Source organism: Gossypium raimondii, chromosome 7 (genome assembly GCF_025698545.1).
Source record: "Gossypium raimondii isolate GPD5lz chromosome 7, ASM2569854v1, whole genome shotgun sequence".
NCBI lineage: Eukaryota > Viridiplantae > Streptophyta > Magnoliopsida > Malvales > Malvaceae > Gossypium > Gossypium raimondii.
The window spans coordinates 26,389,738-26,461,826 of NC_068571.1; the positions used below are offsets into that span (position 1 = coordinate 26,389,738).

Genomic DNA, 72,089 nt, shown 5'->3' on the forward strand with positions numbered 1-72,089 from the left:
AGCTCTCTTTAATTAAATTATTTCCTTTAATTTTTTTAAATTAGTATTATTTTTTTCAAAATTTCAAAAATATTTTATCATATTAGCAATGACCGGGAAATTAATTTGTCTCGATCATAAACATATCTCCGTCGAACAAATGAAAATGGTAAGGGTTAATTTTAATTTTTGAATATTATTTAATATCTTTTTCATTTATGTAATTTTAATTAATTTTTATTTTATAATTTTTTATAACAGTCTGTAGATCGGGTGTTACAATGTTATATTCGTAATATGTTTGGTTTTTCATCACCGTTGATAGAAAATTACTTGAGGGAAGCGGGTTTTTGGCACGTGGCCAATATAGGCCGGGGGTGCAAGTTGGACCCGAAACTCATCGGCACTTTAATAGAGAGGTGGAGACTCGAGACGTACACATTCCATCTTCTATGCAGGGAGTGTACCATCACTTTGGAGGACGTGCAGTTACAATTGGGATTGCCGGTGGATGGGTCCGCACTCACCGGGTCCGTTCAATCTACTGATTGAGGAGCCGTATGCTACGATCTTTTGGGTTCGATTCCAGATAATATTTACAGAGGTCGGATCGAGATGGGCTGGTTACGAGACACATTCTCGGAGCCAGGGAATGATTCGACTGAAGTAGAAAGAATACAATATGCTCGGGCATACATCCTTAAGATGATTGGAGGTTATTTGATGTTGAACTTGTCACGAAACCTCATACATCTGAGGTGGCTACTGAAACTCGTTGATTTTATAGCAGCTGGCAAACTTAGTTGAGGGGTCTGCCGTGTTGGCAATATTGTACCGGGAGATGTGCGGGGCGACACCACCAAATAAAGTCAAAATCGGAGGTTGCCTATCACTTACGTCCTCGAGTGAACCACCCATATACATTCTCACTCATAACGAGGTAAATTTTATATTAGATTTTTCAATTATTACATAGATTTAAAATATAATTTTATGCTAAAAATTTACTTAATTAGGTGGAACCATTTGGCGAGTTATGTTGGAATACATATCGCTCTTGAAGATATACGGCTTCTATTAGACCAACGGTCGAAAGCGTATGTAAGTAGTAAATAAAATATATATACATAACATAGTAGTTTCATATTTAGTATTTAGTATTATGTATATAACTAATTATTTTATCAAGTTCATATAGTTTCAATGGACACCATACAAGGATATGGCAATTCGGGCGGTAACTCCAGATGAATTCTTTCAAAATCTGAACATTTGGCATGTTAAGGTCTCATTGGTCAACTATGCTACTGTTGAGATGCATCAGACGGATAGAGTGTTGCGGCAATTTGGATTCCAGCAACCGATTCCCGTAGCACTTGAGTCCTCGATGATGAGCACAAAATCGACTTACGGCAATCGAATACGAATTGACCGGTATTCTTCTCGAAATATATTGAAAATTGGGAAAATCGATATGATCATATACCTACTTGCGAACCAATCATTGTTCCAGAGTTAACGTGCGCGCCGAATTACACGCCATGGTTTAGGATCCATGGCAAGCCATATTTGCTGTCAGAAGAGCAGAGGCGTCGGCAAATCCGTGTCGAAAGGGAGCGACAGGGCCCTTTAAATTCAAGGAGAAGGGATGACGGCATAGGCCCATCAACAGCACCCACACAATCACCGGGCCCAACGCCTTAAGCGATGACACCCACACCACAGTCCCTTCAGATTATGCCAAGTGCGTATCTTAGCCCTTATATGTATCTAACTCTTACATGTTTTCTTTTTCTAGTCCTATACCAGGTTGGAATGCAATTCCAAGTGCATCTCCTTTCCCGATGACTCCGACTCAACCGATGATATATAGGCCATCGTCGCAGGAAGGATCGCACGAGGCATCGTCGAGGAGCTCATCTCATTACCAATCCCCATCTCCTTATGGGATTCAAACACCTTCGCCGTGGGTGATGCAAACACCTCTGCATTCTTTATTCTATTAAGGTGGGTCATCCTCCCAACACCCACAACCAGAACAACCACAACCTCCGCCGGAAGCTGAACCAATGAGGAATTCAGCGCGTAACCGTTGACCACCCCCATGTGGCATTGATTCCAACCAGCACATACATTGATTTTTTTAATATATTTGTACAAAATATTTTTATATTATTTCATTTAATAAAATAAAATTTATTTTTAATATTTTAATAGTAAATTATTTTTATATTTTTAATAAAATAGAAGTTCTTTTGAACAAGGCAATAGAAATAATGCAACATAGTAGCAATTATCAACTATTTTGACATTATCTTTGACATTATCTTTTCGTAACTGTCTTCTCAAAATTAACTTTTCTCAAACTCATCAGAAAAAAACAAAATCCTTATTGTTAATATAATTTTTCCTAAACCCTAAACCTAAACACAAAATTATTTTTAAAAAACTAAACCCTAATTTAATTAATTTTTAAAAACTATAAACCCTAATTTAATTAATTTATTTTAAACCCTAAAACCTAATATAATTAATTTTTTTAAAAAATCTAAACCCTAATTTATTTTTTAAAATTTTTAAACCCTAACCTTAAATTCTTTTAACAAAACCCTAACCCTACAACCCTAAACCTAAATTATTTTAACAAAACCCTAAACCAAAAAACCCTAGGGACTAAACATGCAAATAGCCCTAACCCTAGAAAAACACGGAGCAAACCACGTCCCTAAGGGAGCGAGTTTGCCACGTCAGTAAAGCACGTCCACATCAGCACGTTTTGTGATGACATGGCAAAATCGCTCCCTTAGGGATGCAATTTGCTAAAATTTCACCCAAAAATGCTCCTATGTGGACGCGTTTTGCATATTTCAGCCCTTTCCGGTAAATAATGAAATAATTGGCCCATTTCCGTAAATAAAGTTGGAAATGGGCCTTTATTGGTAAAATGGTCTGAGATAATTTATTAAATCTTTTTATTTATATTATCATTTAATAATTTTCATGCTATATTAGAAAAAAAAACTAACGATTTTTCTTATCGGTCTTAGTGTAAACAAGTAAGAAGAATTTTTTATGAGGGAATCAATTGATTATATAGTGCTTATTCTTGTAAAAGATCACTTTCGTATTTTTTATTTTTACTATGGCTTTTATATTCATTTAAAAAATCGGATCGTCGCTTTGATTTTATTAATTGGAGCATTGTATTCTATAAAGTTGAGTTTAATTGAAACACTTTAATTACATTCTCCAATTTCTAGTAATTACGTGGCTAATTATACATAATTACACAAAAATTTTATTTTTCAATGTAAGACCTAAAATTTATAAGGTTAATTGAAATAAAAAATTAGGATATTACTTAGATTTGATGGTTAAATAGTTAGTGCACTCCCTAGAAGTCGAAGGTTCTATTCATTCTTCTTCCATTTTTTTACTTTTTAATTTCGGCAAATCATGACAAAAACCATATAAAAATAAAATATTATTTGGAGTAGAAATTTAATAAAAATGGGTAGCAGCCCAATGGTTAAGCACTTACTCCTTTCTTTCTCTTGCATCCCAGGTTGAAACCATGCTATTCTCCCTCATTTCTCTTTTAATTTCAGCACCCAGGGGCAAATTATCACACAACCACTAGCTATTTAGTCCCTTTTCCCCTAATTACATTAAGATTATGTTTCTTTTTCCATTCCAATTAGAATTTTTGCTCTCCTATCCCTATTTCTTCTCTCTTTTCTTTTTTCACGCAACCACTAGCTATTTAGTCCCTTTCCCCCCTAATTACATTAGGATTATGTTTTTTTTTCCATTCCAATTAGAATTTTTGCTCTCCTATCCCTATTTCTTCTCTCTTTTCTTTTTTCATCTTTTTCTTTGCAAAATATTTTCTCTCCATTACTAAATTTATTATTTCTTCTTGGATCAAAATCTATTCTCGATTCAAATTGTTTTTCAACCGGTTTGTAATCGCCATTAGAAACGTTCTTAATCCTTGCCAAGAATCGGTAAGTACAATTCAATCCTGATAATTAAATCCCAAATTCTCGTAGTATTTACATATGATGTTAATCTTTCATTCAAATTAATGAATATTTTAAGAATGTTACCGAAATTCCTGGTAATCTTGATAAATCTTGAAAACAAACATTAACCCGTGTATAAATATCGTTTGAAGGACCCAATTTAGATACCCCAGATTAGATTTGAACATGAGGAACATCACTCAAGCTATCAGTGAAAGGTATATGTGTTCTTTTACAAGTGAATCGGGACAAAATTGTGCCTAGGATAGGGTCACACAGTCGTATCTCCCGTGTACCTAAATTTTGTTATTTCCACATGGCCACAGTTTGTTACACGGTCTAGCTACACGACCGAGTAACCCCACCACATGGTCCATACCATCTTACATGGTTCGGTCACACTACCGTGTGTCATCTGTTTATCAGATTTTATAGTTTTGCCTAGAAATTTTATGATTTGATTAGTTTAGTCCCTGAATTATTTTCGAACTATTTTTAGTGTTTTATTTTATTCTATTAAGTCCTTGATAATATGAATTATGTTAGAATCCATGATTTGATTGACTAAATTAATATGATATTTATATATATTTGCATGAATTGTGAATAATGTATATGTCTATTGTATCTGTCTATGTGATTGTACGAATAGTATGTCTTATGTTACCGTTAAATCAAACACATAAAAAACATGACTTTTGCTACTAAGTTGATTTGTCACAAGCATATTAATTGCTTCTAAATAGAACTGTTATGAGCATATTGTTTGCTACTGTACTGTTATGTTAAAAGCATATTAAATGCTACTATATTGTTCTGCTTGAGCACACCATATTGTATTGCACGGGGTGTGACGTTATGAACGGAAGAAGTATTGAAAATTTATTTGCATTATTTTGTTGTATACCCACAGCCATAGGCAGATTCAATTTGCGGTGTTTTTGTTGTGCATCCACAACCCATTGGCAGCTATTGCTTGCAAACATATTGTGCATCCACATCCATTGGCAGATTTTACCTGCATTATTTTGCTGTGTATCCATAGCTATAGGCAGATTCCATATGTGGTGTTTTGCTGTGTGTCCACAACCATTGGCAATTAATCTGTGAATCATTGGTGATTAAACCAAAATTTGGTGTGTCATGGCTGGAGTTCAGGGGAACTCCTATTGTGGTGTGTAGTGGTGGGGTAGGATATTTTCTACTAAAATCGAAACTATATGGCATCCACAAAAGCATATGCATACAAAACTAAAATTTCTGATATGACATATATATTCATATGTATATTGTTGAAAGATTTGAAACATCAATATTCTGATATTAACACTGTAAATTATTTCTGTGAGACATATTTTTGTATGCTTAAGTGTTTGCACTAGTTTCTTGTGATTGAACTTGCACTGAGTGTCATAGCTCACTCTGCTTTTAATTTTCAACCTTACATATATCCCACCAGGTTAGGATGCGGACGTGGCATCCGGAGGATCTCTGCTCGGTTTAAGTTATTAAAATATTTTAGAATAATTATTTCATCTTTTAATTATTTAGAGATTATATTATTTTATTTTGAATTGTTGCATGGGACCTAGCATTTGTTTTATTTTATCCTACATGACATTTAAGTTGATTTTAGGATATCAAAATATGAATAATAATTAATTATGCATGAACTTCGATTTTTTATTAAAAATATAAACAAATTGATAAAGGATGAGAAGGATGAACGCGAAAGCGAATCGTAAAGTTTGTCAAAGTCGCGGATTTGACTTAGGGCTCTAGACGTTCGGAAAGAAACTTGGATTTTGACACAACCTGAAACGAAATTGAATCCAAGTCAGATAAAACAATTAAAATAAATAACTAAAATAAAATAATAAATCAAGGATTAAGGAAGCGAATAAAGAAGATAAATGGAAAGATAGAACGTGGCGTGTGGAAGTCCTAAGAAGCCCTGGAAACACGAAGAATCCACAACCCCCTTCAAGTGGCTCTAATTTCCCCTCCAAGATAGAAACATTGGCAAGAAAAAGTTTGAAAATGATCCCCACAATCTAAAAAGATTGTTAAAACTCTTCTAAAAGAAACTCAAGAGAAATTCTTCAAAAGAAACTCAAGAGAAATTCTTCAAAAGAAAAACCCAGAGAGAATTTATTAACTTAAAAGAGAAATAGAATAATAATGAATTGATTGTATTGTGTACAATGCAAAGGCCTATATATAGGCTAGCTAATTAAATTTAAATAAAACTCCTAAGTATACTAGAACTCTAATTTAATCTAAACAATAAGTAGTTTTAAATTAAACTTTCTTGTTAACATAAAATTCCTAAATAACTTAAAATACTTAATAATTATAAAAAATAAGGAATAAAATAATAATAAAATAATAAGAGCTGATAAATAAAATATTGGGCTCATATATAATAAAAATTAAGTCTAAAACCCGATCCCAATATGATTTAAACTCGAATTAAAAGCCCGAAATTCGTAATTCTCGTCAAAATCTCGTTCAGAAATTCTGCTCGCACAGTCTTCACTAAAATGGTCATAACTTGAGTTCCCGAAATTAAAATTGAGTGATTCAAAATGCGTTTCGAAGCTAAGAGATAGATCTTCAAATGCCATGAAGACATCTCATCCTAGAAATATCAGGATTCCATCTAAAAAGTTGTCACAAATCTGCTGATTTCCCAAGCCTGAAAATTAGTAGCTTTGGTGATTGGAATTGAATAAATTTTACCCCATCCGTGCATGTATCACAAATTATTATTTTTTGCTGCTAAATTATAATTAAGAATTTTAGGTAGTAAATAAACTAGTAATTAACTAAGCTTTCTTCTGAAGATAAACAAATGTTTTAAAATAACTATTTTCAAAACTTCGATAGCTTATTGAGCCATTTCGGTGACTATTGTAACCTTCCGAATTTAGGTCTAACGTCTAGACCGGTTGGGGAGGTTACACCTATGACTTTTCAAACACATTCTACATTATTTAAATTTAAAATGTTATTTTCATATAGTAATAATAGTATTTTAATTTTATGGCATATATTTTAATTTTAAAATCTAATTATATAATTATTTTATTAATTTTTTTGAATAATCTAAAAATTTTACATGCATTTGGACTTACTAAATAATTAATTAAATTAAATAGTATTTTTTGGTACAACGATGATTCAAACCCAAGTTATTCTTGGGGTAGATAAACACTGATCGATAAGGAACAATTTGTGATTCAAATTACATTGTATTTATCATTAATTATTAAATGCTTAGCCAATGACCAATGAGTATATGTTTAATATTAGATAGTGAATTAACCCAACAAATATGAAATACTAAAGTAATTATACAAAATTGTATAGGAGCTCCTTTTTCTCGTCAATAGCAATCGTATTGTGGAATATTTTATTAGATTAACATATCGCATATAATAATTTGATTTTAAGTTTTGTTACTTGTTTAGAGAATTTTTCTCTCATTATTATTGATAGCTTTTATAATAGTTTATATTCTTTTTAATTCTAAATTACATAGTTGCGTAATTACAATTTATACTATCAAACATGACTTACAAAATAACGATGTAATTGTATTATATTAGCCAAATATGTTTAGGGAATTATAATTTCTTGTAATTACAAGAGGTCCAATTACCACCCTAGTTATTAAATTTTCATCCAATTATTCTTTGGTGTCCGAGATGCACCAAAATTTTGAAAAAAATGCTTAATATAACATTTGGCACTTGAAGTCAACACTTTTATCTAATTTGGTATCTAAGTCTTTTGCCCAATTTAATACTTAAACTTGACAAACATTATACAATTTATTCAAATATACTAATATTGTTATTTTTTAATAAGGTAAAAAATTAATCAATGAATGATCGACATGTGGCACATGACATGAATTTTTTTTGTATTTTAAATGTTCAATTAGTTTTAAATTAATTAATTTATATTATTAATTTTTTAATTTAACATAATACTTTCTTTTATTTTGGGTTTTAAAGCTTTTGTTTTTTCTTCAATATCTATTTGTTAAGTATAATTTAAACCACAATTTTTAACCCAAATTTCCTTTTATACTAAAAACATTGTCTAACGAAACAAAAAAAAAAAAAAAGCTTGAGGTAAATGTAATCATTCTTTCCATTGATTTTTATGAACATGTATTAGTTACAACTATAGGGAATTGCCGCCAACGGAGCGAGCGGGATTCTAGGCACTTCAAGATATTCTGAGTGGGACACGACGCTCTTGAAAAAAGCTTTGAGATCGGTTCCGGATTCCTTAAATCAGATAGAAAAAAACTCCAACTGAAATGGAGGAGGAAAGGGAACAGCTCTCAGTACGAGAAGGCGGGTACTGCTCAGGAAACTGGTGTAGCGCCACCACACTTTCCTGGGCGCGCGTCGGTCCCACCGGTGGCCGACCAAGTAGGGATACTTGGTGCTCTCATAAAAACTAATACCATTACAACATGTTTGGTTGGGTGTAATAGTTATATCATTATAGCCTTATTTCATGGGCCCCACCTAATCATCTGTTTGATTGGGTGTAATGCTTACGGGCTTATTACATTATGTGTGTATTCCTAAAATTAGCAGATTTCTATTCCCTTCCAAAAGCAGCGTTTAGCTATTACTTCTCTGTTATGATTTTCTTTTTCAATTTTTGCCCTCAGCTTCATCTTCTGCTTCTGTAACTTTCTTTCCAACCGTCTCACGTTTCCCTTTTTTTCCATTAATTGCAGAGGAGACCTAGATATTTAAGGTAATTTTTATTTTTTCCTCCTTCTCCTTCTTCTGTTCTTCATCTTCTTCTCCTTCTTCATCCAGGTACCTTTCCTCCTTCTACTTCTTCCATTCTTCATCTTTTATTTCCAATTTTCCTTAGCATTGTCCGTCGTATATCTTCTCTTCTCAGGGCTGCTATTTTGTTTCGCTCAAACCTATGGCTGCTTTTACCTCTTTCTCTCTTTTTCGGTACTCTTTTATCTGTTTATATTTTGTTAATGTTAAGGACAGAGTGATAAAGTATTGATTCTGGGTATTTGATTTGGACAATAATTATGCAACGACTGGAAGGATTGTTGCAATTGTGAGAGCCTCACCACGACTCTCTTCTTCTCTCACCTCATCAATTTTCTAACACCAAATCACTCACGCAGGTATTTTTCTTTTCTTTTTATTTGGTTGGGAAGTTCTCTTATTTCGGCATTCAATTGATGATTACTATTATTCTTTTCGTTGTCAGTTGGCTGATCAATGAAATAGGGGTAGAGAGAAGGTTTAATTGGTTTCTAATTGTGGTTTTTTTAGTAGTCTAGCCAGCCAGAGAAGTGAAGAAGAGCTAGACAAATTTCAGATGTTGAATTTTTATTGGCCTTTCTTGATACCTTCGAATCACTCTTTGTAGATATCTATGTCTTGCTAGTCCTACACATGATGAAGAGGCTGCGGCAAAGGCAGCTGCAATCAATTATGATAGTGGAGCTCCAACCATGTATGTATCATCCTTAACACCCTACTTTGAATTCACATTCCAGTTCTAGCCTGGAATTTGTTAAGTATTATGTTGTTGGACCTATATCCTTTTGGGATTTCATCTCCCTCTTAATACGAGTTTAAGGGAAAAAAATCATAACTTTGGGAATAACTTGAGTTTTAAGCAAGCTATTTGCAATTTTGTATTGCTAAAATTTAGACAGAATTGGTTCTGCTGATAACTTCTCTATGAGATATTGAAGAACGGGGTCACATTGATTTTGTTATTTATCATTGTACTGGTTATTGATTCTTTTTTCCCTTCCCATCCAGATTTGACAAGATCATAGCTAAGGAAATTCCTTCAACCATCGTGTATGAAGATGATAAAGTCTTAGCATTCAAAGACATCAGTCCGCAGGCTCCTGTTCATGTTTTGGTGATTCCAAAGTTTAGGGATGGGTTGACACGGCTTGGGAAGGTGTGTTCTAGGCCTATTATCTATCTAATTTGTTTTATTTCTGTTGTATAACTTGGCTGGACTGAATGTGAATTTTGCTGTACCTTCGCAATCATATATACAAAAAAAAATTCACCTTTTTTTGCTTTTCTGCATTTTAACCACGTGTAAATGATTAGGATGAACTTAGAGAAGAACTATCTGTGTACCTGATCCATAAACCTTGATTCGGTTTTTCTTGAAGCAGTTTCTCTAGATGAAATACTGACCTAGTTTAAATTTCTAGTTACAATTTGTCAGGCTGAACAAAGGCATGGAGAGATACTGGGTCAACTTCTTTTATTAGATGCGCCATTATTGAAATTATCATATCCATCATCCTTGGCTTCGTCCCAACCAGCCCAACCATCATTGCTATGAGAAGTAGTCACCCCTGTAGTACCTTCCTTCCTATTGAAAAAACTTCTCTGCATGTATTATTCTGATGTTTTCATGGTTTATAAAATGTTTTCATGGTTTCTGAACTTATAAATACAAGTTAAGATGAATGTATCTGGTTTCGTTTTAAATACCTTCTTTGGGTATTAGTTGCATCTTGTGGTGAATGAATTATGTTATTAACAGATCCCATTTACTGTAGTAAGTTCTGAGCAGGGAGAAACATGAGTGCACTCTTTTAGAATGGCTTGCAATTTGCAAGTGATCAATAGATGCTATAAACAATTTTGGCATAAACTGAGGACTAAATAGTTATAGGTGGGGATAAAATAAATAAATTCTACAAAACAAAAACGTTTTTAATTTGATGACTCCATTTGTGCAGTAAGGGAGAAAAAGATTGGACAAGAAGAATTGGCAATGATCGTCATTTAATCTGCATAGAGGATCCTTCTATGGTATCTCATGACCTTGGTCGAGTGGTGGACAAGTTCAGCATTAAAGTTCTAAGAGAAGAGTTTGAACGAGCGGCTGATGTAATGCAGTATGATCCAAATCCTTAGATAACACTCTTTGAGCCTTACGTCCCTAGGTAACAAAACCTTGTCCAAGTGTGTTAGAAAATCAATGGTTAAAATTATTTGGTTGGTTTTTGTAGTCGATGTGCTTTGCGTCCCCCATAATCTTCAATTTTGACCTTTTGAGTTCACATCCATTTTAAAGAAGTTTAAGCTTATTATATGTAATCAAGAAAAGAAATTTCCAAACATTTTATGGATGGATGTTAAACAAGTTGTAATTAATTAATTGATAGTGTATACAAATTCATGTATGATCCAAACATATTCATATCAAATGAATATATATATTGATGTATTTTATGGCTAAACAAAATTAGTCCCTTGATTAGTCAAACAATTAATTAGCTTTAGTATCCTGTATCTCCAAATAACGTAAGCTTAATTATATATTTTTATTAAATTATATTTAATAATAATTATTTTAAATTATATTTTATAGTATTATATATTATGATTTTAGTAAATTCATATAAGAATATTTAATATTAAGAATTTTATTAAATTATATATTTTTTAAATTATATTTAATAATAATTATTTTAAATTATATTTTATAGTATTATATATTATGATTTTAGTAAATTCATATAAGAATATTTAATATTAAGAATTTTATTAAATTATATATTTTTTAAATTATATTTAATAATAATTATTTTAAATTATATTTTATAGTATTATATATTATGATTTTAGTAAATTTATATAAGAATATTTAATATTAAGAATTTTATTAAATTATATATTTTATTAAATTATATTTAATAATAATTATTTTAAAATATTATTAAAATATTAATTATTTATATTAATAATCTTATTAAAATTTAATAACAATAACAATAAATCATCTACCTAAAAAAATTCTGGTAAGTATATTCTAGTCATTTTAGTTTTTTTCCTTATGCTATTATAACATCATTCCATTCAACCAAACACAAGAATGCTATTACGCCTCTATTCTATTCCATTCAACCAAAAAAAGATTATCTATTACGCCTCTATTCCATTACGCCTCTATTTCATTACGCATTTATTCTACATTACAGCGAACCAAACGTGTCCTTAGTATTTTAAGCCATTTATATAATATTGGACAAATTCAAATACCAAATTTAAAAAAAAAAAAACACTTTTAGGTTGTAAATTTAAAAAACAGTGTGAGTTCTCCGATTGTTATTTTCTTTCTTCTAGGAAATATTTAAAAGTAAAGAGACCGGACATAAATAAAACAACTGATATAGGGTGATTTGACTGGTTTCCCATCCCCCGGCAAAATTTTCCTTTTCTCTAGGGTTTGCTATAGATCTCGGTTAGTCTTCCGCTGATAATCAACATTCACTTAGGAGGAACCGAAGAACAAAATGAGACGATTAATGAACAAGCTAGTGTCCCGCTCTCTCTCTGTCGCCGGCAAATGGCAGCAACAGCAGCTCCGCCGTCTCAACATTCACGAATATCAGGTCTTTTTTTCTTTTACTTTATGTTTTTGTCCTTTCATGCAATTGCATCTCGAATTATCTCTTAGAAAATTTAAATGGAAACTATGATTTCCAATAGAATACTTCATAAGTGATGTATTATTTGTACTGATTTTACTACCTGTTCGGTTCCTGTGAAATTATTTTGACGTTGTTGACGGTTTTTGTGTCCTTTATATTTATTTGGAGATTAAACTTTGAGTTTTATGCATTTCACTTTTTCTTTGGGATCTGTATACCTGTTTGGAAATATAAATTTCATGTAAGCGTCCTGGTTGTTGATGAATTTTGGTTATCTGAAAATCAGGGTGCTGACTTGATGAACAAATATGGAATTAACGTGCCGAAAGGAGTTGCGGTTTCTTCCATCGATGAAGTTAAAGAAGCAGTCAAATCTGCCTTCCCCAAAGAAAATGAGGTAAGTTCTCTCAATTCGTGCAATGGCTTTTATGTTTCGATGTTTTAGAGTGATAATTGGTTGTCTTAAGCAAAGCAGAGTTATTGGCTTGTGTTCTTAACCATGGACAATCAGGTTTCAAAAAACAATTTTATGGCATATTTGGATATGACATATTGAATGAGACAGGTGTTAATAAATTTGATTGTGCTTCAGTTGGTGGTTAAAAGTCAAATTTTGGCTGGTGGAAGAGGCTTGGGGACATTCCAAAATGGTTTTAAGGGTGGAGTTCACATCGTTAAGGCTGACCAGGTTGAAGATATTGCTGGTACTGAATAGTTATATTTACAGAAAAATTAGACTGTATTACAAATTGCAAAATACATTTATTTATTGAGTATTGTTCTGGAGTTTTTCATTTATCTTTGCAAAATATGATATTCATGAATGTTGTCTTGCTAGTCACTGAGATGCTTCGTATTCTAGTTAGCATGAAATGACTTTCGTTTTACTTTCCTTTTTCTATGTGAAGGCCTTTCGTAGTTATTTTATGATAGGTGCTTTATTTTAATTGCATGCAGGGAAGATGCTTGGCCAGATACTTGTTACCAAACAAACTGGCCCCCAAGGCAAAGTTGTCAGCAAGGTTTGGTACCCATCCTTTTTTGGTGTGGAATTTAACTGTCCGTTATTCTGTGCATTGGTTTCAATTTTACTTGGGCTTGGTTGATCTCTACTAACTTCATTATCTTTTACAGGTTTACCTGTGTGAAAAATTGTCACTTGTGAATGAGATGTACTTTGCTATCACTCTGGATCGTAAAACTGCGGGTCCGGTATGTTTCCAAACTCTGTAGATTAATCTTTATGGCTGCTGGAGACGTCATTTTTGTTCACCTGATTACTTTTTGTTAAGATTAAATGATTCTCCTGAAGCCAAAGGCGCTTCATTTTTCTATTTTTTTATGTTGTTTCTAGCTTATAATTGCCTGCAGCAAGGGAGGAACCAGCATTGAAGACCTTGCAGTGAAATATCCTGATATGATTATTAAGGTGATAATCATTCCCCCTTCTGATGTTGTAGTATAATTAATAAGGCATTCTCTTCCTTCCACAGTGATCATGATATATTCATCGCAATTGATTTATGATTTTTTTCCTGATAGGTACCTGTTGATGTCTTCAAAGGAATTACTGATGAAGATGCTGCCATGGTTGTTGATGGTTTGGCTCCCAAGGTTGCCGATAGAAATGATTCTATTGAACAAGTGAAGAAACTATATAAGCTTTTCTGTGAACGTGATTGCACGTTGTTGGAAGTTAGTATTTCTGTTTGGCTATATTTTCCGTTTGACCATCTCATGTGTTTCAAGTAGCTTTACTTGTTAACTGCAAAATGCATTCTGTTTTGGTTGGTGATAAATCTTTGTGTGAATTGTTTATTTTCTTGGACAGATCAATCCTCTTGCTGAGACTTCTAGCAACCAATTAGTAGCTGCTGATGCAAAGTTGAACTTTGATGATAATGCTGCCTTTCGTCAAAAGGAGATATTTGCTCTCCGTGATCCATCACAAGAGGATCCTCGGGAGGTATGGAATTGTCTCCTTTTCACTTTTTTTTTCTTTTTTTTGTGTTTACAAATAATTATTCTTGGTTGTTTTGTAAATCTTACGTTATTACATGATAATCAGTATCTGTACTCTTGGTCCTATTCTGCATTTCCTATTATTATAGGTTGCTGCTGCCAAAGCTGATTTAAATTACATTGGGTTGGATGGAGAAATTGGTTGCATGGTGAATGGTGCAGGGTTGGCGATGGCTACAATGGATATAATTAAATTGCATGGAGGAACTCCTGCCAATTTTCTGGATGTTGGTGGAAATGCTTCTGAAGGCCAGGTAATGATGTTCTTTGCCTTTAATACGCTCATATTGCCTTTCTGTGGCAATTTTGTTGTTTAAATGTGTTTACTTTCTGGCACTGATGCGTTTGCTTTTATTTACTGTTTCTTATAGTTATGAAGCTATGCATTTATAGAACATGTGAGCACACACTTCTATACATGATTTTATGTATTGTTTCTGCTGCGGTTCATGCATTTCTGGCATCAGTGGTGATGATATACTGTTATTTGCTTTATGAAAAATTTGGTATCTAACAGCGAAGTTGATGTAATAATCTCTGTTGAATGTATTTGCTCGTTAATTCTTAGATTATGTGGAACAGGTGGTTGAGGCATTTAAGATTTTGACTTCTGATGATAAAGTGAAAACCATTTTGGTGAATATATTTGGAGGAATAATGAAATGTGATGTGATTGCAAGTGGGATCGTCAATGCTGCCAAACAGGTGGGAGTTCTTTGGAGCGACTTCTCTGTTTACATTGGTGAACAAGTACTTGTGTGTCACACTAGCATTTTATCTTACTGTATGCGGGTGAATCACCATTTTAACACTGATGCAGGGAAACCAAATTGTTTGTTAGAAGTTTATGAAGTCCAAAGTAGGAGTGCCTTTTTAGAATATATATATATCTATAGGTAGATAGATAGATATGGATATAAAAGAATGTAGACGATCTGTTTTTTATTGCTTCCATACGGATGTAAAAGGCATTGACTTACGTTTGATCTTGTGTTACAGGTGGCCCTAAAAGTTCCTGTGGTGGTCCGTCTTGAAGGTACCAATGTTGACCAAGGAAAGCGAATTTTGAAGGTAAAGTGGAAATGCGACGGATGTAATTTTATAATATCTTGACAAGTCTTGAGGTCTTTTTTGGTTTCCTTGGCGATTGTCAATGGTCCTGCAGGAAAGTGGAATGACACTAATTATAGCAGAAGATTTGGATGATGCTGCAGAGAAAGCAGTTAAGGCAGCCAGCAAATGAGAAATTTAAGATACGAGTCCTTTGTTCTTATTGTTTTTCATCTTTCACAGCATTGATGAGTTTTTCCTTTATTTTTCTTTTCATCAAGCCCATAGAATCTTGTTAATGATAAAGCAGCAGGGGGTTACTGTCCTGCAAAATTGATATATTTGCCACATTTGCTCCGGACAGTTGGCGTATAATTCAAAGTTGATATAACATCTTTCTTTGATTTGAGAAAATATAGTTTGGAAATTTTATGTTAAATATTGCAAGGGTTATGTGCGTGGGCTGATGGAAGCGATCACTTTTAAGTTAACAGTAGTTTTATTTAGATTACTTGAGAGACTCAGTTCACACACACACGCGCGCAATTTAATTGCAGGTCTAATACAGCTCATGAATGTAAGAGGGACTTAGTGATGGAAGGTGTTAATTTATTCCTTCTTCAACAATTGTGCAATCTTATTGGAAATGTAGTAGGAGGTGGATTGTATGGTGATCATGGGATTGACTCCAATTGCAGTTGGCAGGACACTAGCATCGCAAACAAACCAACCTTCAGCTTCCCAACTCAGACCATTCTCATCCACAACACCCTCTTCCTCGATTGAGCCCATTCAACAACTTCCTATCTGATGAGCTGTAAGATAGAGGGTCCAATACTCATCCTTGGAACTAAGCCCTCCTACAATGGGAACGTTATCCAAAAACTCCTGCAAACTTTCTTCTGTAAGACCTTTGCATTTAATTCTCTGGCCATCGCTTTGATAGGTTTCCACTTCCACTGCTCCAGCTGCAATCAGAACCTTTAACACCTGTCTCAACCCAATCTTTAGATTTTCTTTATCCACTTCACTTAACCGGTACTTTATCTTCCCTTCTTCCATTACTTCTCTTGAATCCTGGTGTCTAATCAGTGTGAAAAGGTGAGCCATCTTGGATACCTCACTATTCTTTCCTGTTGAATGTATTTTCTTGTTAATTTTTAGATTATGTGTATTAGGAATAATGATTCAGTAAACAGAAGTTAGTTAGAGTAGTTAACAGTTGGTTAGTTTGGTTAGCCAGTTGACTATTCTTCCTGTACTGTATTAAATACTGTTCTTTTCCTCATTAATGATTAAGTGAGAAATATTTCAGCTATGATCTTGATATGGTATCTAAGCTAGAGATTTACTTGGAATAGCTCTTTTTTTTTCCCTCTTTTCTTTTCTTTCGTTTTCTCATGGCAGATGAAACAATACCTACTGGTGATACATCTCGCTATTCTTCTAATGTTGAAGGAGTAGCTCATACACAAGGGTTTAGTAGCATGGCTTCACAGACTGTTCATTATTTTTCCAAACACAATACGATCAAACTAGGGGAGCACAACTTCTTGTTATGGAAACATCAGATCTTGTTGATTCTTGAAGGTTATGATCTTGAAGGTTTTTTTTTGGTACAACTCCGATTCCACCTACTTATATACCTGGACCTGATGGATTGTATGTTGATAATTCGTCTTTTCTGTTACATAAAAAGCAGGACAAGTTCCTAGCTTCTTGTTTACTTTCTATAGTGACAGATGAAGTTCTGGTACATATTGCAACGACCAAGACTAGCTGTGATATTTGGACTGGAATTGAAAGGAGGTTTGGGGCCAAGTCTAATGTCAAGCTCTCGAGCATGCGTCATGCGTTGTATTCTCTCAAGAAAGGGAGTTTTACTGTTAAAGAATATTTGACTAAGGTGAAAAATCTTAGTGATAGTCTCACTATAGCTGGTAGTGTGGTCACTGAACATGAACATGTGAGTATCATACTGGCTGGTCTTTCACTGGAGTATGAATCTGTCCGTGTGATTGCCTCTGCCACAACAATGTCTTTTGAATTGTTAACAGAGATGTTTCTTGATTGTGAAGCGCGACAGTTGGCTTCTCTGACTGAGTTACCTTTGCAAGCTAATTTGGCAGCTCATCAAAAGGAGAGTAACGTGAGTTCTAAACACACTAATGCTCCTAACTGTTGTCACTAAGAGTGCAAATATGGCCAAAGGGGACAAAGCCGAGGTTGGTCTCGTGGCAAGGCTCCTAGTAGCGGTCGTAATTGGTCACGATTTAGACCGTAATCTCAGTTATGTTGAAAAATCGACCACTTGGTTTAAATGTGCTATCATCGTTTTGATGAGACATTTTCGGGTGTTAGTCCCAGTCAGTCAATGACGGTTAATTATCATCAAACCCAAGATTAGGGAAGTTCCTTTACTTTTAATCCTTGTTCTTATATGTCTCATTGTAGTTCCTCATACTAGGCTGTCGTCTCCTCTCAATCTGGTCCTCGTCAGCGTTTGTCTCCTGCTCATGATCAATCATGGTATCTAGATTCTGGGGCAACTAATCACATCACCCCTGACGTGGCCAATCTTTTAACAGTTTCTCCTTATACAGGTACGAGGCAAGTTTCTATGGGGAATGGTGATTTTGTTTCGATTGTTAACATCGGCACATCCAACATGCAGGCTGGTTTTAGGTTGTTACGCCTAAAGAATGTGCTCCATGTTCCCACTGTGTAAGAACTTGCTATCTGTTGGTCAATTTGTCAGGGATAATGCTATATATTTTGAATTTCACCCGTTGCTTTATTTTGTGAAGGATATTCTAACCAAGAAAACTCTCCTAGTGGGCCGCATGTATAATGGTTTCTACAAGTTTGATACTTCTCGATTGGTCTCCAACAGTAGTGGTGCATCTTTTCAGCCTAGTGTGTCGTTATACATAGCTTAAAATGTGTTTTCACTTACAATGTGACATAGTCGACTAGGCCATCCATGTAACAATGTTCTTGTTAATGTTTTGCGTAGTTGTAATGTTTCCTTCAAATAGCACTCTATCTCCTTTTTGTTCAGCTTGTTAGTTAGGCAAAACTCATAAATTATCGTTCAATCCATCGGAAACCTTGTACTCGTTGCCTTTTGAATTAGTAGAATAAGATGTTTGGGGCCCTGCTCATTTAAAATCAAATGGCTTTGCTTATTATGTTTCATTTGTGGACATGCATAGTAGGTACACCTGGGTGTATTTCATCCAGTCAAAGTCAAATGTCTTCAAGTGCTTTCTTCTGTTTCATTCAATGGTTCAGGTTCAATTTGGTTGTTTTATTAAGTGGCTTCAAACTGATTGGGGAGGTGAATATAGGTCTGTATCCAATGAGTTGTCTCGACTTGGTATTCAACATCGGGTCACTTGTCCCCATACTTCCGAGCAGAACGGGGTGGTTAAAAGGAAGCATCGACACATAGTTGACATGGGGTTAACACTTCTTGTGCAGGCTTCATTACCACTGACTTTCTGGTCCTATACTTTTGCTCATGCTGTTCACTTGATTAAAAGACTCCCTACTCCTCTTCTACAGAAGAGAAGCCCTTATGAGGTACTTTACAAGGCTCGGCCTACCTATTCTCATCTTAAGGTTTTTGGTTGTGCTTGTTTTCCCAACTTGAGGCCATATCAGAATCACAAGCTGCAGTTTCGGTCTAGATAGTGTGTCTTTATTAGAGTTGCTACAAATAAAAAAGGTTACAAGTGTATTGATAAGGATGGCCGCATTTTTGTCTCTCGACATGTGACTTTTGATGAAGAAATTTTTCCCTTTCAAACTGGTTCTTTCTTTCACTCTGAATTTGGACAAATTGGTTTTTTTCATCACAAGTCTAGTCTTCTTATGGTGGTAGTTGTAGCATCTTCATCTTCTAATTCTCTAGCTCTCGACCAAGTTGCCTCTTCTCCTGTGGAAGGGTTGTTCCAGTCTTCTGTTCTACAGTCTCCTGATAGGCAATCTGAACCATCAAGTGAGCCTGGATGTTCACTAGCAGCAGCTACTCACTCTCCTCCTACATGTTCGCCAGCAGCAGCTACACACTCTCCTTCTCCTGATCAGGCTATTACATCTATGAATATTCATCCAATGAGAACCCGATCCAAAAGTGGCATATTCAAACCTAAGATGTTTGCCTCAGTTTTAACAGAAAAAGAACCTATTTCTATTCTTGAAGCTTTTCAAAGTCTTGCATGGATAGCTACTGCCTACAATGAGTATAAGGCTTTAATTGCGAATCATACCTGGGATCTTGTTCCCTTACCTGAAGGTCATAGGGCTGTGGGTTGTAAGTGGATCTTCAAAGTCAAACGACATGCGGATGGCTTTGTTGCTCGATACAAAGGTAGGTTGGTTGTCAAAGGATACCTTTAATAAGCAGGGGTTGATTTTCAAGAGACGTTTAGCCCTGTTGTCAAACCAAACTAACCAACTGATTAACTAACTGTTAACTATTCTAACTAGCCATCTTGGATACCTCACTATTCTTTCCTGTTGAATGTATTTATTAATTTTTAGATTATGTGGAACAGGTGGTCGAGGCATTTAAAATTTTGACTTCTGATGAAAAAATGAAAGCCATTTTGGTAAATATATTTGGAGGAATAATGAAATGTGATATGATTTCAAGTGCGATTGTCAATGTTGCCAAACAGATGAGAGTTCTCTTTGAAGCAAGTTTTATGTCTACATTGTGACAGAGTACTCGTGGTCACTAGCATTTTTTCTTACTGTATATGTCGTGGGAGCTAGAATTTTGGTCTTGTAATCCGTGTGATTTTAGGTGATATTTTTGCTTTAAATTCATTTAGTTAGTTTAACTATCTAGAAGTGAGAATTCACAAGAGAAATTTTTAAGGCACCGAAAATAAAGTGGAAGCAACTCAAAAATAAAGAAGCAATGAGAATAGAAAATGCCATAAGAAAACAATACATACGAAGTGTTTGAGTTAATACTCTCAAAGTATTCTATTACTCAAGAATGGGGTACAATGATATATTTACTAATGAGAACACTTCTATTTATAATTAAACTATTCTAAATCTAATGATATAGTTTACTTTACATTCATTGTCGAGATAACACCAATTTATAATTGAGATTCTTAAGAGATATACACAATCTTCTAAGAATACAAAACCAAAGCTTTTAAAATTACTTTTCATATTTACCATAGCAATATTAGTTTTTCTTAAGTGTTTTATTGCACCACCAAGATTTCAAGTAGATTGGCTTCTTTAAATGTTTCACGAATCGAGTTAGTTTAAGTGGGTTGAATGAGTTTCATTTAATCAATTGACTTTCATGATATGCTTTATTTGCATCTGTCATGGGTTTGAATCTGCGACCCCTGAAATTCTTCCTCACCCATTCTCATAATGTTCTCATTGTGTCCTTAGAATGATACTTATTTGACTCGTCTTGGAACTATTTTAATGTTTTGGTTGTTTTCCAATTAGTCTCTCTATCGGGAAGTTTCACCCCTCGGAACATTTGCCTCGACTTTCACTATCGCTTAACTTGAATCATTCCTTTACTTGGTACATCTCATTTGCACGAGTTCACTGCTTTTACTTGCTCCCATTGTGACTTGCATCGATCAGGGTCCCCTTGATCTTCACAAATAGGCTTCAACACACTCATATTGAACATTGAGTTAACTTTGAATATTGCTGCTAATTTTGGTTTGTAAGCCTCTCGACTTGCCCGCTTCAGAACTCTAAAAGGGTTCGTGTATCTTTGCCAAGCAAACGATAAGTCATAACATAAAACACTAAAAGAAAGTGGTTAAGATGTATCTCACTCGTCACATTTACTTATTTTGTCACATGTACTTATTTTGACTATTCAGTTTGTATCACTATTTTTCCCACTAAGTTTGGTGCATTATTCACCTTTTTCATAAGAGGTAACCTTATTAATAGCTTAATAAACTTCACATTGGTTTGCCACACCTCTAGTTTTTCTAAAGGGGTTTTCGTAGCACTTCAATCTACCGAGTCAATGTTCTTTCCACAATGAACATTCTCAACTAATTTGGTTGTTGATAATACATTGGTTTCATCTTATTCATCACGACTCATTGGCACTATGCTTCGTCGTTGGTGAATATCCAAGATACATAGACAATCGACAAAAGAAACTAACAGAACATTAATCCGGTTAAGGAAATTCAAGCCAATCACAAAGTCGTAATCATCTAAATGAATTACCTTGAAATTTTCTTTATTTTTTTACTCGTTGATTTGTAGCTCAATTGTTTATGCTACTCCCACAGTTGGAATCTCTTGAATTCTTGATCATTTTAGTCGATTCGCTAACTGTGAGATCAAGTTTACTTACGATTTTCTTCGATATTAACAGATCAAATGCCCTTGTATCAACACGAGGACTCCTGTTTTGACTTGCAATGTTGATGTTCACAAATATGAACCCTTTCTGCTTGCGATCCTTCTTCGTTTTCGCAGAATTGAGTATTGTTGATCCAAGTCTTAATACTATTTCCTCATTGGGTCACCAAGACTTCAAGTAGTGAGCTTTTTCACATGTTCCATGAATCAGGCCACATTAAGTGGATCGAGTAAGTCTCATTTAATAAATTGATCTCTATGGGATGCTCTATGTGCATTCATCACAAGTTTTGATCCGTGGCCCTTAACATATGCAAGTGAATCATCAAGGAAAACCAAACTGTTAGAAATTTATGAAGTTCCAAGTAGGAGTGCCTTTTAGAATATATATACATATATATAGGAATCTAGACAATCTATTTTTTTATTGTTTCCATAATCCATGTAAAAGGCATTGACTTTTGTTTGACCTTGTGTTATAGGTAGCCCTAAAAGTTCCTGTGGTGGTCTGTCTTGAAGGTACCAATGTTGACCAAGGAAAGAGAATTTTGAAGGTAAATTGGAAACACGAGTCTTTTTTCTTATTGTTTCTCATCTTTCACAACATTGATGAGTTTTTCCTTTTAATCGAGGCCATAATCCCTTGTAAAATTGATATATTTGCCGCATTTACTCTAGACAGTTGATACGACCTCTTTCTTTGATTTGAGATAATATAGTTTGGAAATTGTGTTAAATATTGCAAGGGGGCTGATGGAAGCGATCACTTTAAGTTACAATAAATAGTAGTTTTATTGAAAGTACTTACAGCTCATGAGTGTGGTGATCCTCAAACCGCATACCCTAAGTGATTTTTGTTCGTCCGTGCTCCCCTCTCACAGTATTGAGTGTAACGTCCTAAAAACCCTGTTGGTGTTATTTCGATACTTGAATAGTAAAATCTAAAATAATTGCGATTAATTTAATGCTTTTGAATGGTGATAGTAATGTAAGAAATAGTACAAGAACTTGTTTGTCTATGAACTAGTTGATAATGTAAATGTTGGAGGATTCAATGAAGCTTTTGACCATGTAGTAATGACTCTAAAACCTTAGTCTTGAATTTTCAATTGAATAAGATGATGGAAAACTAAATCTCTACGCCATTATAAGGCCAAAAATATTTGGATTATTAAAAATGTTAATTAGAGAATTAAAGAGTGCCATTGGAGCTTGTTTGATGTAGAAGAGATTAATTATTACCCCTTGATCTAGTAAGTGGAATTGGATGGTATAACACTAAAGAAGTTTGTATAACGTTCATTAAGTTCACACCCAACCTTCAGTTATTTAGAAAAAGAAAAGAAAATCCTTGTGCAAACCGTCCAAATTCTTTTCATGAACTTTGAGAAATCTTCAAGTTTTTGGTGAGATTTTAAGGCCTATCCCATTAAGCATCATTTATCCATTGTGAGAAGTGTTGAAGTAATGAGAAAGCCCTAAGAAAATTGTTGGGTTTTCAAGGAAAGAAGTGGAGTAAGTTGTTGAAAGATGAGGAAGTACTAAAGAAAATGCTTTGGATTGAAGCAAGAAAAATGTTGTTATTTTGATCTTGATTTTTGGAAGTGATATTAAGAATTTCTACTTACCATATTAATTAAATGTTTGGATGTTATAGGATGTTATAGTGTTATATTAAGTTTCTAATGAATGAAATGGGTAAAAGGATTTGTATAAATTCGTAGCTGAATAACTTGTCTAATGAAGGGATAGTGAAGTTGTAAATGATTTTTTTAATGTACATGAGAGAATGAAATAATTTACAAACGAACACTCTCTTTTCCATAAGCATCCGCTTGTAGCAAGGGTTTAAGACTTGGTGGTCGCTCATAAAAATGCATCATCCTTACAATAAAATCTTGATCTAAATTAGCTAAATGATCTGTGCATTTATTCCTTTGGCGAAAAATATGCCTAATTTCCACTATCCATCCTCCATTAATCAAGTTCAAGGGGTCTCTTCAATAAATTAACCACTAGTAACGCCCAATAACCAATGACCTTGCAAGGGATAGTGTAACACTCCTCACCCGACCTAGTTGTCGGACCCGAGCTACGGGATGCTACCACAGTTACCGAAGCACATCATTTTCAAATTGCAGCAATTAATACAATCAAACATTAATTTATTTCATAATCCCATACACAATATGATTTACAAACAAAATCGAGACACATTCGAGCTTACAAAAACTCCTAAGTCAATTCGAACACAATTAAGGACCAAACTGTAAACTTTCCAAAATTTAGAAACAGGTATCGATACCAATGACAAGTACCGATACCATTTTGGCATTCTTCTATTTTAGAAAACAAAACATTTAAGGAAGTATCAACAGTTATTATCAACATACTGATACTTTCTAGAAATTTTGCAAAAATGACCTCTTTAAAATCAGTTCATGCCAAAACTTAAACTCAAGAATGCTTATATGCACACAAGCCCTGTAAATGTTGGAGTTTAAATCGAGTTAAACAACAAAGAATTGATTTAAACAAAAAAGAATCGATTCAAATAGCAAGATAATCGATTCAAACAACAAAACTTTTGGAGCTTAATCATACCAAATATCATCTCCTACACATCTAACCAATCATGAAACTATGCCATATAAAAGCTTCCATATACTACTTGCAACCACAATATTACATTTCAAACACATCCAAATGGTTACACTTTACAATCACTATTGTACCAAGAATGGATTCCAACACTTTAGCATATCCATACCAAAATAACCATTATGATTACATAACAACACCTAAACATATCAAGATTGAACATGAAATCCAAAATACTAATTATTCAACTACCATGCCATCTCACCATTTCGAAGCATTACTATCCATCATACTTGTAACGACTCGAAAGTCAGTGGTGTCAGAAAATTTAGTTTTAGGATCTCGTTTTTATAAATCAAGACCGTAAATATTTTTATTAAATATTTATGGAGTTATATTAGAGGTGAATTGAATCTTAGATAAGTAATTCTATCGAATTAATAATTTTTTCACGAACTTTCGAATTTATAATTAATTTAGGGCATAGGGCTATATTATAAAAATGGTAAAAGTTAAATTACTATAAATTTTTTAATTTGAAACCTAGATTAAGGGTCAATGTGGTAATTATACCACATTGGAAATTAGTGGATGGTAATGAAATATATATATTTATGTAATAAAATAGTAAAATAAAAAAAACATAAGTAATAAAATAGTTGTGGAAAGTTAGTAAAGAAAGACAAGCATTTTAGCTTTTGGTGCATGCAAAATAGATAGAAGGGAAGAGAGAAAGGGAACATCTGGCTCTTGGAATTTCCATTTCAATTTTAAAATTGGTTAGTACAATGTAGTCATTTTCTTGTAATTTTTATATTTTTGGAATCTCGGTAGTTTAATCTAGTTGACATGTGTGTTATTTTTCGAATCTGTTAAATTTTTATAATGATGCCATTGATGAGTTCTTGAATTTTTTTGTGTCATTTTGATAGATTTTAATCTTAGAGATGAAAAAGAGTTTAAATTGTAAAGTTAGTTTATCGTTTTGTTAATAGGGACTAAAATGTATAACTTTTGAAATTTGAGGTAGAAATGAGAAATAGGAGGTCCTAAATGGACTATAGAGAAATTGGCTAGAAATTAGGGCTTCTAAATTGGATATCATGTTAGTCTCGATTTTAGGGACTAAATTGAATAAATTGTAAAAGTTTCTTAAGTTTACAATTGAGTGTGAATTTGTTTGTGAATTGATGTTTCGGTATGTTTATGTTGATCCTTAGCTAATGATGACTCAGATTCCTCGAAAAAGAAAGGAAAAGACAGCCGTCGATGAATAGCTCAGAGTTTACGGTTTGTATTTCTATAATCCAGATCACTTAAATTGTTGCATTTATGAACTGGTTTGCATGGTAATATCGTAAGATGAGTTAGAATTGATGAATTGAATTGATTGGATGTAACATCCTCAAATAGGGCATAGGAGTTTTAGCTTTAGTGTGTTCGGGAATTTTGTAAGCATGGTAATCGAAAATGTTTTTGTCTATGGTTTTTAGAAAATTAAATCAATTTCTAAAAATGAGTCTTAAATACTTTTAATTTTGAAGATAGGACTGATTTGTAAAAGAGTCAAAACTTAAAGGTTTTAAGAGGCAATTAGACCAGATTTTAAAATTCACCCTATCTTTTCCCCCACCTAGTCTTATTTTCACATTAGTTTTTCTTCTCCCTCATTCTCGTGTCATCCCTTATTCTCCCTTGCTCTTCCATTCAATTTTTGATTTCCAAACTCTAATTTTTTTATTCTTATCAACATCCAAGCCTTAAACCTCTATAAAATTTTAAGAAAAACACCCAAAAACACCATAGATTCCTCCATTGTCCAACTTGTAGATTTTTTGAGTTTTCTATCAAATGCTCGATTTTTTGTCAACTAAGGTAACGATTCAATTCCTAATTAGTTTTTAATGTTATCTAGTCTTTAAAATTAAGTTTTTAGTTATTAAATCGTATGTTTTAACTAAAAGCTGAAAATTAGGTCGTTAATGGTGGATTTCAAGATTTTGGGTAAAAACATGGTTTCAAAGTGTTTTCAACTAGTTTTAATGTAATTAAAATGTTTCTAAACTTTGAAGTTTCGTTAAAGAGTTCTTGAGTTTTAATGGATTTTCGTTAAAATTGCCATGAATATGTCGAAAAGTAAATACCATGAATTGAGTAATTTTGTGTAGTTTAAAGGTTGAGAATTAGTCGTAGTTGAATTATAAGATGAATAGAATTGGTTTTAGGCGAAACGAGTAAGTATAAATCGAGATATTCAGATTTAAAGTTTGTTATATTAAATGTTTCAGTTACCTGAGAACTTAGTTTAGGCTTATGTTTTTGATTGCTTGTGGTGAGTTCTTAGCTAATTTTTAAATGTATTGTTATGTGAATTATTGTACTGAAGCTTCGAATTCGCTAGGACCATCTATAAGTTAGGAAATGCTACTTTGAGCTTTCGGCTTTTTAGCCAAAGCGAATTGGTGAATGTTTGGAATAATTACTTGTGGACATGATTTATTGCGTTATTTGGGAATTTAGTTGTAGCCTAAACCCCTACTCTAAATTTCGAGTGTAAAATTTCTCGTGCTCATGTTTATCTTATAAATATGTGCTTGTGTTATTATAAAAATGTGAATTAAGATGAGATGCAAGTACATGTTACCTGTGTTCATGATTATTGTTGTGAAAGTGCATATGTTTACATGCCAAGTGACAGTGATAATTATGTGCTTATGATGTAAATATGCAGTGATAGTGAACGATAAATCGGTAAGTGATATATGTGTGCTTAATAACAGCTATTTTCGCCTTGTGATTCTTGAAACTGTTGGATATAGTTAGCATGCCATGGGATTGTGAGTACTCACTTATAAGTTTATATGATTTGGGAGTTGAAGCCCTAGGACATGTTTGAGAGATAAGGGAATGTGAGATAAGCTCCATTCAATGGGACATGTTTAGTGTGTTGGAGAGTGTTAACTTAATGCTTCACTTATAGGACATGTTTGACTCTATGAGTCTATATGGTGTGTTGGAGATCCGTTATCCGATGAGTGGTGATAGTGCTCACTTTTACGTTTCATAGCTCAAGCGCCAATTTATCTATAAACATGTTTTTGAGTATTGTGATATATGCTTAAATGTTATGTGATTATATGAGTATTGTGATATATGCTTGAATGTTATGTGATTATATGAGTATTGTGATACATGCTTAAATGTTATGTGATTATATGTGTAATGCGATATATGCTTAAAAGTGAATATGATTACCATGTAAATGAACTAGAAAGTAATGCACAAGTATAATATGACACTAGAGTTGGAATTGTTGAGGTTATGCTATATGGTTGTTTCGTTAATGCTTGATGAATTGTTTGCATGGTAGTTGTTCTAGGCATTCACTAAGCTTGTTAAGCTCACCCACTCCTTTTAAACCCTTGTAGAGTAGTTAAATACCGGTGTGAGCGGTGTGGTTCCGGGAGGTGATCCAAGCAAGTTCATTTCCATTTTTCATAGGTGTTATTGTTATTTGTTTACGTTTTGGGAATAAGGCAATATGGTAGACTTTTACTGATATTGCCATGACGTTTTGGATGCTTCCAAAGATTATTTGTTCCTAAGTTTATGAGATTCGTTTCGTATCACGTTGATTTTTGCTCGAACTTAATTTTGATGTTTGAGAATATTACTACGACGATTTTGATATTTATTTGATGATGATATGATTGCATGATGAATTGGTACAAGGTGGAATGTCTTATATGCTTAAAAAAGTGGTATTTTTCTGGTCGTATCGATATTCGCATTGTAAAAATGATACCTATGTGATATTTCGATGTGCAAGAAGCTAGTTTGTAATTTAGTATCGATATCTTATCACGAGTATCAATACTCAGGGTAAAATTACCGATACTTTTCAAAAGGTACCGGTAATTTTTGACAGTATGATTTTTGGGCGAGAAACAGAATGCAAGTTTGGTATCGATTTCCCAGGTGGTATCGATACCATTTAAAGGAAATATCGATACCCATATTCTAGTATCGATACCGACGTAGTCAATTTTGAGATTTTGCTAAATGGACCTTATGTATGTTTAATTATTATTATAAAACCATTTGATGTATGTTTAGCATGTAATGATGATAATTAAATAGTAAGATTGACTTAAAACCTATACAAATACTAAAATGGAAGACGTATCATTTAGAATGAGCTTTTACTTGTTGTGTATGACATGAGATGGTGATGTGGCATCCTGATATTTGGGCTTGGCGATCAGGCCGGGTATAGGGTGTTATATTGGATTCGATTAATTGGTTAATTGTGATAGATGACTAAATTGAATAGTTGTGAAGATATTGCATATCGTTATAATTATGATATTGAATCTGTATTAAGATGAATTATGTTGTCACATTTATGTATGTATGATGGTTACTGAAATTGTGATATGGAATTGAGATATTGGATTGTAAATGAAAATGAGAAATCATTACCCTATTAAAGGTTCGGGCAAAGTCGGGTATAATTGGCATGCCGTAAGATAGAAAGAGTTCAGGGTTCAAGTATGTGTCGATGAGGCACTAATTGCCAAATCACTTCGGTTATATTGATGAGCGCAAGGCGTAACTTATTACTTTGAATTTTTTCGATAAGGTACTGGGTGCCAAACTAGTGTGATTGGTTCGATCCGTGTATCCGTTTGAGTCCGAGTCTGGTTAATAAGGAAATGAAAATGGATAATGGTATAATGAAGTATGAGATGAATTGAAATGACGATTGATTATGCTTATCGAGCCCATAAGACTAAGAAAAATTGAAATGAAATCATATCATTTAACCGTTGTAAATTTTAAATGTGATATGATATGTATTAAATTCTCAAACTAGTAAATTGAATATGTATGAGGTAAAGAATATGATGAATTGGTATAATTTGTATAATTAAGTTGCATTTAAGACTTTTATTGTTATTTCATGCATTTACATGATTTATGTTGTATAGAATGTTCGAATATAAAAATATAGCTGAGTTTATACCCAGTGGGCAATTTTGTTTCTTTATGCAGGTTAGGGTTCGATTGTGAGTGTTCGTTGATATCAACATCCTACAGTGATCCCAAACTTATTTTGTTGGTGATGTTTTGTTATTTTGTTGGCTTGCACCTATAAGAACTTCATGTTATTATTATGTTAATATGATAGATGACTTAATATTTTGGTATAGATTGTGTATATGTATTGTTACTTGATAATGGTATGAATCATGTATGTTTATATATGAATAAGTTGTGATACGTTTGTTGTATGGATTAGTATGAAGTATATAATAGATAGATACGGGTTATTTGATGGTACTTGGTAGTAAATTGATGAGTTATGTATTATTAAAGATGATGTTAAGGATGTTTGACTATATGACAATTGTTGATAAAGGTTATGTTAACATTTTAGAAAAATGGAAAATTTGGTGTTGAATGAATGACTTAAGTTGAAATAGGTTAATATGATTCTTATAATTGTTGGAAGTGAATTGGATAGATAATTGGTATGTTTGTGTTATCATGAGTATGGGTTGAAAATTTGTATGTGTTAGTTGAATGTTATTGAACAATGATGGTATTTGAATGGAATTAATGGGTTGATGATGATATGGAAGTATTTAGGATATGTCAAAATGTTTAGGAACTGTTTAATTGGTCATTTTTGAAAATGCAAATAGCTTGAATTTAGTTGGTTAGAAGTTGCAGGTTTTTGGAATGAAAGTTTGCAGAAACAATCGGTGACGTCGCGACGTCCTTCATATGTCATTGCGACGAGGGATCCACGTCGAGACAAAAAAGATCGCATCGTTGGGGATGTCGTGACGAGGAACCCCATTGTCTCAACGAGACCTAATCAATGTGTGATGTTGCGACGATGAACTCCCTCAAGTTGCAACGCATGCCCTATATTTTAAATCTTTCCATTTTAGTCCTTCAAATTTTAATTAACTTTAGGGCTTTCGTATGCTCGTTCTAAGCTCAAAAATGATTGTATTTTATGTTGATTGTATATTTACTTGTTTATTTATCAATAAATTGTATATTTTAAACATGATTTGATTGTGGTTGCTCCTACAACAAATGTGACATATTGTAACTCAGTTCTAACAATCGAGACGAGTAACGGGGTGTTACAATACCATTTTTGTAACATCTTAAAATTGGGCCTAGAAGTTTCGATTGTATTTTAAAGATTTTAGCTTTAGTGTGCTCGGGAATTTTGTAAGCATGATAATCGGAAATGTTTTTGTTTATGGTTTTAGAAATTAAATTAATTTTTGAAAATGCGTTTTAAATACCTTTAATTTTTAAAATAGGGTTGATTTGTAAAAGAGTCAAAACTTAGAGTTTTTAAGAGGCAATTAGACTTTATTTTAAAATTTAACCTAAAAACCCCGATTTATAGTTTTATTTTCACGTTAGTTCTTCTCCATAACTTATTCTTGCCATCCCTTTGTTCTCCCAGCTTTTCCATTCAATTTTCTTTGCCAAACCTAAATTCCTTTGATTCCTGTCACTTTCCAAATCATTAAACCTCCAAAAAATCCAAGAAAAAAACCCAAAAACACCATAGATTCCTCTATTATCAAGCTTGTTGGTTTTTTAGGTTTTCGATCAAACGCTCGGCTTTTCATCAACTAAGGTAATTATTTAATTCCTAATTAGTTTTAAATGATATATGGTTTTTTAAACGAAACTTTTAGCCATTAAATCGCATGTTTTAAATAAAAGTCAAAAATTGGGTCGTTAATGGTGGATTTCAGGATTTTTGGTAAAAACGTAGTTTCAAAGTATTTTCAACTTGATTTAACATAACAAGAAGGTTTCTAAACTTACTTTAAAGTTTCGTTAAGGATTTCTTAATGAGTTTTCATGAAAAATGCCTATGGTATGTCGAAAAAGTCGATACCATGAACTAAGTAGATTAATGTGGTTTAAGGGTTGATAATTAGTCATATGTAAATTATAAGATGAACGAAATTGTTTTTAGGTGAAAAGATAGAGCATAGACCGAGATATTTGGATTTAAAGTTTATTATGCTAAATGTTTTGGTTACATGAGAACTTAGTTTAGGATTATGTTTTTTGATTGCTTGTGGTGAGTCCTTTGTTAATTTTTGAATATATTGTTGTATGAATTATTGTATTGAAGCTTCAGATTCGCTAGGACCATCTATGAGTTAGGAAAGGCTATTTTGAGCTTTCGGTATTTCGGCAAAAGCATTTTTGGTGAGTGTTTGGAATAATTACTTGAGGACACGATTCAATGCATTACTTGGGATTTTAGTAGTAGTCTAAACCCCTACTCTAAATTGTGAGTGTAAGCTTCCTTGTGCTCATGTTTACCTTGTGGAATATGTGTTTATGTTATTAAGAAAATGTGAATTGAAATGAAATACTATATATGTGCTATATGTTCATGATTATTGTTGTGAAAGAGTATATGTAAGCATGTTATACATGCTAAGTGACAGTGATAATATTGATGCAAATGTACTGTGATAGCAAACGGAAACCGGTAAGTAATATATGTGTTTAAATACAAATATTTGGCATTGTGATTCTTGAGACCATTGGATATAGTTGGCATGCCATAGGATTGTAAGTACTCACCTAAATACATATGTGATTTGGGTTTGAGGCTCTGGGACATGTTTGGAGAGATAAAGGAATGTGAGCTAAGCTCCATTCAATGGGACATGTTCAGTGTGTTGGAGAGTGTTAGCTTAATGCTTCACTTACGTGACATGTTTGACTCTATGAGTCTATGTGATGTGTTAGAGATCCGTGTGTTCGATGGGTGGTGATAGTGCCCACTTTTACGTTTCAAGCTCAAGTGCCAAATTGTCTCAAACTATCATAAAATATGAATATGTGTGTGTTGTGATATGTGTTTATATGATATGTGAGTATTATGGAAATTGTCTATAACTATGTTTGTATGTATTGTGATGTATATATGAAAGTGTTTGCAATGACCTAATAAATTGTTAAACATGCGTGTGTAAGTGGAATATGTCGATAAAGTTACGATTATTCTAATTATGACATGTGTATGTTCTACTAATGCTTGATGACATGTTTGCATGGTAGTTGTTCTAAACATTCACTGAGCTTGTTAAGCTCACACACTCCTTTTTAACCATTGCAAATTAGTAGCGTCTCGGTGTGAGTGGTGTGGTTTCAAGAGGTGAAATGCTTGATCGAATGAATCCTTGGTCTAATAATTGTTACAATTGTGCTTTCAACTACTCTAGTTCGGTCGGAGCCATTCTATACGAAGAAAACAAAATAGGAGCCATTTTGAGCGCCACTTCAATCTATTAACTATCATAACCTATTCTATCTTTGATTCTGGACTCTGGTATATTAAATGTAAGCTAGATATGCTTTACACCCCTTTCTGATAAGTTTTCGGGCAGATATCCCTGGAATAATGTTAGTAGAACAATCAGATCTGCCAGCCTTAACAATAATTGTTTCACCATTCTAACATCTCAATGTAATTCATTTCTATCTACAGTTAACACTAGCATCGTGCAGAGTTAACCAATTTATGCCAAGAATAACATCAAATTCATCAAATGGAAATAGCATTAGGTTGGCAGGAAATTCACGACCCCAAATTTTTAATGGACAGTCTTTACATATTTTATTAATAATGACACACTGACCTATTAGGTTTGACACTCTAACATCAAATTCAGTTAACTCTACTGGAAAATTTCTTTCGATTATTAAGGTAGTGCATATGTATAAATGCGTTGATCCAGGATCTATCAAGGTATGCACAATAACATTGAAAAGAGAAAATGTACCAACAATGACATTAGGAGCAGTAGCCTCCTCTCTGGCTTGAATCACATAGGCTCTGGTTGCTGCACGTGCTTCAGATCTTGCAACTGTATCCTTGGTTCCACCTCAGCTTGATTGAGCATTATTTCTAGATTTCAGTTTCCTACCCCTCTGTGGAATTATCACTAATTTTGTAACCTGTTCTGAAACCAATCTCAACTTTATTCGGGCAACCCTTTAGGAAATGATCAAAAGAACCACATCTGAAACATGAGACTTTCTTCAATCTACAATCCTCAAAATGGTTTTTTCCGCAATGCTCGAAAATAGGTTTGTTCACATTCCGAATACTACCAGCACTGACATTGACGTAGCCTGTGATCTTGGATAATTCTGCCTGGACATGTCTTTTCTCAGATTCCCTACAGAGGCGAAAGATTAAATTTTGAAATCTCTAGTCTGCTTGGATGAAGGAGTCAGGAAGGATCTAGTCATGCTGTGTTTCTTGGTATCACTATTTTTGGATTTGGCTTGATTCTTTTCATTTCTCATTTCCTCTATTTTCTAAGCTTGTTCCGATAACACAACAAATTCTTTTAATTCTAAAGCCTTAACAAGAATCTGAATGTCTTCATTTAAACCCCATTCAAATTAGGTGCACATCTCAGCTTCAGTCGATACTAGTTCTCAAGCACACTTACTGAGTCAAACAAATTTACGTTCATATTTGACGACAATCATATCACCGTATTTCAATGCTATGAATTCTCTCTTCTTCTTTTCGAGATATAGTCGACTTACATATTTCTTCTTGAACTTGGTTTGAACAAAATTCCCAGTTCACTTAGTCTCTTGGTATGACAGATATCACCGTCATCCACCACTAATACGCCTCATCTTTTAGCAACGATACAGTGTATCTCAAGCTATCCTCCGGTGTACACATCATTTCATCAAACACTATTAGAGTATTTTCTAACCAATATTCAGCTTTAGTCGAATCGTCTTCCTTTTACCTCAAAATTCCTTGGCTCTATATTTTTATGATTTTATTATCAGAGGTCGGTGGACATTTACTATAGTAGGGTTCTGAGGACAATGGGGTGTCATCGAAGGCACGATAAGGGGTGGAGGTTGCATTTTAAACCACAGAGCTGAAGGGGTAGCTCCAATAAACTGGTTGAACCATTGGTTCATAATTTAGAAGAAGGCATCTCGCACCTCACTTCTGAGCCCTTGCGAAACGAGCATACTCTGAGCAACTCCCTGATCGGAAGTAGGCATATTACTGTCTACCTCATCTGATACGACCCTATTTGATTCTATCGAGATTGTTATGTATATAAAAAACAAATTCAAATTGGATTAGAAGACATCACACTATCACAGGTTATTATGGCATGTATTTCTAGGCTTGTACACGTTATGTTTCAGTCCTAGAATAGGAAACATTACATTTAACCATTTTTCCAATCAGCTAAACCAATATGCCATATATATATACATATCTATTCCACACCACCATTTAAACATATCATTCATACTCAAATGCACCATATCAAGTTTCACACATATAGTTCAAAATGTTACCAAAACAAACATACTCAAATAGGCTTTACCTTACCAAATGTTCAAACATTAGAAAAGGTTCAACAATGCTAACATTTATGTTACCAAAATCATAACTCCTATATACATATCACATAACCAAGATTTAAAATGATTAAAAATCTACCAAATCAATAACGGGATAGTGTGAGCTTTTCGTAGATCCGATCAACACATTTCGCAAGATAGCAATCTACAAAGAAAGAAAAAATAATGGGGTAAGCATAACGAATTCTTAGTAAGTCCATAGGTATTTAAACAAGAAACTTACCTCAATATAAAATTAACCATATTAAGCTATTTAACTAGATAAAGTTTGCCTAATATAGCAAATCACGACAATAAGGTGAGCTTTAATACATAATCAATCATATAATGTATCAACTTTATAACATATCATTGCATATCATTCCAGTAATCATATTTGTATATCAAAGCTACATATATTCAAATCATTCACTAATACCACATTTGAACATCAATTACATTTTGTATAATTTCCATATCTTATTTTATATTATCAGTATTAATCGATGAAACTCAGTAAATGGACTCGAATACAGAAGTACTAATCACATCCATTGCTCGCTTGAGCTGAACATATAATCATGTCAAGTTACCCGCCCGGGCTAAACCTTTGTTCCACATATCAAATAGTTTGGCCAAAGCTGTAAATACATGTCAGGTTACCTGCCCGGGTTAAACCTTTGAAACGACATTAGGTTGCTCGTCCGAGCTAAACTTGTGACACATGTATCTTTGAGTCCATAACAAATGTTGGATCTTGGTAATCAGCCTATATCCATGTGTACAAGAAATTTTCGGAGTTTCATCAAGGCAATTTCAACATATAAGTTCATTTACGTTCATTTATAATTTTTTACAAATCTCACTTTTTGTACCAAGTCGTAAACAATTCAAATTTCAATTAAACATACATATATTTATAATTTAAAATGTATAGCAATATAAATACAATACACCATATGGACTTACCTGAAAAAATCTGCAGAGAAGTTGAATTACAAGGACTAGTTGATAATTTTGTATTTCCCCCGATTATCCTTGGTTTGGTTCAAATCTCGATCTATATAACAATTTAATTTAATTTATCAATTTCAAATAGTTTATAACAACCTACTAAATGCATAAATCAGTCCAATTTTTCATTTTCTAAATATCCCTAAAGTTTTTCATTTTATTCAATTTAGTCCATAAAACCAAAATTACTACAACTTTTGAAATTTGAGCTTCTATTTCAAAAGTAATCCTTCTAAAGCCCTCTACTATCCATAATTACAAAAATTTCATACCAATTATTGAATTATTTACACTTTATTCCCTATATTCAAAACTAATAATTTTAATTTACAAATTAATCATTTTTCATATCTAAGCTCAAAATCTAACCATTTAACACCAAAACATTCAAGAACTCATCAATGGCAACTTTCAGAAACTTTAACGGTTTTACAAATTGGTACACGAGTTAGCTAAATCAAGCTCCCGGAACCTCAAAAACATAAAAATTACAAGAAAAAGACTAAATAAAAATTATAAAAAAAGACTAAATCGAACTCACCTAATTAAGAGTAGAAAGTTGAAAGCTTCTCAACCCTTTTCTCTTCTTTTTACTACAGCTAGGTGAAGGAGATGATAGAAAATGACTTTATTTTCTTTTTAATATTTGTTTATATATTTTAATTAGTTTTTTAATTAATTAGAATTAACTTAGTTAACCTAAGTTTAATTAAATTTAAGTTTAATTAACAATTTTAATGGGTTACAACTATTCCCCACCATCGTTTAACATAATTGGAAAGGTTCAGTTGATTGGACCTCCAATTAATTAAAATCTAATAGCGATTACCTTTTACCACTTTTACAATTTAATTCTTATACCTTGATTAACTATCCAAATGACAAAATTAATGAATCAAACTTTGATTAAACTTTATAGTAACCTCATAAATAATTAAATATTAATATTTATAGACTCGATCATTGAAAATGGGGTTTCAATACCACCATTTTTGACATCACTGACTTTCGGGTCTTTAAAAGGTACTTAAACTTGTGCATGGGGAAAAAAACTGTACGCGGAGTAATAGACTCAGTGGTACATTTATAATTCAAGACCTAATATATATATATATATATATATATATATATATATATATATATAACACTTAGCATTAACAATAAGCTTTAGCAAAAATCATGCATTTATGTTCTCAACACTTAACCAAATCATAAACCAATTTGTCAATTATATTTCATTAACAATCTACATGTATAAGCATACCAACATATTATCAATCAACCCACTTAACAAAGTAAATATATGTTCAATTCCAACTTGTTCACCAATTACCAATCATACAATACATTTAATAATTAAAGACATACTTATATAACAACGCCATTCAATCTGATTCTGGATTCTATAGACTCAGTCATATACGCTTCAGCCCCTAGGCTCATTTTCGATTATTTTTTGCGTAATAAGATACATACTTTATTCATTTCAATTCATATATAAATTTATTCAGTTCTCAAATATCATTCCAATTCATTTCAATATAAGTTATCAAACTTAGTATCAATGGCCCCTATTAACCTAACTCGGACTCGGATGGATACACGGATCATCTAACCAACGCACCAGACTGACACTGAAGTGTATTATCATATAAATCAAGATAAAGGAAACTGGCACATAAAGTGCATATTGGTGCATGAAGCGCATCCTAATGCACAAAGCACATAAACTTGTACACAATCCAATTCTATGACATGTCAACTATATTTGACTTAGCCTGACTAAATAATAGGGTATCAACATTTTAATTTCCTTTTTACAATTTAGTACACATACCATTCCTTAATCAGTCTCACTATCATTATCCAATTTATTAACATATCACATATAATTCATATCATTCAATACATATTTTCACCCTATTCCATAACACATATCATATTATAAACAATTCATGCTATTTTACATTTTATTCACTTTAGTCCTCTACTTCAACATTTTGTATTCAAACTCAACCCAATGGTTCAATTCATCACTACATACTCACCTTGACATTCCCATATGCAGATAATATGAAAATACAATAAATTAAAACGACCTTAGATTATAAATGTACAAACTGAGATTTCACGCGTCACTCGTTGATGATTTTCGCTTTTCCTTTCCCTCTCGACGGTTCGATGTTGTCGTTAGCTATGAATAATCATAAAAACATATCACATTATCAAATTCCAATCGAATAAGAATCAAATATCAATTTTGACATATATTTTAAATTATTCAATTTAGTCCTTAAAATCGAGACAAACATAACTTTCAATTTAAGGCCTCGATTTAAAATCTGATTTCACTAAAACTCATTAGGGACCCTTTATTTTCTATCCTTACAAACAGTTCATGATAATTTTGCATTTTATTCAATTTGGTATCTAATGTATGAAACTAGCAATTAAGCTTTACAATTTAGTCCTTTTCATAAACTAAGCTTAATTTCTAACAAATTCATACAAATTTCATTCAATTATCAATAGTGGAAACTTTCAAAACTTTAAAAATTTTACAAATTAGTACATGGGTTAGCTAAATTCAAGCTCTCATGACCTCAAATCTATTAAAAATATAATAAAAAATAGCTATGGACTTACTTGGAATTAGAGCCAAAAGCTTCAAACCTAACAAAAATGGTGTTTTCTACCAAAAGCTTCAAACCTAACAAAAATGGTGTTTTCTTCTCAGGCCAGTTGTAAAAGATGAATTATGATCTCTCCTTCCATTAAATTATCTTTTATACTTAGCTTAATGGTTAATTAACCTTAATTTACTTAATTAATCATGTTTTTCTTAAGTAATAAACCTTTATTTTATAAATTTAATTTATAATGTATTATTGTCCACTAGCTTATGATTTAAAATGGTTTATTAACCATTTTGACTTTTTGGATAATTACAATTTAAGTCTCGTGCCTTAATTAGTCACAATTTCAGTTAAATCACTTAACCAAATTTAAATTCATCAATAATGTAACTCTGTAAATATTCTTATCAAATATTTACAGACTCAGTTTATAGAAACGGGGTCTCAAAATTGTTTTTTCCAACACCATTGAAAACTAGGTTGTTTCAAATTAACTAAATTAAATAGTATTTTTTTGGTACAACGATGATTCGAACTCAGGCTATTCCTAGGGTAGATGAACACTCAGCCACTAGGCCAAAACTTAGAGTTCAATTTACATAGTATTTATTATTAATTATTTATACTTAGCTAATGATCAATGAGTATATGATTAATATCAGAGAATGAATTATCGCAACAAATAAGAAATACTGGAGTAATTAGATGAAGTTGTATAATGTTTAATTTTCTTATCAATAATAATCATATTCTGGAATATTTTCTTAGATTAACATATCACATACAATGTTTCGATTTTAAGTTTTATTACTTGTTTAAAGAATTTTTATCATTATTATCGATTATTTTATAATAATTGTATTATTTTCTTTTAAATTTAAATTATATAGTTGTGCAATTACAATTTATACTACCAAACACGAGATAAAAACAAATATCTAATTGCATTCTATCAACCAAAGACATCTAGAGAATTCTAATTTCTCGTAATTACAAGAGGGTGCAATTACAACCCTAATAATTAAACTTTCATCCAATTATTCTTTGCTGTCCTAATTGTCCTTTGATGTCAAGTAATTAATTAAAATTTACTCCAACATGCTAACATTGTTATTTTTTAATAGGGTAGCAAAATAATCAATGTATGATCGATATATGGCAAGTGACATGAAGTTTCTATTTTTTTGTATTTAAATGTTCAATTACTTTTAGTTTAATTATTATTTTGTTTCATTTTAATTTAACACAATAATGTTTTTATTTTGGGTTTTAAAAATCTTGTTTTCTTCTTCAATACCCATTTTTAAGCATTGCTCAAAGTTCAATTTTTGAACATGTATTTTTTTTTATACTAATGATATTTTGGTGGAGTTGAGGGATTTATAAAGATCATGCCATGTTTTAACATGCATCGCCTCTTAAATCATTCTTGCCATTAATAATCAAAGTAATCTCAAATTCAATGAAAAGTAAATTTTGAGCATATTGTTTAGCGAAACAACAGAAACTCCAAAAAAATGTAATCATTTTTGCCCATTTTATCTGCCATATGTCGATAATATATTAGCTATTTCTGTCCCCTCATAAAAAGAACTACAATTGTTTGTGTTTTGAGTAATTTGTATAGCATTTGACAAATTCAAGTACCAAAATTGGACTAAAAAATAGCTTAGGTACCAAATTAAGAACAAATGTAAGTTTAAGTGTCAAATGTTATATTAAGCCAAAGAAAAATTGCTATTTTCTTTCCTTCTCGGAAATTTCTAAAAGTAAAGGACCGGACATAAATAAAACAACTAATATAGGGTGGTTTGACTGATTTTCCATCCCCGCAAAATTTTCCTTCTCTTTGCTCATTTATTTTTCTAGGGTTTGCTATAGATCTCGGTTAGTCTTCCGCTGATAATCAACATTCACTTAGGAGGAAGCGAAGAACAAAATGAGAGGATTAATGAACAAGCTAGTGTCCCGCTCTCTCTCTGTCGCCGGCAAATGGCAGCAACAGCAGCTCCGCCGTCTCAACATTCACGAATATCAGGTTTTTTTTTCTTTTACTTTATGTATTTATCCTTCCATGCAATTGCATCTCGAATTATCTCTTAGAAAATTTAAATGGAAACTATGATTTCCAATAGAATACTTCATAAGTGATTTATTTTGTACTGATTTTACTACCTGCACGGTTCCTGTGAAATTATTTTGACGTTGTTGACGGTTTTTGTTTCCTTTATATTTATTTGGAGATTGAACTTTGAGTTTTATGCATTTCACTCTTTCTTTGGGATCTGTATACCTGTTTGGAAATATAAATTTCATGTAAGCGTCCATTGATGAATTTTGGTTATCTGAAAATCAGGGTGCTGACTTGATGAACAAATATGGAATTAACGTGCCGAAAGGAGTTGCGGTTTCTTCCATCGATGAAGTTAAAGAAGCAGTCAAATCTGCCTTCCCCAATGAAAATGAGGTAAGTTCTCTCAATTCGTGCAATGGCTTTTATGTTTCGATGTTTTAGAGTGATAATTGGTTGTCTTAAGCAAAGCAGAGTTATTGGCTTGTGTTCTTAACCATGGACGATCAGGTTTCAAAAAACAATTTTATGGCATATTTGGATATGACATGATTGAATAAGACAGGTGTTAATAAATTTGATTGTGCTTCAGTTGGTGGTTAAAAGTCAAATTTTGGCTGGTGGAAGAGGCTTGGGAACATTCCAAAATGGTTTTAAGGGTGGAGTTCACATCGTTAAGGCTGACCAGATTGAAGATATTGCTGGTACTGAATAGTTATCTTTACAGAAAAATTAGACTGTATAACAAATTGCCAAATACATTAATGTATTGAGTATTGTTCTGGAGTTTTTCATTATCTTTGCAAAATATGATTTTCATTAATGTTGTCTTGCCAGTCACTGAGATGCTTTGTATGCTAGTTAGTATGAAATGACTTTCGTTTTACTTTCTTTTTTCTATGTGAAAGCCTTTCGTAGTTATTTTATAATAGGTGCTTTATTTTAATTGCATTCAGGGAAGATGCTTGGCCAGATACTTGTTACCAAACAAACTGGCCCCCAAGGCAAAGTTGTCAGCAAGGTTTGGTACCCATCCCTTTCTGGTGTGGAATTTAACTGTCCGTTATTCTGTGCAGTGGTTTCAATTTTACTTGGGCTTGGATGATCTCTACTAACTTCATTATCTTTTACAGGTTTACCTGTGTGAAAAATTGTCACTAGTGAATGAGATGTACTTTGCTATCACTCTGGATCGTAAAACTGCGGGTCCGGTATGTTTCCAAACTCTGTAAATTAATCTTTATGGCTGCTGGAGACGTCATTTTTGTTCACCTGATTACTTTTTGTTAAGATTAAATGATTCTCCTGAAGCCAAAGGCGCTTCATTTTTCTATTTTTTTATGTTGTTTCTAGCTTATAATTGCCTGCAGCAAGGGAGGAACCAGCATTGAAGACCTTGCAGAGAAATATCCTGATATGATTATTAAGGTGATAATCATTCCCCCTTCTGATGTTTTAGTATAATTAATAAGGCATTCTCTTCCATCCACAGTGATCATGATATATTCATTGCAATTGATTTATCATTTTTTTCCTGATAGGTACCTGTTGATGTCTTCAAAGGAATTACTGATGAAGATGCTGCCAGGGTTGTTGATGGTTTGGCTCCCAAGGTTGCCGATAGAAATGATTCTATTGAACAAGTGAAGAAACTATATAAGCTTTTCTGTGAACGTGATTGCACGTTGTTGGAAGTTAGTATTTCTGTTTGGCTATATTTTCCGTTTGACCATCTCATGTGTTTCAAGTAACTTTACTTGTTAACTGCAAATTGCATTCTGTTTTGGTTAGTGATAAATTTTTGTGTGAATTGTTTATTCTCTTGGACAGATCAATCCTCTTGCTGAGACTGCTAGCAACCAATTAGTAGCTGCTGATGCAAAGTTGAACTTTGATGATAATGCTGCCTTTCGTCAAAAGGAGATATTTGCTCTCCGTGATCCATCACAAGAGGATCCTCGGGAGGTATGGAATTGTCTCCTTTGCACTTTTTTTTTGTGTTTACAAATGATTATTCTTGGTTGTTTTGTAAATCATAAGTTGGACTACATGATAATCAGTATCTGTGCTCTTGGTCCTATTCTGTATTTCCTATTATTATAGGTTGCTGCTGCCAAAGCTGATTTAAATTACATTGGGTTAGATGGAGAAATTGGTTGCATGGTGAATGGTGCAGGGTTGGCGATGGCTACAATGGATATAATTAAATTGCATGGAGGAACTCCTGCCAATTTTCTGGATGTAGGTGGAAATGCTTCTGAAGGTCAGGTAAGGATGTTCTTTGCCTTTAAAACTCTCGTATTGCCTTTCTGTGGCAATTTTGTTGTTTAAATGTGTTTACTTTCTGGCGCTGGTGCATTTGCTTTTATTTACTGTTTCTTATAGTTTTGAAGCTATGCATTTGTAGAACATGTGAGCACACACTTCTATACATGATTTTATGTATTGTTTCTGCTGCGGTTCATGCATTTCTAGCATCACTGGTCATGATATACTGTTATTTGCTTTATGAAAAATTTGGTATCTAACAGCGAAGTTGATGTAATAATCTCTGTTGAATGTATTTGCTTGTTAATTCTTAGATTATGTGGAACAGGTGGTTGAGGCATTTAAGATTTTGACTTCTGATGATAAAGTGAAAGCCATTTTGGTGAATATATTTGGAGGAATAATGAAATGTGATGTGATAGCAAGTGGGATCGTCAATGCTGCCAAACATGTGAGAGTTCTTTGGAGTGACTTCTCTGTTTACATTGGTGACCAAGTACTTGTGTGTCACACTAGCATTTTATCTTACTGTATGTGGGTGAATCATCATTTTAACACTGATGCAGGGAAACCAAACTGTTTGTTAGAAGTTTATGAAGTCCAAAGTAGGAGTGCCTTTTTAGAATATATATATATATATAGATAGGTAGATGGATAGATAGATATGGATATAAAAGAATGTTGACGATCTGTTTTTTATTGCTTCCATAAGGATGTAAAAGGCATTGACTTACGTTTGACCTTGTGTTACAGGTGGCCCTAAAAGTTCCTGTGGTGGTCCGTCTTGAAGGTACCAATGTTGACCAAGGAAAGCGGATTTTGAAGGTAAAGTGGAAACGCGACGGATGTAATTTTATAATATCTTGACAAGTCTTGATGTCTTTTTTGGTTTCCTTGGTGATTGTCAATGGTCCTGCAGGAAAGCGGAATGACACTAATTACAGCAGAAGATTTGGATGATGCTGCAGAGAAAGCCGTTAAGGCAGCCAGCAAATGAGAAGTTTAAGATACGAGTCCTTTTTTCTTATTGTTTCTCATCTTTCACAGCATTGATGAGTTTTTCCTTTATTTTTCTTTTCATCAAGCCCATAGAATCTTGTTAATGATAAAGCAGCAGGGGGTTACTGTCCTGCAAAATTGATATATTTGCCACATTTGCTCCGGACAGTTGGCATATAATTCAAAGTTGATATAACATCTTTCTTTGATTTAAGAAAATATAGTTTGGAAATCTTATGTTAAATATTGCAAGGGTTATGTCCGTGGGCTGATGGAAGCGATCACTTTTAAGTTACAACAGTAGTTTTATTGAGATCACTTGAGAGGCTCAGTTCACACACACACACACGCTCGCAATTTAATTGCAGGTCTAATACAGCTCATGAATGTAAGAGGGACTTAGTGATGGAAGGTGTTAATTTATTCCTTCTTCAACAATTGTGCAATCTTGTTGGAAATGCAGTAGGAGGTGGATTGTATGGTGATCATGGGATTGACTCCAATTGCAGTTGGCAGGACACTAGCATCGCAAACAAACAATCCTTCAGCTTCCCAACTCTGACCATTCTCATCCACAGCACCCTCTTCCTCGGTTGCGCCCATTCTACAACTTCCTATCTGATGAGCTGTAAGATAGAGGGTCCAATACTCATCCTTGGAACTGAGCCCTCCTACCACGGGAACGTTATCCAAAAACTCCTGCAAACTTTCTTCTGTAAGACCTTTGCATTTAATTCTCTGGCCATCGCTTCGATGGGTTCCCACTTCCACTGCCCCAGCTGCAATCAGAACCCTTAACACCTGTCTCAACCCAATCTTTAGATTTTCTTTATCCACTTCACTCAACCGATACTTGATCTTCCCTTCTTCCATTACTTCTCCTGAACCCTGGTCTCTTATCAGCGTGAAAAGGTGAGCCAATCTTGGATACCTCACCATTCTTTCCTTCAGCTCCCTTCCTGAAACCCATGGAGATATGGCTGCGAACGATGCTGGTCCTAGTGCAGGAGCTTGGATGATTGCATGGACATTATTGGATTCTTCTGAAACAATCCTGTTGAATGAAGTTATGATTCCGCCCTCGTAGCTTTTGCCTTTGATCCCTGTTTCATCTTCTGGAAAGTATCCCCAAGCTACTAGCGCTGGGTGCAAATGAAGGTTCCTGCCAATATTTGGGTTTTTTAACCCACTAGATATCATCAAAGGAGGAGTCAGTAGAGATCCACATGCTGAAATCGTTGTTTTAGCCTCAAATTGCAGCTTCTTGGTCAGATTTTTGTTCAAAGACGTCGCAACCACACCCAGGCATTTCTTTCTTCTCCTCGCATCCTCATTGTTATTCACCAACATAAGCCTATCAGCTTTGCATGCTGTCAGGATCACTGCACCATAACCCTGCGCATCAACCAGCCAAGTGGTAGCAGTTCCTTTCTTGTCTCCTGTTCTACACCCAAGATTGCAGGAACCACAGTAATGATCCTCCGGCGAATTCCTCGGAACTGCTTCCACTTTCAACCCAAGATTCTCACACCCTTTTCTAAGAACTTGATTTTGTAACCCTTCTTCCGTACAATTTTCTGTAACACCGAGCCTCTGGTACACGGCATCCATCGCATTTTCGTATTCAGAGCTACCAAAGAGTGGAATTTTATGATCCAGGGACCACTCTTTGAGCACGTTGTTGGGCGTCTTGATTGATGCAGACCAATTAATAGCGGAACCCCCTCCAACTGTTGAGCCAGCCATGATCATAAATTTCCCGTTGGTGGTTGTCAAAAAGCCTCCGTACTCATAAAGCTCTGACATAGAGGGACCTTCTAGAGAAGTATAATCTGTAGTTGCAAAATAGTTGCCTTTCTCAATAACAACCACTTTCTGGCCTGAGCTTGCAAGAACTGCCGCAGCAACCCCTCCACCGCAACCAGACCCAACAATCACTACATCACATTTGATGTTGAAGACGTTGTGATCTGGATCTTCCGTGACTTGAAGGCCTTTTTCAGTGAGGGATTGGACGAAGGTGGAGTCATCTTCGTGCATTGTTTCTATAATACCCTTTCGCCCATGAGGAGAAGATACCCTTTTCTGCCGCTTGTCTACGTTGTATCCTATTGCTTTCCATGATGGGTTCTCTGATTTTTCATCAGTCTGAGACACAAATTTCAAAAGCTAACCTTGTTCGTTATTGACTTACACATCAAGTATTAATCATTATGTTCTTGATTCCATGTAATCAAATCGTATCTTAATTCCTTTAAAATGCACTAATTATGATAACAGCTCTCTCATGCACGAAACACTAGAACTATTATCCAACAAATATATTTATATAATCAAGCGTTATATAAATTTTAAAAATTCATACACCTGGGTTTATTCATAAAATTTTCATGTCCTTTTAGTTTTTGACATATAGAATGAATTACGACAATTATACTTTCACCAGTCTTTTTCAGTTCTTTCTTTATTTGAGCAAATAGTATTTTTAGTTTTGATTCTTGAACCCATTTTAAGGCATATATTAGCCAATCTGGATTAGTAAAAACAATTTAATAATTATTAAACGCATTCTGTAAAGGAAAGGATAATATTACATTATATTATTTTAGGTAAATTGGGTAAACTACTCAATTAGTCACTAAATTATATATAAGTTTTTACTAAAAAAGTTATAATTTGATCACTAAACTATTTAAAAATTTTCATGTAAGTCATTAGACTATTAAAATCGCTACTATATGGTTTTTTTAACTACATGTACCAATCTAAAGCTCCCTTTCTCTTTCTCTTCCACAGTTTAGTTATTTTTAATGAAACAATTTTAGATGACACAAATCTGCAAACCAAAGTTCAAACAATCTTTTTTTTGATATTTGATATTGACCGTTAGATCGATTTTGATTTAAGGTTTATATTCTTCTATTTGCTGATGGGATACTGATTCACCATACTAATGGTGAAATCATCACTTGAAGTTTATTGATAAAATTTAAAAAGGAAAAAACTAACAATTTAGTGATTTATATAAAACTTTTTAATAGTTTAATGATTTGAATGAAATTTTTAAAATAATTTAGTGATCCAATTGTAAGTTTTTTAGTTAAGTATCAAAAGGTGAATGAAGGTGTAGTTTACCTAATATTTTATAAGAAGATAGGAGGAAGATGGATGAGGAAAAATTAATGGAAAAGGTAAAGAGTTTACCATGGAGAAAAAGATGAACAAGCAGTAAGTTTTGATCAATGCAAAAACAGCTCTTAGAGGTAAGCGATGATGGCCATTGCTTGACCATTTCATTAGTATTTTTTCTCTTCTCTCCACTGGCAGTTCCGAAAACTTGTGAATGAATGGCCATTTCCAGTCACAGCAATCCCACCCGCAAAGCAACAATGCGCCCAATCTAAACGATATAACTGTCAATACTACTTTCACAAACGAGAGTACCCTGGGTTCAACCACCCTCTTCACCATCATCTCTGCTACCTGTTTATTTTAAAACAATTCCCCATTACCAAGTATATGCACGTACAACACTGTTCAATTAGCTAATTACAACAAGAGTTGAAGGAATGAAGATTGGGAATTTGATTACCTCATCAGGAAGTGGAGGCTCAGCCCCAGAAGCTTTGTAGAAAGCATCAAGGGAAGAAGCCTGGTGGGCTGAATCAAGTGGGAGGGGAGGGATTAAAGCTTCACAGATGGCAGCAAGTGATTGGATTTGAGCTGAAGAGAAACCATGGGTGTATGTAGTTTTTCTCCTACCGCCTCTCAGCAAAGGATGAGCATCACCGGTTTCATGGTTTCCGATTTCCATGGTGTTCTTTCTTAACTAATCTTTTGCTTTGCTTCGCTGCTTTACGCAACATTGAATGGTTTTTATAAAATAGACCAGAAATCTACCCGTGCTCGGTTCCTTGTTGGGTCATCATCAGAAAGAAGGCCGATTGAAAGAGGTCGTTTGTATTGTCTAAAATAAAAAAGAGGTCGGTTGTCTCATATGCGGTATGGGCGTTATCTTTCATTCACCCTTTCGTCTCATTTGTGGGGGTGTTTCTTTTCTATTTTAAAATGCAATTAATTTATTATCTAACTCTGGTTAAACAGTTTGGTTATGCTTTAATAATTGGGACACAAGTGCAGTTATTATTAGTATATGACACCGACAACAATCCTTTATATATCAAAAGGTAATAACTGAACCAGCGGCGCTTCTCGCTTATGATAAGCATTTACTAATAATAGCAAAATATTTTTATTGCTACGCTTTCGTCTAATAAAGATTTTTAAAAATTATAGAAAATTTAGTAACTTTTAAATTTTATTTTTCTTACTAATACTTGGTAAAATAAATTATACATTAATAATAATTTATAAAAATTTGAAAAATTAAATAAATGAAACAAATTTATGAAGACCAACCAATTTTTGGTACTCCTTCGTGTTTGGCATTCTTTTACTTTTTTTTTTTTTATACTTTCTCATTTTTTTTAGCACATTCTCACAATTTTTTTTATATTTCCTCATATTTTTTTGTACTCCCTCATGTTTTTTAGGTAGAAAACTCGATGAGATCTTGGCAGTTGGGAGGAGAGATCTAAGAAAGAGAGGCTTAGGCTTTATTGATAAGGGTAAATATGTAATGCCAAGTCCCACCGTCTTTGTTAAAACATCTAGTCCAAAGGAAGTTGGTGAAAGCTCTAAGCCAATGCTATTCAAGACATTCAAGACGATTGTTCATAAGGTAATTTGTCATTATTGAGGTGTTTTTGGTCATGTAAGACCTCATTGCTTCAAGATGTTGCATGATCTAACATGGAGGCATGCAGTGTGTAAGGAAGTGCCCACTCCTCGTGGCATATCAGCTGTGAGGAAGTAAAAATGAGTGTGGATGAAGGAGACTAAAAGTATGTTGGTTGCATATCATTTTATAAAGTCAATTTTAGATGGAATATGGTATTTCAACAATGGCTATTTTTAGCATATGGCAGGTAACCAATCCTATTTGAATGATTTTGAAGATTCTCCTACTAGAAAGGTAATTTTTGAAGATAGGAAGAAAGGCCAGATACTTAGTAAAAGCACTTTAAATGTCTTTGTCATGCCTTGATTAAAGAATATATTTCTAGTCAACTACCTCAAAGCTAATATGATGAGCATCAGACAACTGTGTGATCAAGGTATGCTTGTTAATTTCACTAAACATAAGTTTATTGTTACCACTAGATCTGATGAAGTAATCATGGAGAGTGCATGAACTTTTGACAACTGTTATAAAGTGATGCTATCGATTAATTGCATTACTTCTGCTACATTAGAATTGGAGCTATGGCATGAGAAGCTTGTCCATACCCACTTTGAAGGTTTTTAGAGACTAGTTAGATATAAAACAGTTTAAGGAATCCCAAAGCTTTCAGGAACCGTTCCTAAGGTGTGTAATAACTGTATGAAAGGTAAACAACATTAAAAGAAGCATCAAAATATGGTTCATATCCACACCAAAGCCCCAATTGAGCTCTTGAACACTTATTTTTTTGGCTCTATGTAGATAGAAAGCTTAGGAGGGAAGAAATATGTGTTTGTTTGTGTGGACGACTTCTTAAGGTACATCTAGGTTCAATTTTTTAAAAGATAAATAAGATGCTTTTGATGAGTTGAAAAGATTATGTAGGAAGTTGATGAATGAAAAATGGAGAGTTATTGGTATGACAAGGAGGATTCGTAGTGACCATGAGTGAGAGTTTGAGAAAGATGATTTTGCCGAGTTTTGTAATGAGAAGGGAATCAAATATGAGTTTTTAGCACCAAAGACACTCCAAAAAAATGGTGTGGTGGATCGTAAGACCAATCTTGTGCAAGAAATGGCCAAAGTAATGCTTAATAGCAATGACATTTCACATTGGTTTTAGGCTAAGCAATTAGCACTGTTACTCATGTAATCAAAGAGTGCTGATCAGACCAAAGATTCATGTGACTCTATATGAGTAGTGGAAGGGAAGAAGCCTATAGTCAAGAATTTCCATGTTTTTAAGAGTAATTGTTTCATCTTGAGAGACAAAGAACACCAAGGTAAATTTGATTCTAAATCTAATGAGGGAATCTTCCTTAGTTATGCTAGCAACAATAAAGCCTTTAGAGTGTATAATAAACACACTCAAAAGGTAATAAAGTCTTTCAACGTGGTGGTTGATGATGTTAGAGTACATGAGATCAACAATGATGATAAGGATTGTAAAACTTTTGGTGATGTGCCTGAGATAGTGCTCACTCCCCTTGGCACTGCGAAACTTGAAGAAAAGTCAAAAGCAAAAAGTCAAGGAGTTCAAGTTGTTGATCAGTCCAATGGTTATGACAGAATCATTCAGTAACATATATTATTAGGGAAGTTCATGATGGAATCAAAATAAGAGATAGACTAAGATATAATTATAGAGACATGGTTCGATTAGCTTGCTACACATTTCAAATCAAGCTAAAACGAGCTGAAGATACCTTAAAAGATGCTGATTGGATCCAAGCCATGCAAGAAGAGTTGTAAGAATTTGAGAGAAATGAAGTGTGAGGGTTAGTGGCTAAACCATCCAATTGCGTCATAATTAGCACCCAATAGAGCTTCAAAAACAAGGTAGATAAACAAGAAAACATCACTAGAAACAAGGCCAAACTTGTGGCTCAAGGTTACTGATCTGCCACGAATTACACTATCATTTACAATCTTTTTACACATAACTCTAGCTTGTTTAATAGCTAAATGAAAGCATCTTAGTATATATTTAGGTTTTCATACTTAAAGTAGTAATTTATGCTTTCTAGTAGTTTTTATTACATTTTATATATCTAAATAAAGTTACATGGGCTTGTAGGTCAAGTCGGGAGCTAAAGATGTATATTCAGGCCGAAACTGATGCCTATGTCGTGACACCAAGATACTGATGTCTCAACATTGAACATAGAAGCTAAAAAAAAGTTATGGAGTGAAACTGCCCTCAATGTCGCGACACGACCATTTGATGTCGTGACACTAGAAGCCGATGTTGTAACATTGCAAGCCTGTGTTACAACATTCTCCCTACGCAGCCCAAAAAGTCCCTGCACGTGAAAAATCCGTTTTGGAGGGAAATTAGGAGTACTTTTCCTAGTCAAGCTCAAAGTAATTCAAGGACAATTTAGGCACTTTAATATTCCGAGTTTAGTCTATATAAAGGCCATTGTAATTAGTTAAAACACATAATTTTAGGGAGACAGAGAATATACTTAGGGTTTTTATTCTTAGTTTTTACTTAGGGTATTTTATGTTCTTATAATCTGATGATCCTATTCCGAAGTGAGACTCCCGCTAGTGGAGATTATTCCAGAGTCATGCTTTCATCGATAAATCCATGAGCATCTTTTTTCCTTTATTCTATTATTTATATCTATTTCTTTAACATTGTTTAATTGAATGTTTGTGTAAAGATTAGAATCAATTTATGCTTTATCCATACCTCGCATGATTTCAACTGTTCTAATCTTATTAATTGATTGAAGGATAGAGTTTCTTAGCGGATCAGCTATTTGGGAGAGGAAGAACTTAAACTCCAGGCTTGACAATCTTAGAAAGTCATTTAGATGGGAATTAACCCAAAATTGGTATGGCCTATCTTGAACACTTTAACCCCAAACCGGTGTGGACTGTAAGGTCAGACGATAAGTAGTTCTTGCTGACTCTTTATTCTAGTGAACATATTGGACGATCCTGCTAGGGTTTCGACTAGTTGATTGATTAGAGCCTTACATCAATAATTAATTAGGTAAAATAGTTGGATCTAAGCTAAAGGAACTCGCATAGTCGAAACAAGGGATAGGAGAAACCGATACATGAACTTAGGAGTAGATTTAGGTTTAATTCAATTTATCTAGTTTATTAATATTATTATTATCTTGCTTCCATATTAACACTACTAATTCGTGTCTCAAGTAGATTAGTAATTATTTTCCGTAATTGGTTTGATAACAGTTTTCCCCAAACTATAATCCCTTGGGTACGATCTTCGGAGTACTTACCTACTTCATTGTAACTAAATTACAACCTGACCCATATACTTGCAGACCCCGCCTCAAATATATATTTTTAGTTGCAATATTCATATTCTGGACGTTGGTATGTCCAGAGGCAGTCATTTACAACCAAGTAGAGGGTATTGATTTTGAAGAAGCATTTGCTCCTATGAAAGGTTTGAGGCAATTTAATTATTGCTTATTGTAGTTGCACATATTAACATCAAGCTGATCCAAATGGATGTTAAAGGTGATTTCTTTAATGGATTTTTTAAGGAGGAGGTGTATGTTGCTCAGTGTAACACACCTCACTCGTCTCTGCCACTAGATTAGGGTTACGAGAATCTACCATACAAAACATAACATAATCATACTATATCGATGCAAAACATCCCTAAACAATTGTTAGTCATCAAACATATAATAAAAAACATGTTATTCATATACTATCGGTGTTCAACCGAGCTTACCGAAGCTATACCTAGTACCTAGAACTGTAATCACCAGCACAGAGTGCCTGGAACACCCTAATGACATGTAATTTGTATCCTAGCTATTCACTAAGTGCATATAGTCTTTAACCTGCATTCTGTAGTCATTACATGCTCATAACTTTATAACATGATCACATACATTCCTCAGACTAACATATATAAATACAACCTTGTACAATGCCAAACTTTACATTTCAATCTCTTACCTTTCCACTTTCAAAACTACTTCAATTAATCACATGAAATATACATAAATATATGATCACACACATAATTAAATTGAATTATCATCAAGCATAATAAACATAGTATGAACTTACCAAAACAAAGTAACTACCGATACCTAGACGACGACTACTCAACAACTTTTCTTTTCCTGTGATTATCAACTGATTGATCCATTTCTTGATCTAAATATAATAATTTAATTCAATTAATCAATTCAAATAAGTTAAAATATTTAAATTCATGTATTTAACCCTTTATCAATATTTTACACATTTACCCTGAACTTTTACCTTTTATTCATTTTAATCTCTAAACACAAAACTTTCAAATCTATCACAATTAAACCCAACCAATGCTAACTGAATTCTTTAGGGTCCTCACACAACCCATAATTTATAAAATAATTTCAAGAATTTCATGTCAATATTACTATTTCATTAATTTAGTCCTTAAACTTAAAATCAATCAAAATTACTTTACAAAATAGTCCTATTTAACAACAAAGCTTCAAACTCAACCATTTAACATCAAGAACATTAAAAAATCATCAATGGTAAATTTTGAAACCTTCAATACTTTTACGAATTAATCCCTAGGTTAGCTAAATTCAGCTACAATGATCTCACAAATATAAAAATTACTAAAAACGAATTAAAAACACATACCATGTAATTAAAATAAGCTTTGGCCGAACCTCTCCTAAAGCTCTAATGGTGTTTCAGTCAACCAAAATGAAAAATGAAGAAGATGATACTTGTTTTATTATTTTATCTTAGTTTATATTTTTATTTAATTACCAAAATGCCATTAATTTACATATTTTTAAACTAAATTTTTGTTGAGGTTTTCTTCTTATTTTTTTAAAATTTATTTTCTTTTTCACTCTTTTTCCTCCATAGTTGTTCCTCTCCTCTTCCTCTCCCTTTCCCTCCCATTCTTTCTTAGTTTTTCCCTTTCTACTTCCTTGTGCTGTCCGAAATATTGTGTTTCCCACCATTGTTTTGCTGTCGCTTTGCCTATTTATTTGGCTACTATTTTTCCATCCATATTATCGATATTATTAATCTTTAAATCAGTCCCTTACTGCTCTAAAATCGCCCAAAATCATCTTGCTGCCATAAAATCTCCATAGATGCTCCTCTTTTCCACTCATGTTGGTGCCGGTTCGTTCCATTTTCCTTCTCTTTTATTTTTCTTTTATTTTTGATTATTGTTGTTGTTTTTACAACCATTTTACTAATGTTTCTAGCCTCTTGTTTTTTTATAAAAAGTCTCTTCTGTGGTTCATTTAACCTCTTTATTGCCGCTCAAAACAACCCCTTTGCTGCCAATTCTTATGGTGTTGTCGCCCCTTTAAACACTAATTTTAGGCTACTTTTTTCCCATTAAGAATCATATTTTTCCCTCGCTTTTTACTTTTTTAAACACCCCCTCACATTACCGTTTTAGTGCACATTTGATTTTGTTTACATCACCATTACAGATCTAGTATTCGGGAAGCGTAAGTATTGTTTTTTTGGTTAAATCTTGTGTCATTAGTGCTATAGTCGTATTACCTAACTAATTTTTGATGATTTTTATGTTGAAAGATCGAATCTAAACTCCCTGGATCAACAGTGATGACAAACTTAATTCACATTTTCATTTAGTAGTGAAATAATATTCGTTCGATTTTGAGTCATGGGAAAATTACAAATTTTTAATTGGTGCAGCGGACTTGCGTAATTCAGGTGTGGGACTTAATTAAATGTGAATTGTTTATGTGAGTACTTCTTGTTTGGTTTGGTCGTATGATGGCATGTCTTTGAAGGTTGTCCGATTGATGCTTTTGTTTGGCAACTTGCTAGAATGTTAAAGACACTGTTTGGGATCGCCTAAATGTGAAATCATAATATGGGATTTTCGGATGGTTTGCCTTTATTAAGGTTCATTATATGCATGATTGTGACGTGCACCATATTGTATATTATGAAAAATGTTATTGTTCATTGGATGTAAGTATAACATGTGACTCTTTATGACACTGCTCGTGTAACAGCCCGTTTTGCAGTGGTGTTGGAAACAGTGGTTACAGGGCCACCAAATCTTACGAGTAAATTCGTAAATATTATATTTAATATTTACGAGTAAAATATGGTTTTTAAAAGATTTTTGATATGATAATATATGTTATTTAAACGATTTATTAAGTTCAAGTGGTTTGACCCTAATGTCAAGTGGTTTTAGAAAATGAGGTATTGGGACCTTGTTTTAGTGTAAATATTTTTATAAATATTTAAGGAGTGAGATTAAGGTGGTATTAAAGTTTCATTGAAAAATTTTAACATTTAGATGGTTAATTAATTAAAAACAACTAAATTGTAAAGATGTAAAATTTAATCACTATTTGATTTGAGTGATTAAATGGTTATTTGAATAAAGGAAAATAGACTTAATAGTAAATTGACCATTCAAAGGTTGGTGGACGTTAGTGGCCTTATAAATTGTTAATGTTTGGTTTTAACTACAAGGGTAAAAGAGTAAATTATTAATTATGTATATTATAATCAAAACATGACAAAATTAATTATCATATTCTTTAAATTTGGTTCCATCGAAATTTGTTGAAGAAGGAAGCCATAGTTAGGGCTTAACATTCGACCAACTTTGGCTTGTTGAATTGATCAAGATCGGGTGGAAAATCGAGGAAAATAGAAAATTACCAAAATGCCCCTAAATCTTGGCATTTCTACAATTTAGCTAGGTAAGGACTACCTGAAAAATGTTAAACTAATGGGATGAGCATAAAAAGAACAATGTTAGTCTTAACAAAAGGCAAACAAAGTTTGCAGAACATACAAATAATGCAAGAAACCAGTTTAACAATTGAGCACAAAATCTAACAGATTATCGATAATCACAATAATACACAGAAATCAAAGAATCATGGTGCTTCCAACAGTTATGCATATGCATGCATGAGAATGACAATGCAATAAGGTTCTACCCATCCATTTGCTACACACCACAAGTTCCCTAAACCCGTCTACCAAATCACCAAATAATTAGGAGTCGTAGCTCAGTGTAGATAAACCATTAATAACATATTGAAAATGAGCTACCGGTAATATAGACGAGCCACCAGAAATGCAGATAAACTGCCAATAACAATTTGCAGAAAAGCTGCCAATTACAATTTGCGGTCAACTACCAATAATGCAGACAAGCTGCCAATAAGGTGTAGAAAGAGTTGTCAATGTTATGGTCATGGCACCAATATCCAATACCCCCTACAATATTCCAGAGCAGTGCAGTGACAATAATATTGCGGACTTTAAATGCTTCCAAAATTGCATAGAACTCCTCCGTCACCCATCAATCCCAATCCCCATGCAATGCAATATGGTATGCCATGAATGAAACAAAAACATGCATGAAAGAAACAAAATTACATGCTTAGTAAGCTCGTATAAACTTTAATCATATCAATCCATTTCTAATATGAAATTTATACATATCAAGAATAATCATATACTGATACCACACGATTCATGAAACCAAATTCAACAACTCACAAAATAAGTAAATCTACAGCATCACTTATACATATTATCCCTAGCATAGTAGGATTTTAAACAATTTTAAACTCTTCCAAATTTCTTTATTTTCATTTGCATTTCATTACTATCCACACCCATTCCATATGCATAACACACAATTCATAAGTATATCATTCAACCATAGCCACAAGCTAGTGCATTTAAACATAGCCCTTTTTGAATTAATCACATGATAATCCACTTCATAAGAAATTGCATAATTTAAACCTTACAATTTTTTCATGAGTACAAGCATATTTTCATTTGAGCACTTACCATTTCAATGCAACTTATAAGTAAACACAATACCATTCAACCAACAGCTTGACACTTGCCTAAGCATCAAACAACAACACATGTTAGCATACTTGAACATATTTCATATAAATTCAACATTGGTAACCTTATTTTCTCAACATGTCACACTTGAGTTTATTACTCTTCTCAACTTACATAATTTCCATGTATCAACATATCAAAGATATTCATATATGTACATGTCATGATACATATCATTCTCTTACCGTTTCTTCATATACATATATCATCCATTTCAATATATCAATATATCATGTACAATCATTTCCATTTATTTCATATATATACCTGTATTATTTCGTATCAAACTCATATCGTCTCGTAACATAACATTTCCCGTTGAACCATTTAGAATATCATTGGATACTCAGGTAGCTCACACATGGTGTGCTAAACTGTAATTCGTCAATTCATGTACATGTATGCTCATATGAGCTTTAAATCGGTATGCTCTTACGAGCTGTAATTGATAAGCTCATATGAGCTGAATAACGGTAAGCTCATACGACCTGAATAACGGTAAGCTCATACGAATTGAATATCGGTAAGCTCTCTCGAGCTGACAATCGGTAACCCTAATGACATGTCATTTGTATCCTACGAATTCCTAAGGTTCAAATGGGACTCAAAAATTGTCATACGTCGTTGGATTTACATCGTTTCATAACACTATAAATTGCATACTAACAAATATATATTGATTTAATTACAATATAATCACCTATTAACATTCACTTTAATCAAAATTATACAGAATATAGTTCATACGAACTTACCTAAGGTTAGGGCTTGGATTCAGCAGTTTGGAGATCTTGTCTCGATTTTTATTAAATAAAGTACTTAATTTTATGCTTTTATTTATTTGGTTTGTAATAAGTTATTTTACGAATTGTGGCATGGGATCGGATTTGGGGATATATTTAGTTATTGCATGCATGAATGTTAAGAATTGAATAGGTAAGTAACTGACCGAATTAATAATTGGTCATTAAAGTTAGTAATTATGGTTGTGGACACTGATTTTTCTGCTGTGAAACTGGATTTTTCTTTAGAAACAATAAATGGTCAAATATGTATGATGTTTTTAAATTTGATGAGAATCTTTTAATTGGAATTTTAATTAAACTCCGCAAAAAGAGATGCCCACAACGATTTTTCAAAAATTAAGCGAATGTTTTGAAAATAAGATTTTGAGAGTCCGCTTTTTTCTTCTAGGCCATTTTGGTGGCCGATGTCACCTTCAAAATCCATTCATAACTTCTGGGTCGGTTTGAGGAAGTTACATTTGGTGATATCAGAGTCAAGTTTATAAACTCGACCTGAGGTTTTAAGTGAGTTTGTATGCATGAATTTGAAAAGGGGTACTTTAGGAAAAACCATGCCAGAATATTTTGAAAAATAATGTTGTTTTCAAAAATGAAAATCCTAGCCGGTCCTCATAGTACTCTTGAAAATAGAATCTGTTAGGGATATTTCTGTAATTAGTTTTTTAGAATATGTTTGTTAGAATGTTAGGGTGAAGTTTTGCTTGGAACTGCGTTGGAATCAGAGCAACAGAAGTGTCTTGGCTGGTTTTGAAAGAAGGGGGAAAATATTTTGTGGCTATGTGACTGATGTGTCAACAGGGAAATTTTGGGGACAAAATTTCTTTTAAAGAGGGAATAGTTGTCACATCCCAAAAATTAGGTTAGAAGAAATTGGTTAGTGAACCGAAATTTGTCACGCTCTAATTTTCTAAGTTATGTTTATGTGTTTTTATTAAAAAAATGAGTTAATATTCTTATGGTTAAGAGTTTGATTCCCTTCCCTCGTATCATTCTTATTTTGTGCAATGTTGCTCTAAACTCAAGTGTCATGCGCTATTTTAAAAATAAATGTTGTAAGAGCTTAAACAAGAACGAGATTTGGCTTAGTGGTTAAGTAGTGTAGTTCCTAAAGACCCGAGTTTGATTTCTCTCGCAGGAAACACGAAAATATGCACACTTTTCATGCCCTTTTTAACTCAAATTCATGCAAAATTGTAATAATTCTTGTCGAAAAATATATAATAATTATAAAATAATTAAATTGTACTTAAATTATTAACATGTTGAATTTTAATTAATTTTAATTAATTTTATAATTAATTTTGATTAATCTTGATTTATTTTCGACAGATTCACACAAAGGGCGAAAATTGGCTCGATAAACACTATTGGAAGCACAAAATCGAGAAGCGATTTTGAAAAGCATCGAGGCGAATTAATTTTTCAGCCTAAGACGATCCAAATTATGAAAATTACTTCATAATATAATTAATTTTAATTTTAATTCAATTTATTTTTGGTTAAATTATTATTATTAATTAATCATGAGAAGAGGCCTAGTTGAGTTGAACCTAGAAAACCGATCCAACAGAGCATTGGGCTGCCCAAAATCGTTCCACATGCTGACCCAATAAGCTTATTTGGATGATTATTTGGCTAGCAAAATAGCCCTTGAAAACTCCTTGAATTTGCACTCAAACCCTTCCACTATTCATGCCTTTCTAGATTTGCCCCTACCTTAAAATAGCAAGTTTGAAACCTTCAAACTTGCCACATGTGTGGCCGGCCATGGAGGGACTCTATGGCTGCTGATTTTTGCTATTTTTAGCAGCCTACTCAACCTATAAAAAACCCCCTTGGCTGCTCATTTGAGATACCTCTTAAAACCTCTCATCCTTTCACTTCTCTCTCACTTTCTCTCTTCAATCCCCTTTCGTTGTTCTTCATTTTCTTCCCCACTCCCTTGCCGATTGCACCTCTTGAGAAAGAGTCTTTAAACCACCATTGGAAGCATCATTCAAGTGTTCGTGGAAGCCTACAGTTCAACAAAGACAAGCGGAGAAGGAGGAGCAGAGCAAACTAGTCAAGCCTCGGAGAAACACTAGATTTGATTCTTATTCCTTATCCTTTTAATTTTATTGTTGTTGTTATGAACATGTCTATGAATATTTGTGATGTTGATACCTTTAATTTAATTAATATGACTTAAATTTAATTTGTGTTAGGTTGATTGCATTTCGTCTACTTAATTTATTAGAATTGTTTTTGTGTTGTTATAGGCCTTGGTAAGATGTTTGATTAAGTAAAACCATGACTAAGTTATTCTTGCATTACAATTGTAAGGTAACTAATGAATTAATTATTTAAATAGATTTAAATTGTAGTTAATTGACATAATACTTAATTAGTGCATGTTTAATCATCTAAGGTAGTTGAGGGTAAAATTAGCAACGGTATCTAACGATACATTAGCCTTGCATAACGTGGAAGATTAATGTAATTAAACTCTTTCAAGGTTGGAATACATTGTTACCTCACATAATCTTTTATGTGCTTATGAGATTGAATTAATTGTTTAAATTGGCATAGATATATGTATAAGAGATTATTTTAATTTCATAAGTATGTATGTGCATTAACACATTTGCTTATTAAAATTTATTTAATCGGTTGAATTGAAATTGACATAGAGATATAGTTAAGAGATAAATGTATTTTGGTAGGTGAGTATGTTAATAAGTTAGCAAATTACCAAGTTGCCGTGAATTTATTCGTAACAACATGAACATGAGTTTAGTAATTCTAAGTTAAGAAATGTAATTAATCTAGAACAATTATTTCATCTTGATTAAAATCATCTTTTGAAATCGTGCATTGGAACTTTTAATTTATTTTACTTAGTTAAAATCTTAGTTTTTAATAACCTCCTCAAATTTAAATATTTTTCTTCACCAAAGTGTTTTTAATTGCATTCATAAATGATTCTTTTCACAATTCCTGTGGGTACGATAACCTTTACTTGTCACTTTATTTTCTAGTTGCGATTGTGTACACTTGCACATTTCTTTCGTTCCAAGTTTTTGGCGCCATTGCCGGGGACTGCTTTAAAAAGTCATTATTTGTGAATTTGTAAATTTTGCATTTTGGTTTATTTCTATATTCAATTTTAACTTAATTAACTTTTCTGTGTTGTTTCAGGTGTTTATGAGTATTGATCAAACTATCGATTTACTCCCCGTAGACCCTGAGATTGAAAGAACTTTTGGACAACGAAGAAGATAAGAAAGTCAGAGAAGGACCGAAGAGGTAAACTTTGAAAATCCGAATCAAGAAAACAGAGCAAACTCTGCTCAAAATCCTATCCTTATTACTGATGATAGTGATAGAGCTCTAAGACAGTATGTTGTGCCAATATTTGATGATCTTAATCTGGGTATTAGCAGACCCGTTATCAAGGCACAACAATTTAAGCTGAAGCCAATCATGTTCCAGATGCTTCACACCGTGGGCCAATTTAGTGGAATGCCTACCGAAGATCCTTACCTTCACTTAAGATTATTTATGGAAGTGAGAAATTCTTTCAAGTTTGCCGGAGTACCTAAAGATGCACTACAATTAAAACTGTTCCTATATTCACTAAGGGACAGAGCTCGACCCTGGTTGAACTCATTGCCACCAAATTCCATTTCCACATGGCAAGAGTTAGCAGAAAGATTCCTCATGAAGTATTTCCCGCCTAGCAAGAATGTTAAGTTGAGGAATGAGATCACTGCTTTCCAACAAATGGATGATTAGTCCTTGTATGAGGCATTGTAAAGGTACAAAAAATTATTACAAAAATGCCCTTATCATGGAATCCCTCATTGCATCCAACTTGAGACATTTTATAACTATTTCAATGCTCATACGAGGATGGTAGTAGATGCCTCTGCTAACGGTGCTCTCCTTTCTAAGTCTTATAATGAGGCTTATGAAATTATCGAAAGGATATTGAGTAGCATCAGGAAGACGAATCGCTGGAGTACATGAAGTGGACGCTTTCAGTTTACTCACATATCAGGTATCTTCGATTTTTTCAATCCTTAAAAAAATTACCACTAATGGGTCTAATAGTTTTGTAGCACAACCACCGAACCAATTTGAAAATATAGCCTGTGTCTATTGTGGGGAAGGACATTTGTTCGAAGAATGTCCATCGAACCCAGAATCTGTGTATTACATTGGTAATTAGAACCAAAATCGAGGAAAAAAAGGACTGCAATCCAATTTCTATAAGCCATCGTGGTGAAACCACCCGAATTTTTCCTAAAGTAACCAAGGGGCTAGAACCAGTAACACTTATGCACAACCTAGACCGACCTAGCCACCTGTTTTCCCCTAACAAGTTCATAAACCAACTCAAGCTGAACCTTCCAATAGCTTAGAGAACCTATTGAAGGCATATATCAAAAAAAAATGACGCCACTTTAAGGAATTTGGAAAATCAAGTAGGTCAACTTGCTACTGAACTTAGGAACCAACCACAAGGTGTTTTGCCTAGTGATACGGAGAATCCGACGAATCCCGGGATGGAGCATTGTAAAGCGTTGACATTGAGGAGCTAAAAGACATTAGAGCCCAACGTTGTCGAAGATGAAGAAGAATCAGCTGATGCTCAAGACTCAATGGAAGTTTAACCGAGTGTTGAAATTCCAGTTTCACTACAACCGGAATCTACAAAACCTGATAAGGTAATTTCTGAACTAGTCAATTCTGATAAACTAATAACTTCATTAGATGCAGAGTTGCCACAGAAGACGAATCAACCAGTTCCAGTAAAGACTCCTCCACCACCCTACCCTCAAAGACTTCAGAAGTAGAGGTAGGAAGTCAAATTCAAGAAGTTCCTAGATGTACCCAAGCAAATTCATATCAACATTCCGTTGGTTAAAGCATTTGAACAAATGCCGAACTACCTCAAATTCATAAATGATATCCTATCTAAGAAACGAAGACTTGAAGAATTTGAGATGGTAGCCTTGACGAAGGAATGCAGTGCATATGTTCAAGACAAACTACCCTCAAAGTTGAAGGATCCTAAATGTTTTACCATATCTTGCAACATTGGAGCAACATATTGTGATAAAGAATTATGTGATTTGGGTGCGAGCATTAACTTGATGCTGATGCCCATATTTAGAAAGTTGGGGATAGGTGAAGTTAGACCTACTATGGTTACACTTCTATTAGCAGATTGATCCTTAGTACATCCAGAAGGAAAAATTGAGGATGTATTGGTACGTGTAGACAAATTTACAGCACGTTTGGTTCGCTGTAATGGAATAGAGGTGTAATGAAATAGAGGTGTAATGGAATAGAGGCGTAATAGGTAATTCTTTTGTTTGGTTGAATGGAATGGAATAGAGGCGTAATAGTATTCTTGTGTTTGGTTGAATGGAATGGAGGTGTAATAGCATAAGGGAAAAAAACTAAAATGACTAGAATACCCTTAGCAGAAATTTGTTTAGGTAAATGATTATTGTTATTAAATTTTAATAAGATTATTAATATCAATAATAAATAATTTAATCATATTTTAACATAATTATTATTAAATATATTTTAATTAAAACATATAATTTAATAAAATTCTTAATAATCAATATTCTTATATGAATTTACTAAAATCATATTATATGATACTATAAAATATGATTTGAAATAATAATTATTAAATATATTTTAATTAAAATATATAATTTAATAAAATTCTTAATAATCAATATTCTTATATGAATTTACTAAAATCATAATATATGATACTATAAAATATAATTTGAAATAATTATTATTAAATATATTTTAATTAAAATATATTATTTAATAAAATTCTTAATAATCAATATTCTTATATGAATTTACTAAAATCATAATATATGATACTATCAAATATAATTTGAAATAATTATTATTAAATATATTTTAATTAAAATATATAATTTAATAAAATTCTTAATAATCAATATTCTTATATGAATTTACTAAAATCATAATATATGATACTATAAAATATAATTTGAAATAATTATTATTAAATACATTTTAATTAAAATATATGATTTAATAAAATTTAAAATAATTATTACTAATAAATTTTCTTATATGAATTTGTATAATTTAAAATAATTATTATTAAATATAATTTAATAATAATATATAATTTCATAAAACTCTTACTAATAAATTTTCTTATATGAATTTGTATAATTTAAAATAAATATTATTAAATATAATTTAATAATAATATATAATTTCATAAAATTCTTGATAATAAATTTTCTTATATGAATTTGTATAATTTAAAATAATAATTATTAAATATAATTTAATAATGATATATAATTTCATAAAATTCTTAATAATAAATATTTTTATATGAATTTACTAAAATCATAATATAACTTGAGAATTATATTCTGCATAAACATGCCCGTTTCTCAGGTTTCGGGGAGGATCGCCTCCTTTCCCACAAAGAAGAAGTGAGAACGAAGCCTCTCTTTCTTCAACCTTCGGCCCTTGTGATGGAGGTCGGCCCTCCGACAAAGCGGTCACGGGGCCTCTCCGGTAAGTCTCTTTTTTATATTATTTTCATTTATAAAAATAAAAAAACAATTATAAAAATAAAGATAAAAAAAAGAAAGATTGAAATAAAAAGAGAATCCTCTTAAAACTTTGTTTTTTTTTTATTTCTCCAGATTTGTAAAAAAGGTAGCTGAACATAAACAAGCATTCGATTTTGGCTTTATAGCCGAAATACAAAACTATTTTTCTCTCTTTTTTGTTTGCGATTTGTTTGTCTGCCGTTTTGTCTTTTTTGTTGTCTTCTTCTTGCGTGTTGCATGCGGTGTTAGAGAAACGTCAGGCACGTAGAGAGGCGGTGGCGTGCGACGTTGGAGCTAGGAAGAGGTGTGGCAGACAAGGAGGCCACGCGAGGCATGCGACTCCTAGGGTTTTTTTTGCTTGAAAATTTTTTAGGTTTTGTGGGCTAATGGGGCTTAGTTTAGTTTTGAGCTTATGGATTAGGTTTGTTTTTGCTAATGGTATGTTTAACTATTCGGACATCTTTATTTAGGTTTGGTTCTTTAGTGGGCCGGGAAAAAATTGGCTGTCACAATTTGGCTTTCAAAATAGCCCTTGAAAACTCCTTGAATTTGCATTCAAACCCCTCCACTATTCATGCCTTTCTAGATTTGCCCCTACCTTAAAATAGCAAGTTTGAAACCTTCAAACTTGCCACATGTGTGGCCGGCAATGGGAGGACTCTATGGCTGCTGATTTTCTCTATTTTTAGCAGCCTACTCAACCTATAAAAAACCCCCTTGGCTGCTTATTTGCAACACCTCTTAAAACCTCTCATCCTTTCACTTCTCTCTCACTTTCTCTCTTCAATCCCCTTTCGTTGTTCTTCATTTTCTTCCCCATTCCCTTGCCGATTGCACCTCTTGAGAAAGAGTCTTTAAACCACCATTGGAAGCATCATTCAAGTGTTCGTGGAAGCCGCGGTTCAACAAAGATAAGCAGAGAAGAAGAAGCAGAGCAAACTAGTCAAGCTTCGGAGAAACATCGGATTTGATTCTTATTCTTTATCCTTTTAATTTCATTGCTGTTGTTATGAACATTTCTGTGAATATTTGTGATGTTGATATGTTTAATTTAATTAATATGGCTTAAATTTAATTCGTGTTAGGTTGATTGAATTTTTTCTACTTAATTTATTAAAATTGTGTTTATATTGTTATAGGCCTTGGTAAGATGTTTGATTAAGTAAAACCATGACTACGTTATTCTTGCATTACAATTGTAAGGTAACTATTAAATTAATTATTTAAACGGATTGAAATTGTAGTTAATTGACACAATACTTAATCAGTGCATGTTTAATCATCTAAGGTAGCTGAGGGTTAAATTAAGCAACGGTATCTAACGGTACATTAGCCTTGCATAACTTGCAAGATTAATGTGATTAAACTGTTTCAAGGTAGGAACACATTGTTACCTCACGTAATCTTTTATTAGCTTATGAGATTGAATTGATTGTTTGAATTGGCATAGAGATATGTACAAGAGATTATTTTAATTTCATAAGTATGTATGTGCATTAACACATTTGCTTATTAAATTTTTTTAATCGGTTGAATTGACATAAAGATATAGTCAAGAGATAAATGGATTTTGGTAGGTGAGTATGTTCATAAGTTAGCAAATTACCAATTTTCCATGAATTTATTCGTAACAACATGAACATAAGTTTAGTAATTCTAAGTTAAGAAATGTAATTAATCTAACACAATTATGTCATCTTGATTAAAATCATCTTTTGAAATAGTGCATTGGAACTTTTAATTTCTTTTTATTTATTTTACTTGGTTAAAATCTTAGTTTTTAATCAACTCCTCAAATCTAAATATTTTTCGTCACCAAAGTGTTTTTAATTGCATTCATAAATAATTCTTTTCACAGTCCCTGTGGGTACGATAACTCGACATTTACTTGTTACTTTATTACTTGTTGCGATGGCGTACACTTGCACATTTCCGTCGTTCCACTAGCTCGTATTTCTTTTTCAGCTGAGCTTTGAGCTATTATATTCTAGCCAATCTGCTCAAATTTCATTCTGACTCAAACACTGAAAATCCCCTGACAAGTTTGAATAAAAAATATATTTTTATCTAATTTATCAAAAAGGCTATAATTTTTAAAAAAAAAAAGATTAAAACTAAATTTTTGTTGAGGTTTTCTACTTTTTTTTATAATTTATTTCGTTTTCACTCTTTTTCCTCCCTAGTCGTTCCTCTCATCTCCCTTTCCTATTCTCTCTCAATTTTTCCCTTTCTTCTTCCTTGTGTCATCCCAAATATTGTGTTTCCTACCGTTGTTGTGTCGTCGCTTTGGCTGTTATTGTTGCTACTATTTTCCAGCCATATTACCAATCTTTTTAATATTTAACTCAATCCATTGCTGCTCTAAAATCGCCCCAAGTCAGAGTCTCATTGCTGCATTAAACCTCAATAGTCGCCCCTCTTCTCCACTAGTGGTGGTGCCCATTTGTTCCCATTTCCTTCTCTTTTTCTTCTATTGTCGATTATTGTTGTTGTTTTTACATCCATTTTACTACTCTTTCCAGCCTCTTTGCTATTGTTTTTTTTTATCACAAAAATAATCTCTTTTGCTATTCATTTAACCTCTTTATTGCCACTCAAAACAACCCCTTTGCTGCCAATTCTTGTAGTGTTGCTGCCCCTTTAAACACCATTTTTAGGCTGCTACTTTTCTTCCTTTGACGCGCCATTGAGATATATTTTGTTATATCATGCATGAATGTTAAGAATTGTGGCATGAGATTGGATTTATTAACAAGTTGTGAACACTAAGTTTTCAACTACAAAATTGGATTTTTTTTGGAAACTCTAAATACGAATAAATGGTCAAATATGTATGATGTTGTTAAATTTAATGAGAATATTTTAATAGGAGTTTTAATTAAACTTGGCAGAAAGTGATGTCCACTATAGTTTTTTACAAATTAAGCGAATGTTTTGAAAACAAGATTATGAGAGTTTGCTTGTTTCTTCTGGGCCATTTCGGTGGCCTATGTGACCTTCAAAATCCGTTCATAACTTTTGGGCCGGGTTGGGGAGGTTATAGATAACTTTACTTAAGGTACCGATACTTTTGAGCCAAACTTGTCAAAAGTCACATTTTGGTGCCTTTTAATGCTAAACCAACTCTATTACTCAAATGGTGCTTAAAAGCACACCCAAACCTGCGCAAAGCCACCAAGACACATACTAAAACATCCATTTTACCATTTCCAATATCATCCAAACCATTATACATCAATTAGTTACTTAAACATAGCATTTTAACCTATGAATTCAGAAACGATTCAAACATAGATAACCATTCAATTCCATCATTCAACCAAACCATTTCACTTCTAAACTTGTCATTCAAATTCTTCATTTAAAGCTTAATATAATACAAAGCATACATGCATATATAATATGAACATCAACTTTCTCAAAAGCAACCATGAACCAAGTTTCAAACCAACTATCGTTTCCAAGTGAACTCATATATAACACCTATGTACGTGCCACATAACCAGACTTTAAAATGTTTGAAAGATTACCAAATTAACAATGGGATAGTGTGAGCTTTTCAACGATCCACTTGACATGTTCTGCAAGTTAGCAATCTATAGGGAAAGGAAAAACAATAGGGGTAAGCATATCGAATGCTTAGTAAGTTCATAGGAATTAAACCATAACTTATCTCAATAACAATTTAATACGATAAACTACTATCTTGACAAGTTTGCCTGAACAAGACAATCGCAATTCAACAAGGTGAGTTCAACATATATCTTATCGTATAGTGATTCAAACATATAATATTCTAATCCACTTATAATTAACATTTTAGTGACATTCACATAATCAATCAACATTTAATCAATTTAATAACAAATTCATACCATTTCATCTATTTATCAACAATACATCCAATTTCAATTTAATAACAATCACTATTTTGTTTTGTTGTTCGAATTCCGAATCGAATTTATAGATTTGCCACATTTCCATGTCATCCCTCCGGGCTCGTATATCTGGTTCACATGATATTTCACATGCCATCGATATTCATAAATTGTAATTTAGCTTTGTATTACCAAGTCACATTATCAATCAAATTTATATATCATTTATTAAATATCATATTTTATACCCTTATTAACTTGACTTGGACTCGAATGAATACACGGATCCAACCAACACACCAATTTGGCACCCAGTGTTTCAATCGGACAATGTCGAAGTAAATAGTTGCACTCTGTGCTCATCGGTATAACTGAAGTAAAAGTTATGTCCATCACTTATCGACACGTAGTTAAAGTGACCCGTACTCTATCAATTCTATGACATGCCAGCTTTATCTGACTCTGCTCGAACAATTAATAAGATAATAAATAATCCAATTTCATTATAGGTTTGACTCCCATTATATTGATTTCAGTATCATCAATTCATTAATAAAGTTATCATTTCATACATATATAGTATAATTTATCTCAATTTCAAGTCAATTTCACTAAGTTATACTATTTTCAATTCTTTTCGGTTTAGTCCTCTTCTCCATAATAATTCACAAACATACCAATACGATTCAACCAGTCTTACTTAACTATCAATTCATTAAATAACTCAATTTATCAATCAATTTACCGATTCTTTACAATTTAGTCCATATCTCACCTTTCGTACCAAATTATAGACAATTTAAATTATTATCGACATACACAAATTCATAATTCAAGTATATAATAATTTAAATACAATCATACCATATGAACTTACCTAGTCAGAACAGTAAAAAATCAAATCGTTAAGGACTTATCAACAACTTTACCTTTTTACCAATTATCCTTGGTTTGGTTCATATTGGGAGAACAAATTTATCACAAGAGATTAAAGATATCCTGTGAGGGTAACACACTTATGATAAGGTCATTTGACAAAGACTGATTGAGTTGCTTTCGTAATGGTATGTCATTAAGGAAAGCTCAGTTACAATACTATAGTGTAATGACTTTGTGACTAAATGAGTTTATAATTAATAGACGAAAAGCTGTAACTTAATTATAAATCATTTGGGCTCTAATAAAAAAATTATCTAACATTTTTGAATTTTCATTTGTCTTTTTCTGCCACATTCTCACTTCAAAATTTATTTTCACATATTTTCATATTCAATATAAAATTTTCCTTTCATAAAAATTCTTTATCTGACTTATTTCCAAATTTTCAAAAAAAAAAAAAATCACTTTATCTACTCCTTGAACGATGTCAAATGTCAAAACCATAATTTTTTGGCATTAGACTCATGGGTGTCAAGACCCCGTTGAACTAAACTCAAGTGGTTGTGCCTATGTGCAATAAATGCTCATATTAATGTCTTTGGCTCGGTCCCAACATCCATCAATATCAAGGTGAAGCCAAAGACATTGATTCTGGTAGTTTAAGATAATATAAGAAAAAGAGTAAGCTAAGGAGAGAATCAACACATGATCATTGTTAATGCAATTCAGACACGGTGATCTTACTTTGCGGATTGCTTATTGATTTAAACTTAATGCACCCTTACAACTACAAATAATTGCAACTCCAATATTAAACTCAATCGCTACAAACACTCTCCCAAAATATCCTTACTTACAATTAGTGAAAAACTCTCCAAGACAACCTATCAAGTATATCGAACAAAACCGTCAAAGTAAACACAAAGTTGAAAAGACACTCCAAAAACCCTTTAATTTTTGCAAGTCGACATGTTGCTTTTTTATAGGTTGTTTTAGAAACATTCATTTAAAAGTTAATTTTATCAAATTCTTCATAAACATAACGATATAATTCTTTTAAGAACTCAAATAATTATCCTCCTTTACATGTGTGAGGTGAATGAATAAGATAATTCTTGTTTTATGAGCATAGTCACTTAATCATTTGATGCATAATAATATTTAAATAAAAATAAAAATAATTAAATATGAGTTTCAACCGAATACAAAATAAAATAAATAGTTAAAAGTTTATAATTAAGAACACCTGTTGAATTCTTGAATCGTATAAAGAGGATAATCTAACAAATTGCTGGTAGATAATTTATGGAAATTGAGCTCAACATTTATACAGATTGAGTTTAAAATAATTGAAGAATTAAGTTGTTTGGTTGGGGTTTTTTGGAAGGTTTTGTTCGGATATTTTAAATAAACTAAATTGTTGTTTAGGTATATATAGGTGTGTACATTATTAACTTATCAGTTGTCAATTCCTTGACTTTGTTTGTTTGTTTTCTTGTCCTTTTTGACAAGTGGTAGACATGATAATGAAACGTGATTTACAGTCGCCTCTATGTGCCATTGTTAATTCCCAAGGTATCATGTCATCGAGAAATAGACATATTTTATTTTTCAAAAATTACAGATATTACATCCACTAATTTAATTATATATCATAGGCCATATAATCTTGTTGGGAGAAATAATGAATGCCGAATTATATCATAAAATAAATATAAAGAATATAAACGTAAATAAATTATATATGAAAAACGAAAATATATATGAAAATGTTAAATTTTAAATTAAGTTTTAAATATGATTTTCTTCATATTTATAATAATAACTATGTATTATTACATCAATTATAAATTCCAAACAATCTAAATAAACCATCAATACTCTTTTTTGTAAATACATTATTGATATGTAATTATATATTTTGAATTGTAATTTACTACCAACCTAATTTATAACCACCATAATAATAGATAGTGAATATATTTATTACTACTTAAAATGTCAACCATTCATTTCTTTGAAATCATTCAAAGATTATTTTTCAAGTTAATGTCATATACAACAATAAATATATAAATGAAAATATATATAATTTTAATGTCATTGTAAAAAGTAATAGAAAAATCATTAATATTTATTATGAAAATTAAGATAAAATTACGGGAAGTAAAAACACAACCATTAAGAAATAATTTACCTAAAATAAAGTATTCAAAGTTCATCTTTATCCCTTCCATTTTATGGATGTATGAATATCATTATTTGTGAGAATGTACAAATTGTTTTAAAATTTTAAAATATATTTAATATTTTATTAATATATACAATTAATTTGTGCATCCACGGGATAACAAACTATTATATATTATAAAAGAAGAAACAAAAACATTAAGCTATAGGTTATTTCTTTTTCTTTTTCCTTTTTTTTAATTACTTCTTTTAAAATAAGTGTAGTATCACGATTCCTAGTCTTTTTTATACAATACCTAGAACTACCAAAGCCCTTCCCCAACCCTTATATAGGAGGATAATGCTCTTCAACGCACTCGAACCCACGTCCTCTTGCATCGGCAACAATATCAATACCAAAATACTTCCTTTTTAGTTATATTTAAAGTGAGTCTCGTTTTTAGAATTAAGTTTTAAATATAGTTTTCTTTCTTGGTAATAATGATACATTATCACATCAATTACAAACTTCAAATTATTAGACTTTCTAAGTAACTCCTCAATACACTATTTTTAACTAATACTCTATTTTGAATTGCAATTTATTACTAACATTGTTTATAATTAAGCTGGCTAATTACTATAATAATAGATAGTGAATATATTTAATACTTATAAATTATAATGTCAAAAATTCGTTTTATATTAAACATTATATGCTACATCTATCTTGTCTGCGAGCTTATTTTCTTTTCGACGAATATGTTGTATACTCCATTGCTTTAAAAGCTTCAACAGCGCATGTATTCTCCTTACCAAACCAAAGTTGGAATCTCTGCTTATTCCCTCTTAAATGGTGTTGATTGCTTCAATATTGTCTGTCTGAATTAAGACTCTATCGATTCCCCTGTCAAGGAAAAGTTTCAACCCATCAAAAATACCCTAAAGTTCAGAACTGCACAATTGCCCAAATATCTACTGAAGCCAATAATCCACCCCCATTACAATCTTGCAGAAATCCTCCAACAGTAGCGAACGTGTCTTCTACTCTAATCGTGCCATCCATATTCAAACGTAT

At 32.8% G+C, this 72,089-nt stretch overlaps 4 protein-coding genes, 1 long non-coding RNA gene and 1 other non-coding gene across 14 annotated transcripts; 4 read left to right on the forward strand and 2 right to left on the reverse strand.

Moving 5' to 3' along the window:
- The first annotated feature begins 8,620 nt into the window (after positions 1–8,620).
- On the forward strand, positions 8,621–11,256 carry LOC105762962 (uncharacterized). Of its 4 annotated transcripts, none has more exons than XR_008197577.1 (5): positions 8,621–8,789; positions 8,943–9,186; positions 9,435–9,521; positions 9,836–9,983; positions 10,786–11,256. It is a non-coding gene; the product is annotated as an uncharacterized LOC105762962 (long non-coding RNA). The 4 variants fall into 4 exon arrangements; XR_008197578.1 differs by having other exon boundaries at positions 8,622–8,854; XR_008197579.1 differs by lacking the exon at positions 10,786–11,256 and adding an exon at positions 10,249–10,533 and having other exon boundaries at positions 8,622–9,186.
- Positions 11,257–12,157: 901 nt separating this feature from the next.
- On the forward strand, positions 12,158–22,673 carry LOC105798262 (succinate--CoA ligase [ADP-forming] subunit beta, mitochondrial). 3 transcript variants are annotated; one of them, XM_012628262.2, is made up of 12 exons: positions 12,172–12,444; positions 12,770–12,880; positions 13,076–13,187; positions 13,441–13,505; positions 13,618–13,695; positions 13,838–13,912; positions 14,026–14,178; positions 14,315–14,449; positions 14,595–14,759; positions 15,088–15,210; positions 15,505–15,576; positions 15,671–15,969. In XM_012628262.2, the coding sequence occupies exons 1-12, from the start codon at positions 12,346–12,348 to the stop codon at positions 15,746–15,748; spliced, it is 1,266 nt and encodes a 421-aa protein (XP_012483716.1). In that variant the 5' UTR covers positions 12,172–12,345; the 3' UTR covers positions 15,749–15,969. The 3 variants fall into 3 exon arrangements, 2 of the variants coding, with proteins under 2 accessions (XP_012483724.1, XP_012483716.1); XR_008197560.1 differs by lacking the exons at positions 15,088–15,210; positions 15,505–15,576; positions 15,671–15,969 and adding exons at positions 20,118–22,166; positions 22,419–22,673 and having other exon boundaries at positions 12,158–12,444; XM_012628270.2 differs by lacking the exons at positions 15,088–15,210; positions 15,505–15,576; positions 15,671–15,969 and adding an exon at positions 20,118–22,673 and having other exon boundaries at positions 12,158–12,444.
- LOC128042335 (uncharacterized) lies at positions 16,115–18,731 on the forward strand. Of its 3 annotated transcripts, XM_052633140.1 has the most exons (5): positions 16,115–16,656; positions 17,014–17,171; positions 17,255–17,704; positions 18,159–18,279; positions 18,363–18,731. In XM_052633140.1, exons 2-4 carry the CDS (start codon positions 17,043–17,045, stop codon positions 18,252–18,254), a joined length of 675 nt encoding a protein of 224 aa, XP_052489100.1. In that variant the 5' UTR covers positions 16,115–16,656; positions 17,014–17,042; the 3' UTR covers positions 18,255–18,279; positions 18,363–18,731. The 3 variants fall into 3 exon arrangements, with proteins under 3 accessions (XP_052489100.1, XP_052489098.1, XP_052489099.1); XM_052633138.1 differs by having other exon boundaries at positions 16,115–17,171; XM_052633139.1 differs by having other exon boundaries at positions 16,115–17,171; positions 17,258–17,704.
- Positions 22,674–40,462: 17,789 nt separating the features above from the next.
- Positions 40,463–44,205, forward strand: LOC105798249 (succinate--CoA ligase [ADP-forming] subunit beta, mitochondrial). The gene is made up of 12 exons (XM_012628254.2): positions 40,463–40,686; positions 41,005–41,115; positions 41,312–41,423; positions 41,676–41,740; positions 41,853–41,930; positions 42,073–42,147; positions 42,261–42,413; positions 42,550–42,684; positions 42,823–42,987; positions 43,316–43,438; positions 43,741–43,812; positions 43,907–44,205. The coding sequence occupies exons 1-12, from the start codon at positions 40,588–40,590 to the stop codon at positions 43,982–43,984; spliced, it is 1,266 nt and encodes a 421-aa protein (XP_012483708.1). The 5' UTR covers positions 40,463–40,587; the 3' UTR covers positions 43,985–44,205.
- Positions 44,206–44,271: 66 nt separating this feature from the next.
- Positions 44,272–47,996, reverse strand: LOC105798235 (long-chain-alcohol oxidase FAO2). 2 transcript variants are annotated; one of them, XM_012628229.2, is made up of 3 exons: positions 47,579–47,996; positions 47,191–47,469; positions 44,272–46,155 (listed from the first exon to the last, which is right to left on the reverse strand). In XM_012628229.2, the coding sequence occupies exons 1-3, from the start codon at positions 47,798–47,800 to the stop codon at positions 44,407–44,409; spliced, it is 2,250 nt and encodes a 749-aa protein (XP_012483683.1). In that variant the 5' UTR covers positions 47,801–47,996; the 3' UTR covers positions 44,272–44,406. The 2 variants fall into 2 exon arrangements, with proteins under 2 accessions (XP_012483683.1, XP_012483690.1); XM_012628236.2 differs by having other exon boundaries at positions 44,272–46,134; positions 47,579–47,994.
- Positions 47,997–61,194: 13,198 nt separating this feature from the next.
- Positions 61,195–61,301, reverse strand: LOC128042655 (small nucleolar RNA R71). Its single transcript, XR_008198170.1, has one exon. It is a non-coding gene; the product is annotated as a small nucleolar RNA R71 (small nucleolar RNA).
- Between the last annotated feature and the right edge of the window lie 10,788 nt (positions 61,302–72,089).

Excerpts from the sequence above, each read along its gene's own strand:
- LOC128042335 (XM_052633138.1), top strand. The coding sequence starts at position 16,956 with ATGGCAGATGAAACAATACCTACTGGTGATACATCTCGCTATTCTTCT. Across the intron at positions 17,172-17,254 it reads ATCTTGAAGGTTTTTTTTTG|CAGGACAAGTTCCTAGCTTC; the intron begins GTACAACTCCGA and ends TTACATAAAAAG. Across the intron at positions 17,705-18,158 it reads CTCATCAAAAGGAGAGTAAC|GTACGAGGCAAGTTTCTATG; the intron begins GTGAGTTCTAAA and ends CTCCTTATACAG.
- LOC105798249 (XM_012628254.2), top strand. The coding sequence starts at position 40,588 with ATGAGAGGATTAATGAACAAGCTAGTGTCCCGCTCTCTCTCTGTCGCC. Across the intron at positions 41,116-41,311 it reads CCTTCCCCAATGAAAATGAG|TTGGTGGTTAAAAGTCAAAT; the intron begins GTAAGTTCTCTC and ends ATTGTGCTTCAG. Across the intron at positions 42,148-42,260 it reads ATCCTGATATGATTATTAAG|GTACCTGTTGATGTCTTCAA; the intron begins GTGATAATCATT and ends TTTTCCTGATAG.
- LOC105798235 (XM_012628229.2), bottom strand. The coding sequence starts at position 47,800 with ATGGAAATCGGAAACCATGAAACCGGTGATGCTCATCCTTTGCTGAGA. Across the intron at positions 47,470-47,578 it reads AGCCTCCACTTCCTGATGAG|GTAGCAGAGATGATGGTGAA; the intron begins GTAATCAAATTC and ends TAAAATAAACAG. Across the intron at positions 46,156-47,190 it reads TGTTCATCTTTTTCTCCATG|CTTTTGAAATTTGTGTCTCA; the intron begins GTAAACTCTTTA and ends GAACAAGGTTAG.
- LOC105798262 (XM_012628262.2), top strand. The coding sequence starts at position 12,346 with ATGAGACGATTAATGAACAAGCTAGTGTCCCGCTCTCTCTCTGTCGCC. Across the intron at positions 12,881-13,075 it reads CCTTCCCCAAAGAAAATGAG|TTGGTGGTTAAAAGTCAAAT; the intron begins GTAAGTTCTCTC and ends ATTGTGCTTCAG. Across the intron at positions 14,760-15,087 it reads GAAATGCTTCTGAAGGCCAG|GTGGTTGAGGCATTTAAGAT; the intron begins GTAATGATGTTC and ends TATGTGGAACAG.